Source organism: Mustelus asterias, chromosome 5, assembly GCF_964213995.1.
Source record: "Mustelus asterias chromosome 5, sMusAst1.hap1.1, whole genome shotgun sequence".
Lineage (NCBI taxonomy): Eukaryota > Metazoa > Chordata > Chondrichthyes > Carcharhiniformes > Triakidae > Mustelus > Mustelus asterias.
This window is the reverse complement of record NC_135805.1, coordinates 48,931,717-49,003,805: the sequence shown is the minus strand read 5'-3', so window position 1 is coordinate 49,003,805 and position 72,089 is coordinate 48,931,717.

Genomic DNA, 72,089 nt, shown 5'->3' with positions numbered 1-72,089 from the left:
GAAAAGGATTTACGACGGTTACTGGCTACTCGTGAAAGTATACAGTAAATATCAAGTTATCAATAAAGTAATCAAATACCAGGGTTACTTATTGCAACCATAATTGTAAATTCTAAAGTTATTGCAACCTTGAACAGAGCATTGGAAAGGTCATAATCAGAAGGTTACATACAATTCTGGGCACTTTAATTTCTAGGCATTTCTGCGGCCATAAATGTGACTCCAAGCTGCTACATTACCACACTGATGCCTCGGTCAAGGATACCACAGAGCTGCTGCAGAACATTCTTCTGGGGGAGGATGAACAGCCAGAAGTCATGGGCCACATTAGTATGAACAACAGAGATAGAAGGTGGGATGATGTTGTGAAATTAGATGTGAGAGAGTTAGGTATGAAAACCAAAAGTAGGACTTCAAAATTAGTAATCTCAGGATTACTTCCAATGCCACGTGCATGAAAGCAGAGGTATAGGAGGAATGAGCAATTGAACACGTGGCTGGAAAATTGGAATAGATGGATGGCATCAGACTTCTGAGGCATTGGGACTAGTTCTGGTGCAGGAGGGACCTATACAACATGGGTGGTTTGCATCTTAGCAGGACTAGGGTGAACATCCTCACAGGCAGATTTGCTAGCACTGTTGGGGAGGGTTTAAACTAGATTGGCAAGGCGATGGGAACCTGAGAGGGAGCTCAAATTAGAGGGAAGCAAAATTGGTAACAGGAATTATAAAATTTGGGAACAAAATTAGAAGGCAGATGATGCACAGGGAGGCATCAAATAGGATCAGAAAGCAGAATAAAGGCACTCTATCTGATCGCATGCAGCATTCGTAACAAGGTAGATGTTTGAAGGCACAAATAGAAGTGAATGGATATGATTTAATGTCATTAAGGAGATGTGATAACAGGATGTTCAAGACCGGGAACTGAATATTCAAGGATATTCATCATTTAGGAAAGATACACGAAAAATGAAAAGAAGGTAGCGTAGTGTGGTCATTGGTTTCACAGTTCATGTGAAAGGGACAATCAGGGAGCAGGTTGGGGATTCACTCCAGCAAGCAAGGGTTTCTGTACCAGAATTATCTTGGGAGCTGCCTGCAGCTTCTGTATAACTTTTCCCAAACATGTTGTTGTATTTCCCTTAGCTGGTGTACAAGAATTATTACAGGTAACACTATTAATAAGGCACAGGATTGGTACATTAATCACAGAAGATCTTATAGCAAAAGATCAAGATGTAGAATCAGTTTGGGTGGAGCTAAGAAATAGTAAAGAACAACAAACATCGGTGGGAGTTGTTTACAGGCCACCAAACTGTTGAGGTAATGTTGTGCATCGTATAAACCAGGAAATGAGCATGATGTAATGATAACGGTTAGTTAATAACCTCTTTTTAAATGAACCTTTTGGAAATAGTGGCCATCGTATGATAGAATTTTACATTACATTTGTAAATGTTCATTCTAAAACTAGGGTCTTAAATCTGAACAAAGGAAACTATGAAGGCATGAGGAGCAAGTTGGCGATGCTGGATTGGGAAAATACATGAAAGGATTTGACAATAAATAGGCAATGCCTAGTATTTAAAGAATTATTACATGGTCTGCAACAAATATATATTCCTCAAAGACAAAAAAACTCACAGGAAAGGCAAATTAATTGTGGCTAACAAAAGAAGTTAAAGATTGCATTAGATCAAAGTAAGGTCCAAGAGACCTATTGGCCTTTACCCTATTAGTTTCCCTAGTACTTTTTCACTAGGATAACTATTGTATTTATTTCCTTCTTGCTTTTGCCCCTTGATTATTTAGTATTTTTGGAATGCTATTATGGTCTTATGGTTAGACTATAAGATGAAGGAGCCGTTAATGTACTTAACGATCCAATCGCTTCAGCCCTCTGCAGTAAAGAATTCCACAGATTCACTACCCTCTGAGAATAGAAATTCCTCTTCATCTCTGTTTTAAATGGGAAACCCCTTACTCTGAATTTGTGCCCTCTGTTCCTAGACTCTCCAACAAGAGGAAACAACCTCTCAGCCTCTACCCTGTCAATACCTCAGAGAATCTGATATGCCTCATCAAGATTACCTTTCATTCGTCTAAATTCCAATGAATGCAGGCCCAACATACTCAAACACTCTTCATAAGGAATCCCTCCATACCTGGGATCAACCTAGTGAACATTTTCTGGACTACCTCCAATGCCAGTATATCTTTCCTTAGGTAAAGAAGACAGAGGGTAGCAGTGGAAGGGTACATTTCTGAATGGAGGGCTGTGACAAGTGGCGTTCCTCAGGGATCAGTGCTGGGATCTTTGCTGTTTGTACTATATATAAATGATTTGGAGGAAAAGGTAACTGGATTGGTTAAAGAACAAAGAACAGTACAGCACAGGAACAGGCCCTTCAGCCCTCCAAGCCCGCGCCGCTCCCTGGTCCAAACTAGACCATTCTTTTGTATCCCTCCATTCCCACTCCGTTCATGTGGCTATCTAGATAAGTCTTAAACGTTCCCAGTGTATCCGCCTCCACCACCTTGCCTGGCAGCGCATTCCAGGCCCCCACCACCCTCTGTGTAAAATACGTCCTTCTGATATCCGTGTTAAACCTCCCCCCACTCACCTTGAACTTATGACCCCTCGTGAACGTCACCACCGACCTGGGAAAAAGCTTCCCACCGTTCACCCTATCTATGCCTTTCATAATTTTATACACCTCTATTAGGTCACCCCTCATCCTCCGTCTTTCCAGTGAGAACAACCCCAATTTACCCAATCTCTCCTCATAACTAAGCTCTTCCATACCAGGCAACATCCTGCTAAACCTCCTCTGCACTCTCTCTAAAGCCTCCACGTCCTTCTGGTAGTGTGGCGACCAGAACTGGGCGCAGTATTCCAAATGCAGCCGAACCAACGTTCTATACAACTGCAACATCAGACCCCAACTTTTATGCTCTATGCCCCGTCCTATAAAGACAAGCATGCCATATGCCTTCTTCACTACCTTCTCCACCTGTGACGCCACCTTCAAGGATCTGTGGACTTGCACACCCAGGTCCCTCTGCGTATCTACACCCTTTATGGTTCTGCCATTTATCGTATCGCTCCCCCCTACGTTAATTCTACCAAAATGCATCACTTCGCATTTATTTGGATTGAACCCCATCTGCCATTTCTTTGCCCAAATTTCCAGCCTATCTATATCCTTCTGTAGCCTCTGACAATGTTCCTCACTATCTGCAAGTCCAGCCATTTTTGTGTCGTCCGCAAACTCACTGATCACCCCAGTTACACCTTCTTCCAGATCGTTTATATAAATCACAAACAGCAGAGGTCCCAATACAGAGCCCTGCGGAACACCTCTAGTCACAGGCATCTAGCCGGAAAAAGACCCTTCCACTACCACCCTCTGTCTTCTGTGGCCAAGCCAGTTCTCCATCCATCTAGCCACCTCCCCCTTTATCCCATGAGATCCAACCTTTTGCACCAACCTACTATGAGGGACTTTGTCAAATGCTTTACTAAAGTCCATATAGACGACATCCACGGCCCTTCCCTCGTCAACCATTCTAGTCATTTTGCAGACGACACAAAGATTGGTGGATTTGCGGATAGCGATGAGGACTGTCAGAGGTAGCAGGATATAGATCAGTTGGAGACTTGGGTGGAGAGGTGGCAGATGGAGTTTAATCCGGACAAATGTGAGGTAATGCATTTTGGAAGGTCTAATACAAATAGGAAATATACAGTAAATGGCAGAACCCTTAAGAGTATTGATAGGCAAAGAACCTGGCTGTACAGGTACACAGGTCACTGAAAGTGGCAATGCAGGTGAAGAAGGTAGTCAAGAAGGCATACGGCATGCTTGTCTTCATCGACCGGGGCATTGAGTTTAAAAATTGGCAAGTCATGTTGCAGCTTTATAGAACCTTAGTTCGGCCGCACTTGGAATATAGTGTTCAATTCTGGTCACCACACTACCAGAAGGATGTGGAGGCTTTGGAGAGGGTACAGAAAAGATTTACCAGGATGTTGCCTGGTATGGAGGGCATCAGCTGTGAGGAGAGGTTGGAGAAACTTGGTTTGTTATCACTGGAACGACGGAGGTTGAGGGGAGACCTGATAGAAGTCTGCAAGATTATGAGAGGCATGAACATGGTGGATAGTCAGAAGCTTTTTCCCAGGGTGGAAGAGTCAATTACTAGGGGGCACAGGTTTAAGGTGCGAGGGGCAAGATTTAAAGGAGATGAACGAGACAGATTGTTTACACAGAGGGTGGTGGGTGCCTGGAACTCGCTGCCGGGGGAGGTAGTGGAAGCAGATACGATAGTGACTTTTAAGGGGTGTCTTAACAAATACATAAATAGGATGGGAATAGAGGGATATGGCCCTCGGAAGGGTAGGGGATTTTAGTTAAGTCAGGTAGCATGGTCGGTGCAGGCTTGGGGGGCCGAAGGGCCTGTTCCTGTGCTGTAATTTTCTTTGTTCTTCCTAAGGGGGCCAAAACTGTTCATAATATTTCAGGTGTCATCTTAGAGCCTTTTATTGTTTTAGCAAGACTTCCCTATTTTTATACTCTATTCCCTTTGAAATAAAGGCCAATATGTCATCCCTTCCCTATTACCTGCTGAACTTGCATGGTAACTTCTTGTGATTTATGCACAAGGACCCCAATCTCTCTGTGCCACAGTTTTCTGCAATCTTTGTATATTTAAATAATATTTAGCTCCTTTGTTCTTCCTATCAAAGTGCATAGACTTCACTTTTTCCTATATTATTTTCCATCTGCCAAGTTTTTGCCCACCCACTTGCCATTTCTATGCCTCTGCCACCATTTGCCTTTCCCTTTATTTTTGTGTCATCTGCAAACTACGATCTGCAATCATGCATTCACTTCCCCCTTTCAAGTCATTTAATATCTCTTGTAAATAGTTGTGGTCGCAACACTGAACCCTGTCGCACTCCACTAGTTACAGGTTGCCATCCTGAAAATGTCCCTCTTATCTCAACGTTCTGTCTTCTAATAGTTAGCCAATCCTCTATCCATGCTAATACATTACCCCCAACACCATGGGCTGTTATTTTGTTAATTAGCCTTTTGTGCAGTACCTTGTCAAATGCTTTTTGGAAATCCAAGTATACTATATCAACTGGTCCCCCTTTATCTATCTTGCTTGTTATCACTTCAAAGAATTCTAATACATTTGTTAGGCATGATTTCACCCTTCATGAAGACATACTGATTTTGTTTGATTACATTATGTATTTCTAAGTGCTCTGCTGTACATTCCTGACAATGGACTCTAACATTTTCCCAATGAAAGATGTTAAGCTAGCTGAGCTATAGTTACCTGTTTTTTGTCTCCCTCCCTTTTTGAATAAGGATGTTACATTGGCAATTTTCCAACTCTGTGGGATTTTCCAGAATTAAAGGATTCTTGGACGATTATTGCCAGTGCCTCCATTATCTCTGTAGCCACTCCCTTTAAAATCCTAGTATGTGACCCATCAGATCGTATAATTGGTCTTTACCCTATTAGTTTCCCTAGTACTTTTTCACTAGTGATAACTATTGTATTTATTTCCTTCCCGCTTTTGCCCCTTGATTATTTAGTATTTTTGGAATGGAATTATGGTCTTGTACTGTGAAGAATGATGTAAAGTATTCATTTCTTCCTCTGCCATTTCTTGGTTCTCCATTATTATTTTCCTAGTCTCATTCTCTAAGGGCACAAAGTTCACTTTGGCCTCTCTCTTCCTTTTTATATATTTAAAGAAGCTCTTGCTGTCTGTTTTCTATTACTTGCTAGTTTATCCTCATAGTTTATCTTCTCCCTAGAACATAGAACATAGAACAGTACAGCACAGAACAGGCCCTTCGGCCCACGATGTTGTGCCGAGCTTTATCTGAAACCAAGATCAAGCTATCCCACTCCCTATCATCCTGGTGTGTCCATGTGCCTATCCAATAACCACTTAAATGTTCCTAAAGTGTCTGACTCCACTATCACTGCAGGCAGTCCATTCCACACCCCAACCACTCTCTGCATAAAGAACCTACCTCTGATATCCTTCCTATATCTCCCACCACGAACCCTACAGCTATGCCCCCTTGTAATAGCTCCATCCACCCGAGGAAATAGTCTTTGAACGTTCACTCTATCTATCCCCTTCATCATTTTATAAACCTCAATTAAGTCTCCCCTCAGCCTCCTCCGCACCAGAGAGAACAGCCCTAGCTCCCTCAACCTTTCCTCATAAAACCTACCCTCCAAACCAGGCAGCATCCTCTTTATTATTTTTTGGTCATCTTTTATTGGTTTTTAAAACTTTTCCAATCATCTGGTTTACCACTAATCTTTGCCAGATTGTATGTTTTTTCTTTCAGTTTACTACTCTCCCAAACTTCTTTGATTAACCATGGTTAATTTATCCCCTTCCTTGAATCCTTCTTCCTTACTGGGATATACCTTTGTTGTGAGTCATGAACTCTTTTCATAAGTGTCTACCATTGCTGATCAACTGTCTTTCCTGCTAAAATCCTTTCCCAGTCTACTCCAGCCAACTCTGCCTGTGTTCCTTTGTAATGACTTTTATTTAAGTTTGGCAGAGTCGTTTCTGACCCAAATTTCTCATTCTCAAACTAGCTGCGAAAAAGGATTCAAGCCTGAGGATTGGGAGAAATTTGCAATCCAGCAAAAGATGACCAAAAAAAAACTGATAAAGAAAAGGAGAAAAGAATATGGATGCAAACTTGTGAGAAACATAAAGACCGCTTCTTTAGGTATGTGAAAATGAAAAGATTAGAACGGCCAAAGGTTGGTCCATTACAGGCAGAGACAGGAAAATTTATAGTGGAGAATAGGGAAATGGTAGAGAAATTAAACAATTACTTTGTGTCTATCTTTGGGGAGGAAGGTACAAAAATATCTCCCAGGGATACTAGGGAACCATGCTACTTCTGAAAATGAGGACGTGAACGAAGTTATTGTTAATAATGAGATAATACTTGCAAAATGAATTGACTTGAAGGTTGATGAATCCCTGGACCAGATGAGCTACATCCCAAAGTGTTGAAGGAGATAGCTGTACAAATGGTGATTATCTTTTAAAACAGAAAACTACAGACCAGGATGCACACAAGATGGTGCTGGAGTGAGGTGATCTCTTGCGTGCTGTTCCCAATATACCCTCTAATTTTATCTTTTACTCTCGTTCTATGCTTTTAAAACTTTACTCTAACTCTTATAAACTCTCTAACAATGCTCTATTTCAATCTCTTACAGATTTGGCAATCCTCAGGATTAAGTTGATCTTTCTCTACATTCTAGCTATGACTGTAATATTACATTCTGAACCCTCTCCTTTCCTTCTCCCCTATGAACTGTATGCTTTGTCTGTATAGCATGCAAGAAACAATACTTTTCACTGTATACCAATACATGTGACAATAATAAATCAAATCAAAACAGTTAATTTGAAGTCAATAGTAGGAAACATGTCAGAATCTGCTATACAGGATGTGATAACTGACACAAAGAAAATAATGATAGGGTTGGGCAGAATCAACATGGATTTATTAAAGGGAAATCATGTTTGACAAAACGCTTGGAGTTTTTTGGGGATGTTACCTGTAGCACAGATAAAGGGGAACCAGTGGACGTAGTATATTTGGATTTTCAGAAAGCTTTTGTGAAGGTCCCATTCTGGAGGTTAGTAATCAACATTAGAGCACAAGGGAATTGGGGTAATCCATACTAGTACGGATTGATAATTAGTTAACAGACAGGAAACAGAGAGTAGGAATAAATGGGTCATCCTCAGGATGGCAGGCTATTACTTGTGAGGCATAGTATTTCACAATCTATATAAATGGTTTGATTGTGGGAATAAAATGCAATATTTCCAAATTTCCATTTGGTAGCACAGAACTTGAATATTGCTGGAAAAGAAACATGCTGTCAAAACTTCACATCTCATACTCTTCAGGACAGAATTTGCAAGAATACCAATTGTAAAGGGAATAACAATTTATTCTGTATCAGTCAGGCTCACAGCGTGGCCGACTAACACGTGTTAGAAGCTACATATATTCACACACAGGGCCTTGTCCTTTGCAGACAAAAGATGCTTGTTCATGCATTGCACCTTTTTAGCTAAACAAAAGCTTGGAGGACAGCCATTCCCTCGTTCATTCCACATGGAAATCCCTTGACCAATCAGAGTTTGAATTTAAACAAAGACTTGGCAGCTAACTGTTATCTGGTACATTCTCCATGACAATATAGCTACCAATTATACAGTCCACTTTCCAACCAATCACACTCTTTTCTAATGCAATATAAGCTGTTGTTCCCTTTAAAATTATTATTCTTGTGTCTTTCCTGATGAGTACAAGATGTAAAACTTTGTCAGCAATTTAATGACCTAATACTAAGTGAAAATGTAAGTTGTGAGGAGAATGCAAGGAGGATTCATGAGGATTTGGACAGGTTAAGTGAATGGGCAAGAATATGGCAGATGGAATATTATGTGAATAAATGTGAATTTATCCACTTTGGTAGAAAAAACAGAAAGGCAGAGTATTCCTTAAATAGTGAGAGATTGGCAAGCGTAATTACCCATTAAATGTTTCAATTGGACCTATCATACTTGATTAAATACTTTTACCCACAAAGAAATTTTGATTGACTTTTTTGTAGTTTAAGAATGAATTCTTAAAGTTTCTTTATTCCCTTTTTATTTAAAAGTAAAGTAACTCTCCACCTAAACATGTAACCGGGGCAACATTAAATTAAATTAAAGATGGGTCTAAGAGGAAGAAAAATCCCAATTTCAAGATTTGGGGCTGTAACAGGTGAAAATAGCCTTATTGAACCTGCTTTCACCACATAGATGTACTGAGAAGGAATATGATTGTGGTCATAAAAATGTGCATTGGTTTAGATAGTATAGGAATAATCAAGTTATTTAACTTCAACAACAATAAAAAGATTTTGCATTTGTATTGGGATTGAACCCAATAAAGAACCTCCAAGGCACTTTGCAGTAACATTGCCAAAAGGGTCTAGAGCGAAAGTAATTTGTTTCAAGAGGAGATCGGGGTAATGGATTAAACTTGATGCTGCAGGCAGTGCCAACCAACAGGACTTTAGGTTAACAATATGATTTTCAACCCATGTGCCAAACTGACAGCAATTAACACCAGAAGTTAGCATTTGTCATGGGGATGAGCAGCTCTTAATATAAAGCTAACAGATCAGTCAGAAGACATGACTGGAAGTCAACAGTATCAATCAGCTAAGTTAACAGGTCAGAACCAAAGGCCTGGAGAGGAAAGCTCCCCCCCCCGCCGCCCCCCGCCCCCCCGCTTTTAGTTATGGGAAAATTCTGAGGGGGCTTAACAGGGTGGACACTGAGAGAATGTTTCCACTTGTGGGGGATTCGGAAACTAGGGGATACAGTTTAAAAATGAGGTGTCTCCCATAAGGAAATCTTGTTTCCCTCAGAGTGTTGTTAGTCTGTGACATTCTCTTCCGCCTGGAGACTGGGTCATTGCGCACGTTCAAGGCTGGGTTAGGTAGATTTTTGATCAGCAAGGAAGCCAGGGTAATTGGGGAGCAGACAGAAAAGTGGAGTTGAGGCCACACTCAGGTCAGCCACGATCTTATTGAATGGCAGAGCTGGCTCGAGCAGGCAAATGGCCTATTCCTGCTCTTAATTCTTGTGTTATTACTTTGTGTATATTTATTTCCTACAGGCAGAAAATTGAAAGGTATTTTCAATTTTTACATTGTATGCAAATATAATTGCTATGTCATGACAATGTAATATGCGTTTCCTTAAAGGGGTCCATCAGCTAAGAATTTGTATGTATGTACGTAGTTCCCTTTTAATTTATGAGCAATTCAATTTAAACGTACCCCAGCAGACAAGCTTTAGTCTTAAACCATATATATTTGTTCATAACGAAGCTAATGCTGAAAATCATTTCAGTAACAAGTGATGAAGCTATTAATAAAATGACAGACACAAAGATTAAAAGCAGGTAAAAATAAAAAAAGATATTTAAAGTTGAGATTTCAAACCAGTCTCTGAGGTATTGCAGGCCCACTGCTTGGATTCTTTTCATTCTGAAGTGAAGAGGTTGAAACCTTAGATTAGCACAGTGGTTAGCACTGCTAACTCACAGTACCAGGGACCCGCGTTTGATTCCAGCCTTGGGTGATTGTGTGGAGTTTGCACATTCTCCCCGCGTCTGCATGGGTTTCCTCCAGGTGCTCTGGTTTCCTCCCACAGTCCAAAGATGTGTAAGTGGGCGAATTAGCCATGGTAAATGCTTGGGGTTATGGGGATAGGGCAAGGTTGTGGGCCTTGGTAAGATACTCTTTTGGAGAATCATTGCAGTAAGGTTAGGTAAGGCTAGCAGCTGCGATGACTTCTGCAGTTTTTTTTCCCCAGCTGCAATGAGATAAAATATTTATTTAAAATTGAAGAATGTACTTCCCAGAAATATAAATGCATTTATTTATTAATAAAAGATGTGCGGGTTAGGTTGATTGGCCATACTAAATTGCTCCTTAGTGTCAGGGGGACTCGCTCGGGTAAATGCATGGGGTTATGGGGCTAGGGCCTGGGTGGGATTGTGGTCAATGCAGACTCGGTGGGACGAATGGCCTCCTTCTGCACTGTAGGATTCTATGATTCTATGATTAACTTCATGCCATTAAATACCTTCATATTGTCATGGTGCAACAATAATAATCTCTCCCTCAATGTCAACAAAACGGAGGAGGACTACATTTGAAAGAAGTGCATATAAATGAGGTTCTGCAGAGATCGCTTAGATTGACAGGAGCACAGGTGGTCGCACTAAGGAGCATACATATGGCACTGAGCATCATAGACAGAAGTTTCAGGGAGGTGACCGCACCCAAGGTTGAGGAAGATAGATGGATGACAGTCACAAGCAGGAGGCAGTCAGTGCAGGAGACCCCTGAGGCTGTCCCCCTCACTCTCACACACAGATAAATCATTGTAGATACTGTTGGAACAGCATATCAGAGGATGATGACAGCAGTCGCCAGGACAGTGGCACCACTGTTGGATCTGCTGTACAGCAGGGAGGGTCAAAGTGCAGGCATGCAGTGGTAGACAGGGATTCAATAGTAAGCGGAACAGTCAGGCGCTTCTGTGACCGCGATCAAGACTCTAGGATGGTCTGTTGCCTCTCTGGTGTCAAGGACGTCTCTAAGGGGGCACAGGGCATTCTGAAGCAGGAAAGCGACCAGCCAGTACTCATGGTCCATGTTGGAACTAATTACATAGGTAGGAAGGAAAATGCGGTCCTGCAAAATGAGTTCAGGGAGTTGGGAAGGCAGCTGAAATGCAGGAACTCCAGGGTTGTATTCTCAGGAATACTCCCTGTGCCATCTGGTAGTGAGGCAAGAAATAGGAAGATAGTGCAGCTTAATAAGTGGCTTGCAAGTTGGTACAGGGGGGAGGGCTTTAGATTTGTAGACCACTGGGATCTCTTCAAAGGCAGATGGCACCTGTACAAAAAGGATGGGTTGCATCTTAACTGGAAGGGCACTAACATCCTAGTAGGGAGATTTGTTTGTGCAGTTCGGGTGGATTTAAATTAATAAGGCAGGGGGTTGGGATCCACAGCAGTAGGTCAGAGAATACAGAGACTGTGGAGAACTCAGTGAATGGGTCCAGTAAGGCTAAGAGAAATAAAACACTGGAGAGTGTGCAAAAGATGACAGGACAGATGGTCTGAGGTGTGTTTGCTTTACTATGTGGAATTATGATGTTGTGGCAATTACGGAGACTTGGATGAAAGAAGGGCAGGACTGGCAACTTAGCATTCCTGGATTTAGATGCTTAAGGTGAGATGGAGGGGATGACAAAAGAGTTGGGGGTGTTGCCTTACTGATTAGGGAGAATGTCACAGCTATACAGAGGGAGGACTTGGTGGGATCATGCAGTGAGGCCATATGGGTAGAACTCAGGAACAGGAGCAGTGCAATCATACTGTTGGGGTTGTACTCCAGACCTTTCAACAGCCAGTATGAAGTCAAGGAACTGATATGTTAGCAGATTATGGGAAGATGTAAAGACAATAGGGTTGTTGTGATGGGCGATTTAACTTCCCCAATATAATCTGGGATTCCTTTAGTGCCAGGGGCTTGGATGGGGCAGAGTTTGTTCAGTGTGTCCAAGACTGCTTCTTGAGGCAATGTGTAGATAGTCCTACTCAGCAAGGGGCTATCTTAGACCTGGGTCTGGGAAATGAGCCCGGACAGGTGATTGCTGTCTCAGTGGGAGACCATTTTGGGAACAGTGATCACATTTCTATAAGTTTCAAGATACTTGTAGAAAAGGATAAAAGTAGTCCCAGAGTAAAAGTACTAAACAGGGGGAAGGCTAACTATGACAGTATTAGGCAGGAGCTAGGGAATGTAGACTGGGGGCGGCTGGGAGCTAAGCTTGCAGGAAAGAACAATTTTATTTTTTCATTTTAAACTAAGAGCAGTTGCTGCCTGGAGCTGATGGAAGAAAGATGTGTCTTTCGTTCTCTCTCTCTCTCTCTAGAGGCTTTCTGAAAGCTCCAAAAGTGTTAATCTAAGTCAAAGCAAGTCTGCCTGTGTTTTGGTAACTAATTATAAAGAGGGAGTTTAAGTTTATAAGAGAAATATTGCTTGATTGGGACTAATAGTGATAGGTTAACAGTTAAAAATGTATCTTGCCATGTTTAAGTATTGTTCAATTGGTAAACATTAAGCTAATGCATTTATTATAATTAAACTGGGTTGTTAAATGTAGTTTGTTTTGATAAAAGTTCCCTATTTGTCAGTAGAATCGTGTCTGGAGTGAAACATCCTGTCCTCATATTAATGGCAAAATAGAGAAATTGTCTAGGTTGGCTTCATAATATACCCTGGGGTTTCTGATCTGGAACCCGAACAGATAAAGTCTGTCTGAATTTGAAAATTCATTTTGGCTTTAGTTTTGGACCCAGATCTTTCGAGCAGCGGTGATGATAGTCAGACTGTCGTGTGCTCAGAGATTCCCCAAATTTGATATGGCTGCACAATTTTTCAGAGTCTCCTGAACCAAGCTCTCACAGAAATGCACAGGGCAGCATCCCTGAGGGAATTCTGTCAGAGTGGAGCAGAATCAGGGAGACAGGACGCACCCGTCCTTTTAAGGCACTTGCTGCTGTATGGCAAGCTTAAAGATGCAGTCTCAATTTTAGTGAATGGATGAGTGAATGGATGAGTGCAAGAGTGGATGAATGGGTAAATGAGTAAGTGGGCAGCCTGACTCAGTTGCTAGGTAGGTAGGTGGGCGACATAGTAAGTGGATGGTGTGGTAGGTGAGTATGTTGGCAAGTGGGTGATTTGGCAGTCAGGTCAGGGGCATTCAGGTCGGGTCAGGAGGGGTAATCAGGTTGGGGGTGGGTGACTTGGGGTGGCATTAGTCGGCTAATCGGGGGTGTGGTCGGTGGTGCAGCCGGGGGATCGGGGCTGTGTAGTTGGGTTGTGTGAGGGAGGTAGTCAGGTGGTGGGGGAACTAGTTGCCGCTGGTCAGAGAGGTAGTTGCGGAATGGGTTCAGGGAGTGATGGGGGGGGGTTGGGGGTTATTGGAGATAGGGGTCAGTTGTTTAGTTACTGAGGTTTTAATTTTGAGAACAAAGAACAAAGAAAATTACAGCACAGGAACAGGCCCTTCAGCCCTCCAAGCCTGCACCGACCTTGCTGCCTGACTGAACTAAAACCCCCTACCCTTCCGGAGACCATATCCCTCTATTCCCATCCTATTCATGTATTTGTCAAGACGTCCCTTAAGAGTCACCATCAAGTCACTATTTTGTCTAAAATTTCTTCATAACTATCTAGGGAACTATCTATCTGTGGAAATATCCGAAATCTCTGACTCTAGCTCAGAGTTGGAAACATTCATGGAGGGTTCTGGGGAGCAGCAGAATTGCCCGTCAGAATTTCCCAGGCAATTCCCACATAGGTCCAGAGACTGGAAGTTTTGTCCCCATTTACTAATTGATCACTCAGATCAGCGAATTGATTGCTGACAAAGATTCCAGCGGTGAATGATTTGGGAAAATGCTTTGGCTAATTGTTGCAAATTATGCATGAATCGTTACAATGAATTCTCAGTCAGAATGACACATGGACTACGTTGTAACTTCCCCATTTCAGCAAAACAACTGGAGGGTTTTGTGGATAAGTTACGATTTTCTTGGTGAAGGTTCAATTAAAAAAATTCCAGAGTTTCACTAGAAGCCAGCAAACACCTTTGAAGTTTATACTGGAATTGCTGTTTATTTATTTTTTCTCCTTACAATGACAGCGGTTGAGATAAACAGTTGAAGTATAAATAAAAGAAGCATCTGGTTTAGCCGGATTAGTTGTAGGTCCTGGATTAGCCACAATTTTAGCTAAGTAACAAACATGACATTACAAGTGCATGAGAACGTGCAGCTGTAGCATTCTGCTGAAGATATGAGCCACACTGACTTGGGAAGATTTGTTGTAATTGATGACAGTATTAACGTTGCGTATTGTTAACATTCTAACTATTTGCACTTCATGTTTTTAAAATAAGATTTTAAAGCTTCTGACCTCAGGGAAAAAATTAGAGAAGATGCCAGGCATCTCTGCACTGAAAGTGGGAGTTGAGGGAGAATGGAAGAGCATCACTGCAGGTTAGTGGTCCTCAAGTCCAGTCCAGTGGTGTGTATTGCACTAAGCAAGACAATTGCAGGTAGTCATTGCTGAACTAACTTTATTTACACATCCCCAACTGAGAGGGCAGCAGAGAGGGCAGTCTAACAAAATAAGGACATAAGAAATAAGAACTAGGAGCAGGAATAGGCCATCTGGCCCCTCGAGCCTGCTCCGCCATTCAATAAGATCATGGCTGATCTTTACGTGGACTGCCCACTCACCATAACCTTTCCTTCACTGTTCAAAAACTTACCTATCCTTGCCTTAAAAACATTTAATGAGGTAGCATCAACTGCTTCACTGGGCAGGGAATTCCACAGATTCACAACCTTTTGTGTGAAGAAGTTCCTCCTCAACTCAGTCCTAAATCTGCTTCCCCTTATTTTGAGGCTATGCTCCTTAGTTCTAGTTTCATCTGCCAGTGGAAACAACTTCCCTGCTTCTATCTTATCTATTCCCTTCATAATCTTATATGTTTCTATAAGATCTCCCTTCATTCTTCTGAACTCCAATGAGTTTCGCTCCGGTCTACTCAGTCTCTCCTCATAAGCCAACACTCTCAACTCCGGAATCAACCTAGTGAATCTCCTCTGTACCCCCTCCAGTGCCAGTATATCCTTTCTCAAATAAGGAGACCAAAACTATACACAGTACTCCAGGTGTGGCCTCACCAGCACCATTTACAGCTGCAACATAACCTCGCTGTTTTTAAACTCCATCCCTCTAGCAATGAAGGGCAAAATTCCATTTGCCTTCCTAATTACCAAATGCTCAGATTTTGCAAAAATCTACTCTCTCTCCCCACTTTCACATTAGAATACAATATAAACATCAACAATACCTGAAAATCGAACAGGTTGGGTTGCATGCTTGCTTTTACTGTCGTCACAAGCAAGTCATATATGACCGATCCTTTCCGAATAATTTACAAGTTAAATAAATGCTTCTTCTTCAACACTAGTACATGTTTAACAAGTTGATCTTCATTTGACAAGAAATCATGAAAAGAAGCTCCCATCTAGACCTCAAACCCATGATAAAACATAATTGTATTTTCTTAAGACAATCTCATCCCATCAGGGACAGTTTTGTTCTCCCTTACTGCGACCAATGGCAAGCAATAGGATGTGTTATCATATTCCACCATAACACTAACTTCACCTCACACTGGAATTAGAATAACTAATCAATTTCACATCAGATTTTGCATAGGGAGATGTGACGAAAGGATTTCTTGTATTCACCTTATTACATGGCTGCAGCTGTGTCGATGATGAAGATAAATTATGACTCTGCCTTTCATCTCTACCATGGGTGTTGGAATTTTATATCTTCGGCTCTGTTACTCTTATCTTCCATGTGCTGTTTTTCTTGCTCTCTGACCGAGTACAACTGATCTTCCTGCTTGAATGAGACCAACTTCTGTTTCCATAGTTATCTTATGTGCATTTGAGCATTCACATGCTCCTGAACTAGTTTTAGATCTACCATGGCCTCAACCTGATGCATAGCTGTGACCTGAAGACTACCATGTCTTGGGGCATTAATATTTTCTCTATTCCTGCATGCCATCTGGATATGACCAATTTTCACACTGGTATAACACTTTGACTGGAAATGAGGGATGTAAATGGTTGATGGCTACCATGACAATGGTAACATCCAAATTTCTGACTCTGAGATTGTGCACATGGCTGCTATGGCCTGGATCTCACTGAAATCTGGAGGGCCCACCTTGTCAGGTCAGGAAAAGAACTTCCTTGTAATTTGCAACTATCGCTTTCTGCCATTTCCAAGCCTCAGGTCTTCTTTGACACCAGTTTATTGCCTTTGTCAAAAGCTTGGCCTGGATGTTATTATTACATAAATGTCTCTAAGGTTGCTTTTTAGGTTTGTGTCATACCCACAGTGGTGAGCGAGTTTTGTTAACTCAAAAATGTAATCAGCTACAGTCTCATATGGCAACCTTTTCCCTTGACTGAATGAAATGCTCAGTGCTATTTCATTGTTAGTCATGCCATAGTAGAAGTCCAGAATTCATTAATATCAATAAGACTGGGGTCCCACAGATGACATTGGTTAGGCACCACCTCAAAAGAATCTGGCCTCATCCTGATGAGGAAAACATTTACTTTATGCTCACCTCCTATTTTAGTCACTTTCAGTCAAATGTGAAGCCGTCATTCATAATTACAACAGTCCTCTTTGTGAGTGTTGAATTCCTCCATTGCCCCCAAATAGGTTCTCAGTGCCATTTTTCTCATTTATTTACTGCGCTGACTCACTGCATCCCTGATTACAACGCCCACATCGAGCAATCTTCCAAATCGCTCAAACTGCGTCAAAATCAACTTTCAGAGTTATAAAAATGTGTCACACTGTTCGTCAGTCCCTAATTTCTCAAATCAAATGTAAAAGAAATTTTTTATCTCAGCCTTGTCACCATCTTTCAGTTGTGTATTGCACGAAGGCTAACACATTCTCAACTGCAGGCAGACACTATTGAACTAATTTCATTTACACCTCCCCAACAGGGAGGACTGCAGAGTTGACAGTAGAGTCATAGAGTCATAGAGATATACAGCACAGAAACAGACCCTTTGGCGCAACCCGTTCATGCCGACCAGGTTTCCTAAACTGAACTATTCCCATTTGCTTGCATTTGGCCCAGAACAAAGAACAAAGAGAACAAAGAACAGTACAGCACAGGAAACAGGCCCTTCGACCCTCCAAGCCTGTGCCGCTCCTTGGTCCAACTAGACCAATCGTTTGTATCCCTCCATTCTCAGGCTGCTCATGTGACTATCCAGGTAAGTCTTAAACGATGTCAGCGTGCCCGCCTCCACCACCCTACTTGGCAGCGCATTCCAGGCCCCCACCACCCTCTGTGTAAAAAACGTCCCTCTGATGTCTGAGTTATACTTCGCCCCTCTCAGCTTGAGCCCGTGACCCTCTAATTCTTTCCTATCCATGTATGTGTCCAAACGTCTTTTAAGTGTTGTAATTGTACCCACCGCTACCACTTCCTCTCGCAGGTCATTCCATATACACACCACCCTCTGTGTGAAAAAGCTGCCCCTCAGGTCACTTTTAAATCTTTTCCCTCTTACTTTAAATCTTTTCCCTCTCGCTTTGGATTCCCCTGCCCTGGGAAAAGACCTTGGCTACTCATTTTATCTCTGCCCCTCATGATTTTATAAACATCTATAAAATCACCCCTCATTCTCCGACGCTCCAGGGAAGAAAGTCCCAGCCTATCCAGCCTCTCCTTATAATTCAAATCTTCCAGGCCAGGTAACATCCTTGTCAATCTTTTTTGCACCCTTTTCAGTTTAATAATATCCTTCCTATAGCAGGGCGACCAGAATTGTATGCAGTACTCCAAATGTGGCCTTATCAATGTATTGTACAGTTGTAATATAACATCATAACCCCTGTACTCAATGCTCTGACCAATGAAGGCAAGTGCGCCAAACGCCTTATTCACCACCCTGTCTACCTGTGACACCATTTTCAAAAAACCATGTACATGCACCCCTAGGTCTCTCTGTTTGACAACACCCCCCAGGGCCCTTCCATTAACTGTGTAAGTCCTTGATGCGCGATATAACACACGAGAGGCTGGATGTACTCGGGAAATAAAGGCTTTTATTGCCAACAATAACAGAGCTACTATATACAGTATACGATCCCAGACTAAAGGGTCACCAGGCAGAGCAGTGACCTTTATACCTCTCCCAGGAGGCGGAGCCAACTGGGGTGTACCATAGGACTATATTAACAGGTAGAACAGCCCAACCCTAACCCCAACAGTAACATATCTACAGACTCATAGTACTGGCCAGACCATGGCTCAGCACTACCTGGTGGTAACCAACAATGGTTCACCACATTCACCCCTCCTTTGAAAACAAAGGCCGGCGGGGTACAAAACACAGAACAATTGTTCATCTGTCTTTAAGTTCAAACGGTCTGGGGGACCGCACCGTCGCTGTGACCTCCTCAACACCGGCGATGACACCGGTTCAGGCAATCGCGGTGACGTTCTCTCCAAGGCGGTGTCCAGCGACTCCTCCAGTGCCTCACGGGCCGGTAGACCCCGAGGTGGTGACAATCTGCTGAACTCGGGCACGCCTTGAAGTGGCGACCATCTCCTGGACTCAGGCAAGCTGTACACGGGAGTAAGAGGGTTAAGTGGTGGTCCCGATACTGCCCGCGCCGTGTCAGGAGGGGAAATAATGGTTGGGGGGGCGGTAACAGGAGGTGTGGGAGCGACAGGGGTTTCCAAGCCCCCTGCTGGTGCCAGATCTCGAATCGAGACCGTGTCCTCTCGCCCGTCAGGATATGCCACGTAGGCATACTGAGGGTTGGCGTGGAGGAGATGGACCTGTTCAACCAAAGGGTCGGACTTGCGGGTCCTAACATGCCGCCGCAGGAGGACAGGTCCTGAGTACGTCAACCAAGACGGTAATGAGGTCCCAGAGGAAGATTTCCTAGGGAATGAAAACATTCTCTCATGAGGAGTAGCGTTGGTTGCCGTACACAGGAGTGAGCGTATGGAGTGGAGCGCATCAGGGAGTACCTCTTGCCAACGGGAGACTGGAAGACCTTTAGACCTCAACGCCAGTAAGACAGCCTTCCAGACTGTAGCATTCTCTCGTTCGACCTGTCCGTTACCCCTTGGGTTGTAGCTCGTGGTTCTACTAGTGCACGATCCCATATGAGAGCAGGTATTGCCTCAAGTCATCGCTCATGAACGACGAGCCCCTATCGCTGTGGATATAACAGGGGAAACCGAACAGGGTGAAAAGATCACGAAATGCCTTGATAACCGTGGCAGCGGTCATATCAGAACAGGGAATGACAAAAGGGAATCGTGAGTACTCATCAACCACATTGAGGAAGTACACGTTCCGATCTGTCGAGGGAAGGGGGCCCTTAAAGTCCACACTCAGTCTTTCGAAGGGACGAGTGGCCTTAACGAGGTGTGCCCTGTCAGGTCGGTAGAAGTGCGGTTTGCATTCCGCGCATACCCGGCAGCTTCTGGTTATGGACCTGACATCCTCCACCGAGTAGGGTAGATTCCGGGCCTTTATGAAGTGGAAGAGCCGAGTGACCCCCGGATGGCAGAGGTCATTGTGGAGAGCCTGCAATCGATTCTCCTGCATACTAGTGCATGTTCCACGCGACAGGGCATCCGAGGGCTCGTTGAGCTTCCCTGGACGGTACATGATATCATAATTGTAGGTGGAGAGTTCGATTCTCCACCTCAAGATTTTATCATTCTTGATCTTACCCCGTAACGTGTTGTTGAACATGAACGCCACGGACCACTGGTCCGTGAGTAGAGTGAACCGTTTTCCCGCCAAGTAATGGCGCCAATGCCGAACGGCCTCCACAATGGCGTGGGCCTCCTTTTCCACCGCTGAATGTCGAATTTCAGGGCCTTAGAGGGTGCGAGAGAAAAAGGCGACGGGCCTGCCCGCCTGGTTAAGTGTGGCGGCCAGGGCGAAATCAGATGCATCACTCTCCACCTGGAAGGGGATGGACTCATCGATAGCGTGCATCGTGGCTTTCGCGATGTCGGCTTTTATTCTTGCAAAGGCTAAGCGAGCCTCTGTTGCTAGGGGAAAAGAGGTAGACTTGATGAGCGGACGGGCTTTGTCCGCATAATTGGGAACCCACTGTGCATAGTATGAGAAGAAGCCTAAACATCTTCTCAGTGCTTTGACGCTAGTGGGCAGGGGAAGTTCGAGGAGGGGACGCATACGGTCTGGATCAGGGCCAAGGACCCCGTTTTCCACCACGTATCCGAGGATAGCTAGGCGGCGGGTGCGAAATACACACTTCTCCCTGTTGTAGGTCAGATTCAGGCGAGATGCAGTGCGTAAGAATCTAAGAAGGTTGGCATCGTGGTCCTGCTGGTCATGGCCGCAGATGGTGACGTTATCCAGGTACGGGAAGGTAGCCCGCAGCCCGTTCTGGTCCATCATTCGGTCCATAGCACACTGGAAGACCGAGACCCCATTCGTGACACCAAAAGGAACCCTTAAAAAATGGTACAGGCGACCATCTGCCTCAAAGGCCGTGTATTGTCGGTCCTCTGGGCGAATGGGGAGCTGGTGATAAGCAGATTTTAAATCGATGGTGGAGAACACCCGGTACTGCGCAATCTGATTGACCATGTCAGATATGCGCGGGAGGGGATACGCATCCAGCTGCGTGTATCTGTTAATGGTCTGACTATAGTCTATGACCATCCGGGGTTTGTTCCCATTCTTAACCACCACGACTTGCGCTCTCCAAGGACTAGCGCTAGGTTGGATGATCCCTTCCTTGAGGTGCCGCTGAACTTCAGATCGAATGAAGATCCGATCCTCAGCGCTGTAACGCCTGCTCTTTGTTGCGATGGGCTTGCAGCCTGGCACGAGATTCTGGAATAGGGAGGGTGTGGTAATCCTAAGCGTTGAGAGACTACATGTGGAGCGCGTTGGGCAATTTAGAGGCTGCGGGTCTCCCACTGAAAGCGGAGGGAGTGGCCCATCGTACTGCAGGGTTATACTCTTCAAGTGGACCATAAAATCTAGTCCGAGGAGTATTGGCGCGCAAAGGTGCGGTAACACAAGGAGCCTGAAGTTCTCGTAAACCGTGCCCTGCACCGTCAGATTGACCACGCAGCTCCCTAGCACAGTGACAGACTGGGACCTTGACGCCATCGAAATTGTCTGCTTGACAGTCTGAATCTGGAGACCACAGCGCTTCATGGTGTCCGGGTGAATGAAGCTCTCCGTGCTCTCGCTGTCAAACAAACAATAAATCGGGCGTCTGTTTACCTGTATGTCCATCATGGACTTGTCGAGTCTGTGAGGCTTGGCCTGGTCCAGGATGATCGACGCCACCGTTGGTTCGTGGGCGCAACTGCAGGCAGCTGAGATGGTTGATGATGACCCCTGCTGGTCATTCGCGGTCGGTGCCGACCAAAATGGCTGCCCCCATAGGTCAACGTGGACAATGGTGCCAAAACCTGCGGCCCCTGCAGGTCGCACGTGTCTTGCGACTCCGTCGTTCGGAATGGCGATGTCCTGGAATCGCACATGGTAGAAGACCTTGAAGATGCAGAAGACAAGGAGGCCGGCTCCGGGGAGTCACACGCCGCACTGCTGTTCTTGGATGGAGGTTTGGACCGGCATACTTTGGAATAATGCCCCTTCTTGCCGCAGGCGGAGCACAACACCGCTTTAGCTGGACATCGCTGCCGAGGGTGTTTCACCCCCCCCACAGAAGTAACACCGCGGGCCACCTGGAGCTGCTGCCGTCGTCAGGTCCGAGGCTGGGAATGCAATCGCGCAGTTTTTCGGTCCCGCTGAATGAAGTGGAGTCTGCGACTGCCCCTGCCACACTGTCTCCACGTGGTCGTCGGGGTACATCGCCAGACTTTTGGAGGCCGTTTCTAGAGCGTCAGCTAACTCTATGGTTTTAGTGAGATCGAGGTTACCTTGCTCCAACAGCCGAAGGCGGATGTACGACGAGCCGATTCCCGCCACGAACGCATCTCGAGCTAGGTCGCTCATGTACTGGTCTGCTGACACTGACTTGCAGTTGGAGGCTCTGGCTAGCTGCTGAAGCTCGCACGGGTACTGTTCCGTCGTTTCGCCGGGCTGCCGCCGTCGAGTGGCTAGAAGGTATCGAGCATGGATCTCATTCGGCGGTTTGTTGTATCGCTTCTTGAGAAGCTCGAGGGCCCCTTTGTCGTCGGTGGCCCCACGGATCGCTAAGTATACAGCGTCACTTACCCTCGCGTGGAGGACCCGGAGTCTGTCGGTGTCGTCGGTGACCGCTGTGGAGGCGTCGAGGTAATCTTGGAAACACTTCTACCAGTGGCCGAAAGTGTTCGATGCTCCCGCCGCACGTGGGTCCAACGTAAGCCGTTCGGGTTTAAGCATTTGCTCCATGCTTTCTTTTGTCGTTTTTTTTTCAAAAAAAAGAATTTACTTGTTGGCAATAAAATTGATGCGCGATATAACACACGAGAGGCTGGATGTACTCAGGAAATAAAGGCTTTTATTGCCAACAATAACAGAGCTACTATATACAGTATACGATCCCAGACTAAAGGGTCACCAGGCAGAGCAGTGACCTTTATACCTCTCCCAGGAGGCGGAGCCAACTGGGGTGTGCCATAGGACTATATTAACAGGTAGAACAGCCCAACCCTAACCCCAACAGTAACATATCTACAGACTCATAGTACTGGCCAGACCATGGCTCAGCACTACCTGGTGGGAACCAACAATGGTTCACCACAGTCCTGCCCTGGTTTGTCTTACCAAAATGTGCACCTTGCGTTTATTTGAATTAAACTCCATCTGCCATTCCTTGGCCCACTGATCCAGTTGATCAAGATCCTCTTATAGTCTTAGATAACCTTCTTCACTGTCCACTACACCACCAATTTTGGTGTTATCTGTAAACTTACTAAACATGCCTCCTTTATTCTCATCCAAATCGTTTGTATAAATGGCAAACAGCAGTGGAGCCAGAAACCCCTGCGGCACACCGCTGGTCACAGGCCTCCAGTCTGAAAAATAACCCTCTACCACCAACCTCTTATCAATGTCTTGTACACTTATAATATAACATCCCAACTCCTGTACTCAATGCTCTGACCAATGAAGGCAAGTGTGCCAAATACCTTCTTCACTGTCTACCTGTGGCACCAAGCCAATTTTGTATCCAATTGGCTAGTTATCCCTGGATCCCATGTGAACCAACTTACTGACCAGTCCACCATGCAGTACCTTGTCGAAGGCCTTGCTAAACTCCATGCAGACAACATTTATTGCACTGCCCTCATTTTTTTTTGGTCACCCCTTCAAAAAGCTATTATCAAATTTGTAAGACACAATTTCCCATGCACAAAGCTGTGCTGACGATCCCTAATCAGTCATTGCCCTTTCAAATGCATGTAAATCTTGTGTCTCAGAATCCCCTCCAACAATTTACCCACCATTGACATTAGGCTTACAGAGCTGTAGTTCCTTGGTTTTTCCCTGCTCTCTTTCTTAAATAACAACACAACATTTGCCTCCCTCCAGTCTTCTGGCACTTCACCCGTGGTTGTTGATGATACAGATATCTCCGTTAGGGGCCCTGCAATTTCTTCCCTTGCTTCCCACAGTGTCCTGGGATACACTTGATCAGGTCCCGGGGATTTATCTACCTTTAAGCATTTTAAGACCTCCAGCACTTCCTCTTCTGTAATGTGGAGGCTTTTCAAGACATCACTATTTACTTCCCTGAGTTCCCTAGCTTCCATATCTTTTTCCACAGTAAATACTGACGAGAAACGTTCATTTAGGATTTCACCCATCTCCTGTAGTTCCACACATAGATGACCTTGTTGATCTTTAAGGGGTCATATCCTCTCCTTAGTTACTCTTTTGCCCTTAATATACTTATATTAATCTCTTTGGATTCTCCTTTACCTTCTCTGCTAAAGCTATCTCATGTCCCCTTTTTGCATTCCTGATTTCTCTTTTAACTGTACTGCTACACCTCCTATACTCCTCAAGGGATTCACTTGACCCAAGCTGCCTATACCTGACATATACTTCTTTCTTTTTATTGATCAGAGCCTCAATATCTCTGGTAATCCAGTGTTCCCTACTCCTGCCAGCCTTGCCCTTGAGACTAAAAGGAACATGTTGGCCATAAACTCTTGTTATCTCACTTCTGAAAGCCTCCCACTTGCCAGATGTTCCTTTACCTGTGTGTGACCTGCTACAATCAACTTTTGAAAGTTCCTGTCTAATATCATCAAAATTGGCCTTGCCCTAATTTATAATTTTAACTTGTGGACCAGACTTATCCTTTTCCATAACTATTTTAAAACTAATGGAAATATGGGCCGGGATTCTCCCAAACAAATTCTAAGTCCCTAATGTAGGAGAGATTGGTAGTAAATCCTGCTGTTTTTTAGTATGATTTCCAGAATGAATCTCCAACACTCTGTGCATCACAGAGTGTCCTGGCGTGATTCACTCTGGAAATCTGGGGGTGGGGCCTATTCCCGCCCAAGAGGCTGGCAGCATAGCACTGAGTGGGCCATTTCCGGCACTGAGCTGATTACTGGAAACCTTAGTCGCGGAGACTTGTGGAGGCCGTGACGCCCAATGGGAAGCCGGCAAAATGGCGTCCGCTGATGTCTCCTGGCCCGCTGCACTACTCAAGCAGTGCAGTGGGCCTGAAGAAGTGCCCCCATGGTCACTGGTCCCAATGTATTCCCCCACTAACACTTCCTATTTCCCACTACGTGGTCGAGTTTTGCCCTTCTCTAATAGGACCATCTACATATTGATTGAGAATTTTTAAAGAGCACACTTAACAAATTCCTTCTCATCCAAGCCCTTAAATACTATGGCAGTCACAGTCTATGTTAAAATCCCACATGATTACAACCCTATTACTCTTGCAGCTATCTGTGATCTCCTGGCATGTTTGCTCTTCAATTTCCCGCTGACTATTGGGGAGCCTATAGTACAATCACATCAAAGTGATCACCCCCTTTTCATTTCTTTGTTGCACCCATATAGCCTCACTGGATGGTCACTCAGGAATATCAACTCTAAGTATTGGTTCGGTGCATCAGCCATGCTAAATTCTCCCTCCGTGTACCCGAACAGGCGCCGGAGTCTGGCGACTAGGGGATTATCGCAGTAACTTCATTGCAGTGTTAATGTAAGCCTACCTGTGACACTAATAAATAAAGTTTTTTAAAAAAAACTTTGTGGTGATGTTTTCCGTAATCAAAAATGCAACTCCCCCTCCTCTCTTGCCTCCCCCTCTATCCCTCCTACGGCATCTGTACCCCGGAATATTGAACTGCCAGTCAAACAAAATGCTCAGATCTTGCAAAATACTACATCCTGGATGTGGGTTTGACTGGTCTGTCAACCAAGCAGGCCATTAGCTTTTTACCTTTTCAGAAAACCTCTTCATTAATTCCAGGTGAAATGCCAAGACAAGTTAGTGCCAAAGTTGAAAAAAGAGGAAATATGATGAGATAAGAAGGCAATAGTTCAGGCAATACTATCACTAATGATCACAAAAAGCCTGTCCATGGCAGAGGAAGGAAAGACTTGGGGTGTGGCGGTGGGGGGGGTTAGTTTAAGTCCAAAAGTAAGAAGAGTGCACGATGCAGCAGGAGCTAAAAGATTTAAAAATTGAGATTTAAGAAGAAATATTTTTGCAGAAACCATCTCATCTGGAACTGATTTAATTTTCATCAAAATACAATCATAAATTTTCTGAAGTTTTTTCCTTCTTTAATATTGGTTTTACGGTTTATGTTTGTATAGCTCTAGAGTTCCAGTTGTGACATACTTATTTGATTTGATTGGAAATTTCTGTGATGTCAGTCCTAAACTCACACAGAATAGTGAAACTTGCCGTTTTGACATCGGAGGGTGCAGAATCGTAATCTTCTGGTCTCAACTCACATCTTTCTCTAGTTTCTCTTTTATGTTTCCTTCATATCCCCTTATCCATGAAAGCCACTTAGTGCTCTCTCAACCCTATTGCCATCAAACAGACAACTTCACTTCATGTTCTCTATATTAACTGATATTGTTAATGGTTTCCTCTCCTTATGTACAGTCACAGAGTCATAGAGGTTTACAGCCTGGAAACAGGCCCTTCGGCCCAACTTGTCCATGCCACCCTCTTTTTTTAAAACCGCTAAGCTAATCCCAATTGCTCGCATTTGGCCCATATCTCTCTATACCCAACCTACCCATGTAACTATCTAAATGCTTTTTAAAAGATAAAATTGTACCCACCTCTACTACTACCTCTGGCAGCTTGTTCCAGACACTCACCACCCTCTGTGTGAAAAAATTGACTCTCTGGACACTTTTGTATCTCTCCCCTCTCACCTTAAACCTATGCCCTCTAGTTTTAGACTCCCCTACCTTTGGGAAAAGATATTGACTATCTAGCTGATCTGTGCCCCTCATTATTTTATAGACCTCTATAAGGTCACCCCTCTGCCTCCAATGCTCCAAAGAAAAAAGTCCCAGTCTATCCAGCCTCTCCTTATAACGCAATTCATCAAGTCCCGGTAGCATCCTAGTAAATTTTTTCTGCATTCTTTCTAGCTTAATAATATCCTTTCTATAATAGGGTGACCAGAATTGCACACAGTATTCCAAGTGTGGCCTTACCAATGTCTTGTACAACTTCAGCAAGACATTCCAACTCCTGTATTCAATGTTCTGACCAATGAAACCAAGCATGCCGAATGCCTTCTTCACCAATCTGTCCACCTCTGACTCCACTTTCAAGTAGCTATGAACATGTACCCCTAGATCTCTTTGTTCTGTAACTCTCCCCAACGCCCTACCCTAAACTGAATAAGTCCTGCCCTGGTTCAATCTACTAAAATGCATCACCTCGCATTTGTCTAAATTAAACTCCATCTGCCATTCGTCAGCCCACTGGCCCAATTGATCAAGATCCCGTTGCAATTGGAGATAACTTTCTTCACTGTCTACTATGCCACCAACCTTGGTGTCATCTGCAAACTTACTAACCATGCCTCCTATGTTCTCATCCAAATCATTAACATAAATGACAAATAACAGCGGGCCCAGCACTGATCCCTGAGGCTCTTCCCCTCAGTCCTCTTCCCCTTCAAATCCGCTGTCACCACCCCTTCCCATCTCCAACGTTCAGTTGATCTCCAAAGTCTTTGAACATGTTGCTTCCCAAATCAGTACCCACCATTCATGAAACTCCATGGCCACAAGTTAACAGCCCCATTGATTGTGAGCACAAATCCCATAATGGCTGCTAAATCTTGCGAGTGGCTAAAATGAGGATTTGTGCCAGTAAGATCTCAGTTTGAGATCTTCCCCACCTCCCTCACCAGTGATGTGATCAGGTTCATGCCCTTCCATAATTAACATCTACTTACTGGACATGGCACCATAATGTCTGCCCACGCCTTATCCTCCCACCCAGTCGGCATGATATCACACCGGCATGCATGGGTGGTGAGGGACATAGCAGGAAAGCCCTGCCAAGCTGGAAGTGCCAACCTGGCACTTCCAGGGTGGCAATCCAGGCTGGCCCTGCTAGAGGTGGGCCCTCGAGGGATCCCCAATGTGGTGGTGGGGTTCCCCCTTATGTGTGGTGGGAGGGGGGAGAGCTACGATGCCTGCCAGGGGGAGGGTAGAAGAGGGTATGCCTCATGTTTGCATTGTGGTGGGGTTTGTTCCAATACTTGGGGTGGGGGGGAGGGGGGTGTTCCGCCGTTTTGGGATTCCTGTTCTTGCCAGTGTCTTCAGGTCCAATCCCTCCTGCTGATGATTTGAATCTTGCTTCCCCTTTTAAAATGCACAGGGTGTTGTTCAATACGGCGAGAAAAGGCGCTGTGAAACCTTTGAGCTTCACAATGATTTACTCACCTGAGCCAACACTCTGCTCATTTTTGGGAAGATTCTACCCCATGTTTGAACCTTTCCAATCAGCTTTCCCCATCAGCTAAAGCACTGAAATCACCCTTATCAAAGTCAGAAATAGCATTCTGTGTCACTGTGGCCATGGCAGACTATCCTGCCTCACCCTTCTGGGCCTGTATGTAAATTTTGATATGGTTGACCATATCATCCTTCTCCAAAGCCTCTATTTTGTCATTCACCTGGGTGAGATTGCAGTCAACCCGTTCCATTCTGAGCTATCCACTCATAGCTGGATAATCATCTGGAATGGTTCCTCATCCTGCACATGAACAATTACCTCTGGAGTCTCCCAAGGATCTAACCCTTGCCCCTTTCCAATTCTCAACTATGTGCTATTCCTTGACAACAAGGCAAAATTAATGGCTCTTTACTTAAATGCAAGTGGTATTTGACACAAAATAAATGAATTAAAGGCACAAATTAAGTTTAATGTGTATGATATAGCCATAACAGAGACATGTTGCAAGATCAAACTGGAAACTAAATATTCAGGAATATGTGACCTTTTGTAAGTACAGGCAGGAAGGAAAGAGTCTTGGGGTAGCTTTGTTAGTATGAGATGGAATAAGTACAATAGCAAGAAATAATCTTTGATCAGAAGATGTAGAATCCATATGGGTAGAACTAAGAAATACAATGAGAAGAAGACACTGGTGTGAATAGTCTTTAAGCCCCCTAACAGTAGGTATACTGCAAAATGGTAAATAAATCAGGAGATAATAAGGGCATGTAAAAAAGGCAGTACTTTGATCATGGGTGACTTTAATCTTCATCTTGAGGGTAGCATGGTGGCACAGTGGTTAGCACTGCTGCCTCACTGCACCAGGGATCGGGTTCGATTCCAGACTTGGGTGACTTTCTGTATGGACAAAAAACAAAGAACAAAGAAAATTACAGCACAGGAACAGGCTCTTTGGCCCTCCAAGTCTAAACCGACCATGCTGCCCGACTGAACTAAAACCCCTACCCTTCCGGGGACCATATCCCTCTATTCCCATCCTATTCATGTATTTGTCCAGATGCCCCTTAAAAGTCACTATCGTATCTGCTTCCACTACCTTCCCCGGCAGCGAGTTCCAGACACCCACCACCCTCTGTGTAAAAAACTTGCCGCGTACACCTCCTTTAAACCTTGCCCCTCACACCTTAAACCTATGTCCCCTAGTAATTGACTTTTCCACCCTGGGGAAAAACTTCTGACTATCCACTCTGTCCATGCCCCTCAAAATCTTGTAGACTTCTACCAGGTCGCCACTCAACCTCCGTCGTTCCAGTGAGAACAAACAAAGTTTCTCCAACCTCTCCTCACAGCTAATGCCCTCCATCCAGGCAACATCCTGGTATATCTTTTCTGTACCCTCTCCAAAGTCTCCACATCCTTCTGGTAGTGTGGCGACCAGAATTGAACACTATATTCCAAGTGTGGCCTAACTAAGGTTCTATAAAGCTGCAACATGACTTGCCAATTTTTAAACTCAATGCCCCAGCCGGTGAAGGCAAGCATGCCGTATGCCTTCTTGATTACCTCCTCCACCTGCATTGCCACTTTCAGTGACCTGTGTACCTGTACATCCAGATCCTCTGCCTATCAATACTCTTAAGGACTCTGCCGTTTACTGTATATTTCCTACCTGTATTAGACCTTCCAAAATGCATTACCTCACATTTGTCCGGATTAAACTCCACCTGCCATCTCTCCACCCAAGTCTCCAACCGATCTATATCCTGCTGTATCCTCTGATGGTCCTCATCACTATCTGCAAATCCACCAACCGTTGTGTCATCCGCAAACTTACGAATCAAACCAGTTACATTTTCCTCCAAATCATTTATATATATTACAAACAGCAAAGGTCCCAGCGCTGATCCCTGAGGAACGCCACTAGTCACAGCCCTCCATTCGGAAAAGCACCCTTCCACTGCTACCCACTGTCTTCTATGTCCGAGCCAGTTTTGTATCCATCTTGCCAGCTCACCTCTGATCCCATGCGACTTCACCTTCTGTACCAGTCTGCCATGAGGGAACTTGTCAAAAGCCTTACTGAAGTCCATGTAGACAACATCCACTGCCCTACCCTCATCAATCATCTTCATCACTTCCTCGAAAAACTTGATCAAGTTTGTGAGACACGACCTCCCCTTCACAAAACCATGTTGCCTCCCACTAATACGTCCACTTATTTCCAAGTGGAGTAAATCCTGTCTCGAAAAATCCTCTCCAATAATTTCCCTATCACTGATGTAAGGCTCACTGGCCTGTAATTACCTGGATTATCCTTGCTACCCTTCGTAAACAAAGGAACAAAAAGAGTTTGCACATACTCCCTGTGATGCATGGATTTCCTCCGGGTGCTTTGGTTTCCTCCCATAATCAAAAGATGTACAAGTTAGGTCGATTGGTCATGTCAAATTGCCCCTTAGTGTCCTAAAATGTATAGTTTAAGGGGATCAGCAGGGTAAATACATGGGGTTATCCAGGGCCTGGATAAGATGCTCTGTCAGAGAGTCAGTGCAGACTCAATGGTCCAAATGGGGTCCTTCTGCACTGTAGGATTCTATGAGTTGTGGATTGGGAAAATCAAATTGGCAGAGGTATCCATGAGAAATAATTCATATAGTGTATTCAGGACAGTATCCCAGAACAATATGTTGTGGATCCAACCAGGGATCAGGCTACTTTGGATCTGGTAATGTGTAATGAGGCAATCTCAGAATAAAACATCCCCTCAGAATCACTGACCATAATATGGTAGAATTTAGTTTGAAAATGAGAAAGTTGGGTCAGAAACATCTGTGCTACACTTAAATAAAAGTAATTATGAAGGAATAAGGGCAGAGATGACTGGAGTGGACTGGGAAAGGAGTTTAGCAGGAAAGACAGTTGATCAGCAATGGTAAACATTTATAAAAATAGTTAATGACTCACAACAAAAATATATCCCAATGAGGAAGAAGGATTCTAAGAAGGAAATAAATTAATCATGGTTAACCAAGGAAATTAAAGATAGTATTAAGAAAAATCATATAATGTGGCAAAGAGTAGTGGTAAGTCAGAAGTTTGGGAAAGTTTTAAAAAAAACAACAAAAGATGAACAAAAAATAATAGAGGGTGGGATAAACTATGAGGGTAAACTAGCAAGTAATATTAAAACGGACAGTAAGAGCTTCTTTTAATAAATAAAAAGAAAGAGAGAGGCCAAAGTGAAGTCCCTTAGAGAATGAGACTGGGGAAATAATATTGCGCAACCAGGAAATGGCAGAGGAGTTAAACAAATACTTTGCCTCAGTCTTCCCGGCGGAAGATACAAATAACATTCCAAAAATACAGACGCAGGGAGGAAATAAATACAATATCAGCACAGAAAAATTACTAGTAAAATTAAGGGGGCTAAAGGCCAATAAATCTCCGGACCTGATTTGTTGCATCCCAGGGTACTAAAGGAAGTAGCTACAGAGATAATGAATGCACTGGTAGTTAAAAATCTTCCAAGAATGCTTAAATTCTCAGAGTCCCAGAGGATTGGAAAACTGCCAATGTAACACCTTTATTCAAAAAGTGAGGGAGACAAAAAATAGGTGGCTATAGGTCAGCTAGCTTAACATCTCTCATTAGGAAAATGTTCGAGTCCATGATAAAGGATGTAATAGCAGAGCATTTAGAAATACATAATAGAATCAAGCAGAGTCAGCATGGCTTCACGCAGGGAAAATTATGCCGACAAATTTACTAGAATTCTTTGAGATGGTAATGAGCAGATTAAACAAAAGGGAACCAGTAGATGTAGTATACTTGGATTCCTAAAAAGCATTCGATAAGGTACTGCACAAAAGGCTACGAATAAGCTAAGAGTCCATGCTGTTGGGGGTAGTATATTAGCAGGGATAAAGGATTGGCTAACTGATAGAAGACAGAGAGTTTGGATAAGAAGGGCATTTTCAGGATGGCAATGTGTAACTAGTGGAAGTAATAGCAATATTACTTGCTAGTTTACCCTCATAGTTTATCCCACCCTCTATTATTTTTTGTTCATCTTTTGTTGTTTTTTTTTAAACTTTCCCAAACTTCTGACTTACCACTACTCTTTGCCACATTATATGATTTTTCTTAATACTATCTTTAATTTCCTTGGTTAACCATGTTTAATTTATTCCCTTCTAAGGCCACAATTATTTACAATATATTTGATTTGATTTGATTTATTATTGTCACATGTATTAACATACAGTGAAAAGTATTGTTTCTTGCGCGCTATACAGACAAAGCATACCATTCATAGAGAAGGAAAGGAGAGAGTGCAGAATGTAGTGTTACATTCATAGCTAGGGTGTCGAGAAAGATCAACTTAATGCAGGGTACGTTCGTTCAAACGTCTGACAGCAGCAGGGAAGAAGCTGTTCCTGAGTCGATTGGTACATGATCTCAGACTTTTGTATGTTTTTCCCAATGGAAGAAGGTGGAAGAGTGAATGTCGGGGGTGTTTGGGGTCCTTAATTATGCTGGCTGCTTTGCCGAGGCAGCAGGAAGTGTAGACAGAGTCAATGGATGGCAGGCTGATTTGCATGATGGATTGGGCTACATTCACAACCTTTCGTAGTTTCTTGCGGTCTTGGGCAGAGCAGGAGCCATACCAAGCTGTGCTACAACCAGAAAGAATGCTTTCTATGGTGCATCTGTAAAAGTTGGTGAGAGTCACAACTGACATGCCAAATTTCCTTAGTCTTCTGAGAAACTAGAGGCGTTGGTGGGCTTTCTTAACTATAGTGTCGGCATGAGGGGACCAGGACCAGGTTGTTGGTGATCTGGTCACCTAAAAACTTGAAGTTCTCGACCCCTTCTACTTCATCCCCATTGATGTAGATAGGGGCATGTTCTCCTTTACGCTTCCTGAAGTCGATGACAATCTCCTTCGTTTTGTTGACATTGAGGGAGAGATTATTGTCACCGCACCAGTTCACCAGATTCCCTATCTCATTCCTGCACTCTGTCTCATCATTGTTTGAGATCCAACCCACTACGGTGGAGTCGTCAGCAAACTTGAAAATTGAGTTGGAAGAGAATTTGGCCACACAGTCATAGGTACATAAGGAATATAGTAGGGGGCTGAGAACACAGTCTTGTGGGGCACCGGTGTTGAGGATGATCATGGAGGAGGTGTTGTTGCCTATCCTTACTGATTGTGGTCTGTGGGTTACGAAGTTCAGGATCCAGTTGCAGAGAGAGGAGCCGAGGCCCAGGCCATGGAGTTTGGAGATGGGTTTTGTGGGAATAATTGTGTTGAAGGCTGAGCTGTAGTCAATAAATGGGATTCTGACATAGGTGTCTTTGTTATCTAGGTGTTCCAGGGTTGAGTGTAGGGCCAGGGAGATGGCATCTGCTGTGGACCTGTTGCGGCGGTAGGTGAACTGTAGTGGATCCAGACAGTCCGGGAGGCTGGAATTGATTCATGTCATGACTATCCTTTCAAAGCACTTCATAATGATGGATGTCAGAGCCACCGGATGAAAGTCATTAAGGCACGCTGCTTGGTTTTTCTTTGGTACCGGGATGATGGTCGTCTTCTTGAAGCAGATAGGGACCTCAGATTGTTGTAAAGAGATGTTGAAGAAGTCTGCGAAAGCCCCGCCAGCCGATGCACGCAGGATCTGAGTGCTCATCTGGGTACCCTATCCGGGACAGACTTGCTATAGTACATTTACTTCCCTTGCCCAAAGTTTGCAAATGACACAAAAATAGGTGGCAAGGCAAATGGTGAGAATGGCACAAAGACTGGAATGTTACAGCCGTTCACGCATTCATCTCACTGCAGTGAAAGGAGATTTGGCTGTGCGCCAAATTCTCTGACTTCTCTGCAGCGGGAGCATGGCATGAGTGGCTGGTAAGATTGCATCCAAAGTGTCTACAGAAAGCTATAGAGAGGTTAGGAGAGTGGGCAAAAACATTGCAGATGGAATTCAATGTCGGAAAATGTGAAGTTCTGCATTTTGGTGGGAAGAATAAAGGAGCTGAATATTAGTTAATTGGAGAAAGACTGCAGAAGACTACAGCATAGCAGGATTTGAGGATCCTCATGCATAAATCACAACTAGCGTGCAAGTTCAACAGGTAACAGGGAAGGGAAATAGAATGTTGGTCTTCATTTCAAAAGGTATGGAGTATAAAAATAAGGAAATCTTACTAAATCTATCGAAGGCACTAGTTAGATTACACCTGGAACACCGTGAACAGTTTTGGTCCCCTTGTCTAAGATATACTAAGATAGACAAGATAAACTGGCATTGGAGGCAGTCCAGAGAAGGTTCCCTAGGTTAATCCTGAGTATGGAGGAGTTTTCTTATAAGGAGAGGTTAAGTAGGTTGGACCTGTACTCATTGTAGTTTAGAGAAATGAGAGGTGACTTTATTGAGAAATATAGGATTCTTAGGGGATTTGACAGAGTAGATGTTGAGAGGTTGCTTCCCCTTGTGGGAATGTCTAGGACCAAAGGGCATATCCTCAGAGTAAGGGATTGTCCATTTAAAACAGAGAAGAAAAGGAATTTCTTCTCGGAGGGTAGTAAATCTGTGGAATTCTTTACCGCAGAGGGCTGTAGAGGTTGGGTCTTTAAGTATATTCAAGACTGAGATAGGCAGATTTTCAATCAGGAAGGAAATTAAGGGCTATGGGGATAAGGCGGGAAAGTAGAGTTGAGGATTATATCAGATCAGCCATGATCTCATTGAATGGCAGAGCAGACTTGATGGGCAGAATGGCCTATTTCCGCACCTTATGGTCTCATGATTTTTCTCTTCTCCCGCTTTCCTTGTCTCTGCACTTGCTTGAAGTTGGTTGCATCTCGAGTTCTGATGCAGCCAGACCACCTGGGTATTTCCAGCATTCTCTGTTTTTATTTCAGATTCTCAACATCTGCATTTTTTTTCACTTTTTTAATTATTCAGGAACACAAAGCTGATTTTTTGTTGGAACCAAAGACCAGCCAACGCGCAGAAAATACTTTCATCAAAGTTTATCCAGATGTATTTCATATTTCATTGAATGCTCTTATCGAACTGCCTGCTGTTCTTATTTGTCATACCATACATCTTTGATAATCTGTGTAAAATGTGACAGGAAAGCTACATTAGAAATCATCTCTGATGGATCCACTATTTAAGATTTGCAGATAATTTATCATTTTTAAATTTCAATTTTTTACTTTCAAATGAACCTTTTGCCAAGTAGACAAATTATATACTCTTTTTAAGAGCTGATGAAGAGTTCCAAAGCATTATAATTAGCCTGGTGCTGGTTAACCTTAAAGTAATGAAATTAAGAGAACACCACTGCCCTAATTTTCTTGGTCCCCAGACATCAGTTAACTGCTCCTTTTGTAAATTACATCTGTGTGACTCTTTTGAGCTTAATAACTTGCATGCGCATCAGGTTGGTTGTAACCACAATGTGGTTATATTTCATGAATATAAAAAAAATAATTTGTGCCACCTTGCACTGGGGATGAAACAGGTTTTCAGCAGTCCTGCAAAGCTGGCGATAAGAGAATTATCAGCTCCTTTACACTGGCCACTGGCTTCAATAGAAAGAAAACAGGATTAGTATAGTGTTGGGCTGCTGTGTCACTGTTACCTGTTTTACACTAACACCAAAAAAAAAGTCAACTCCAATGTTTTCAATTGAATTGCGGTCATAGCGCTTCTGACTTTGGTACTTTCTAATTTCACAAATACTTCTTACCATTTGAGTCTTTGTACCATCCAGAGTGCTGTCACCTGTTAGACCCTGAGTGTTTTCTGCAGGCAAGCGAGAATCAGTGTCACCAATGTCTGTGCATGTCAGTGGACCTGCTCACTCACATTTGCCACATTCTGCAGGATTTGGTGCCACAGGGACTGGGGGGACGCCTATTTCCGGCGGCAATGAAAGCCAACACTGCACTCAACTTCTACAGCAATGGTTCCTTCCAGGACTTCACTGCAGACCTCTGCAGGATCTCCAAAGTTTTAATCCGCAAATGCATCCTGAAGGTCACAGACGCCATTTTTACAAAACCCATTATTTTGTAGACTTCAACAGAGATCAAGAAAACCAGGACGAGCACTGGCTTCTGCTGAGATTTCTGGATTTCCAGAGGTTCAGGGTGCCATCGACTGCACTCATGTGGCTACAAAAGCTCTCTTGCAACAGACAGTCCAGTACGTCAACTCGCAAAAGCTTCCACTCGCTCAATGTGTAACTGGGGTGTGACCATAACAGATCTATCAGGCAGGTTTGCACCAGGAAGTGTCCACGACTCAAATATTTTGAGTTGACAACAGGCCTCGGATATCTTTGAGGGACCACACAGGATTGGCAAGTGTTACTCACAAAGGATCTGGCTGATGACACCTGCATGGCGGCCTTGGACTCCTCCTGAGAGAAGGTATAACGAGGCTCATGGCGCAGCGCTGATTTTAGTGGAAAATAAAATAGGCATTCTGAAAATGCTGTGCTGATAATGGGACTCTGTTATGTATATTGGGGCATAGCTCCTTTAAGAGAATGGTTCATATGACCTTGGGTGTGGAGTGAGCGGTTGGGAACCGCCCTGTGGAGTGTGGAGCAAGTAGACATAATAAAGAGCTGTGTTCCCTGACGCCGGACTGTGGTGCAGTTATTGAAGGGATGCCTCAGTACAACGGATTTAACAGGGAGAAATCTGGAAGAGCCCTCCAGTAGACTCCCCAGAGGGTGTCATGCATCATCATGGCCTGCACACTACACAACCTGGTGCTTCAAGGGGATGAGGACTTTCCAGATGACAAGATGGAGGAGCTGTACACTTCTTCCAATAAAGAGGATGTCAAAAGTGATGATGGCTCTGAGGTCCTGGAAGCTGAGGAGGCAGGCAAAGAGGTCATGTCACTGGCCAGATGAGGCAGGCGTGAAGGGAAACAGAAAGATCCCACATACATAGATCATCTGTTCATTCATATTACTGTAAGTGATAATGACTGATGGATAAATATGAGGGAACTTGCCTGGTTCTTTGCAATAGTACCATGATCACTTATGGTCACACAAGAAGGAAGACAGGACCTTGATTTAATGTCATACCTATATGTCTGAACACTGTGTCAACTATTACTATTGTGAACTCTTCTACCCATTCTCTTTTCATAGTTTTCACTTTCTTAAGGATTATTATAATCTCTATTAGGTTGCACTACCTGTTCTCCAGCACTTCCCCTGTACAGAACCATCTCCTTCACTCAAAGGCTGCACACAATAATCCACTACAAACTCCTCTGACCATCACTGCCTTCAGAATGTCTATATGAATACTGACAAGTGGGGTTTAAAACAATTCTGCATCAGCACCAGCTAAGCAACACATGCTTCTGCTATTATAGAAATCATAGAAACCCTACAGTGCAGAAGGAGGCCATTCGGCCCATCGAGTCTGCACCGACCACAATCCCACCCAGGCCCTACCCCCACATATTTTACCCGCTAATCCCTCTAACCTACGCATCCCAGGACTCTAAGGGGCAATTTTTTTAACCTGGCCAATCAACCTAACCCGCACATCTTTGGACTGTGGGAGGAAACCGGAGCACCCGGAGGAAACCCACGCAGACACGAGGAGAATGTGCAAACTCCACACAGACAGTGACCCGAGCCAGGAATCGAACCCGGGACCCTGGAGCTGTGAAGCAGCAGTGCTAACCACTGTGCTACCCTTATAGGAGAAGGTCGCATAAAACAGGCAGCAGAGGATGATGACTGAAACAAGATCATCTTGAATCCTTTGGAACTCAGAAACTGAAATAGAAGATGCTGAAAACGCTAATCCACTACCTTCCTCCAGTCACTTCACATGTGCCAGAAAGTGTGCAGGGTTGTGCTGTCATTCCCGCATCTGCAGATTCACTCGGTACATAGCAGGATAGTGTTAAAAGGGGTACAAAAGCTATCTGGATGCCCAGACGCCTGTCACAGATGCTCCATTTTTAACCTCCTTACGGGCTATGCCCAAAGAAACATCTTACTGGGTTGCTGAGTTGAACACATTGACATGCTAGAAAGGCAAAGCATTTTAATGGAGATCTTAAATTCAGGTGACTTCAACCTTTCCAAAGTAAAATATTTTGCGACAGGAGTTGCGGCTTGTGCACAGAGATCTGCTGGGAGGCCACCAAGATCTACTTGGCAGTCTCGTCACGTGGCAGAGGGTACCAGCCTGCTGTTGGCTAAATGCCAGCAGAGGCAGGAAGAGGCCCTTAATTAGTCAATTCAGTGGTTCAATTAGCCTCTGGGCAAGTGGGCCATCAACCATCTTCCCTGCTGCTGTTAAGATGGCACGACAGTGCGTAGACGATGCCACCTCTGCCTTCTACCACCATTTTATGGCCCCCACCCACCCTCAAGTCCAACCTCACTTTAAATGGCCCAGTAAAATTCTGACCATTAAACCAGAAATCTGCCTCTTTCTGCAAGGTGCAAATGCCAAATACAAGTGCCACATTTTATGTTAATGATCTTGACTCTGAGGCCATTGGACATACGGACCACAAACAATACCTGAAAATAATTTTAAGAGATACTAGGGCCAATTTTGGTGACTCTTTTCTGTTCTCTGTGCTGACTGAGTGCAACTTATTTTGTTACATAATTAACTCCAAAAACGAATCCCTCTGCCTTTTCCAATAACCTTCGGCAAATACTTATCTCATTTCCTCTTTGAAAAATCCAACGGTCTCTGTCTCAACAGTTCCCTGTGGTGAAGTATTCCACACTCCAACAATATGCTGTTCTTGCTGGAAGGTAGAGGGAGAAACTAGGGATAAAAATAAAGTTTAAAAGAAGTATTATCTCTGCAGCACATGGAATTTATTTTGTTTGACCTTGAACTGGAACAGACCAGAAATCACATACTGGCCACCATATAAAAGAATATATCAGAATGTTTTATAACACCATATATTTGTGCTTGCAACTGACATCTGCAGGATAACAACCCAAATGTTCAAAGCTGATACTTCCCTCTTTTTGTTTTGGCCAGATGAATGTCAGAAATTTGCAGTGTTCCATGGATTGTCTGCCTCCCACAATTCCCATCAGGAAATCGTACTGTACAACGGAAAGTCAACAAAGAGCACAAAGAGCAAATAGGCGACACGGTGGCACAGTGGTTAGCACTGCTGCCTCACAGCACCAAGGACCCGGGTTCGATTCCCGGCTTGGGTCACTGTCTGTGTGGAGTTTGCACATTCTCCCCGTGTCTGTGTGGGTTTTCTCCGGGTGCTCCGGTTTCCTCCCACAGTCCAAAGATGTGCGGGTTAGGTGGATTGGCCGTGCTAAACTGCCTCTTAGTGTCAGGGGGACTAGCTGGGGTAAATGCCTTGGGTTATGGGGATAGGGCCTGGGTGAGATTGCGGATGGTGCAGACTCAATGGGCTGAATGGTCTCCATCTACACTAGGATTCTATGAATAACTTACTCAAGTGTGACAAAATGTGTGAACTCAGGAAGGTAATTTTCAGTCATTTCTTCTTGGAATCTTCTTGCTCACGCGTATTCCTGGTCCTGACGGAGCAGCTCTGGTTGGGGGTAAGGTGGAGAAAGACCTTTTCCTCCTGCTGTGAAATGGAATTTGCTCCTGTCTTTTGGAGCTCCACATAGTGGCTTTTTAAGGAACTGACCCCAACTCCAGCAGGCAGGTTCAATTCATCAACTTGAACCCAATGGCATCCAGTTGGAAAGGCACATTGTAATCAGTGCTCATTAGGCTGTTAGACCACTTTTAAATTATTTTAAAGAGATGTCATTACTCCGGTGTGGAGATTTCTGGCAGCCTCATTTCTTGAAATATTCTGTTCTGAGAACTCTGCTCTAATTCTACCTGGTCTGTGGGTCACAAGGAAAGATGACGGTTGCAGAATAAACATCTACTTTGGAGTTTTCACATTTTTATGCTTTTTTATTAAATATAAATGAATCATGGGGATTACTATTTCTAGGATTACTTTATTCACATATTTACGATTTCACTACAAATAACAAATAGTAAAAGTTGCCCTGACATTATTCATTCTGTTGTTACATTCATCGGCTGTTCACTAAATTGGGACATTGCCATGGGGAATCAGTTGCTTGACAAGAATGTGACTTAAAAAATATTATATCACTGTAACTGAGATTTCTCTTTTTAGTTTGATCTTGGATATGGGTGATGATGGCTAGACTGCATTTACCGTCTAGTCTTAAATATGCTTGGGAACATGGTGATGAATCACCGTTTTGATTAACTCAATGGCTCCTTGGACCATTTCAGAGGGCAGCCAAGAGTCATTCACACTGCAGTGGGTCTGAAAACGTATGTAGGCCAGACCAGGTAAGGATGGCGTATTTCTTCCCCTAAGGGACATTAGTAAACCAGATGGGTTTTTCCAACAATCCAGTAGTTTTGTGTTCACCATTACTAAGAGTAGGGTGACAAGGTAGCACAGTGGTTTGCACTGCTGCCTCACAGTGCCAGGGACTTGGTTCGATTCCCGGTTTGGGTCAATGTCTGTGCGGAGTCTGCATGTTCTTCCCATGTCTGCATGGGTTTCCTCTGGGTGCTCTGATTTCCTCCCAAAAGTATTGCTGGTTAGGTGCATTGACCATGCTAAATTCTCCCACAGTGTACCCAAACAGACGCCGGAGCGTGGCGACTAGGGGATTTTCACAGTAACTTAATTGCAAAAAAGCTCTTATTAATAATAGCAGCTTTTAATTTCAGATTTTATTTAGTAAATTGATATTAGGGATTTGAACCCCTAACTTTGGATTATTAGTCATGGCCTCTAGGTAGCTAGTCTATAACCACTATGCCATCATACTCTGTGTGAATTGATCATTGTCTGGATGTTATGTGGCACAAATGTTAAATGCCACCTTGCAGCCCAAGACTGGTTGTTCGCCTGAACTTGCTGTAGTTGGCTATGTGCTGCTCCATTATTGATTCAAACTTTTCAGACTTGAAGCAATTGCATCTTGTCTGAAATGGAAGGTGATCGCAGTGCTGTGCACAGGACACACGCCTAAAGAGACCAGCAGCAAGACAGCACAAGTTTGCTCCACTGCCCTCAGTTGCTTATTATAATAACAAGCGATAGATTTCTCATTGCAATACATACAGTACAATTAAAATAAACACTTAGAAATCAACCTGAAATCCAAACATTTTGTAAATTAGTTTTGTTCTGTTTACCCTTTACCTCATTCTCTCCCTCCCGTTTCTCTCCACTTTTATAACTTGTGTACCAACAGAACCCGTTGCAGTTCTAAGTAACTCATTGCTCATAGCACTCACACCTGAGTCAGAGATTATGGATGCAAGCTCCACTCAGAATTTAGGCTGTCACTCCCTCAGCCTGGATTATCCAGTCAACTGAAACAGGCTCTCTTACCCTTGACATGATCTAGAAAGCCCAAGGTTAATAACAATGTTTCTACTGTGATACGACTACTGGGGATCATGCCCTCCTCTCTTCTGTGAGAAATTGTGTCATATTTAAGGATTCCTGATCATTTATTTGATTTGATTTATTATTGTCACGTATTGGGATACAGTGAAAAGCAGTTTCTTGCACACTATACAAACAAACGTTCATAGAGTACATAGAGAAGGAAAAGATAGGGTGCAGAATATAGTGTTGCAGTTATAGATAGGGTGAAGAGAAAGATCAGCTTAATATATGATCGGACCATTCAAGTCTGATGTTCTTGAGTCGGTTGGTATGTGATCTCAGACTTTTGTATCTTTTTCCCGACAGAAAAAGGTGGAAGAGAGTAGGTCCGGGGTGCGTGGGGTCCTTGATTATGCTGGCTGCTTCCCTGAGGCAGTGGGAAGTGTAGCTGGAGTCAATGGATGGGACGTTGGTTTGCGTGATGGACTGGGTTTATTCACAACCCTTTGTAGTTCCTTGTGCTTTCGGTCAGAGCAGGAGCCATACTAAGCAGCGATCCATCCGGATAGGTCTCTTCGCGGTGTGTTTCTCATGACGGGAAAGGTCCAGCCCTTGGCTGGTGGCGGGATCTTCTTGGCCCGCCACTGCCCAATGGGATTTCCCACTGATTCCACCCCACGCCATCAGGAAACCCATGACAGCAGTGCATCATTGACGGGACCAGAAGGTCCTGCCAGCATGAACAGCCGGAAAGTTCCGGCCAGAGATAACTTTTTGAGTCCATATGACTCATCTCCAGACCTGAACAGGGAGAGACATGCGATTGATTATATAGCTGGAGAAGGGATGCAAAAAAGGTGGAACTGATTAGATTAGATTAGATTTAATTTGACTTGATTTATTATTGTCACACGTATTAACATACAGTGAAAAGTATTGTTTCTTGCACGCTATACAGACAAAACATACTATTCATAGAGAAGGAAAGGATGCAGAAGTAGTGTTATAGTCATAGCTAGTATGTAGATAAAGATCAATTTAATATGAGTTTGGTATATTCAAACGTTTGGTGGCAGCAGGGAAGAAAATGTTCTTGAGTCGGTTGGTACATAGGATCCCTACAGTGCAGAAGGAAGCCGTTCGGCCCATCGAGTCTGCACTGACCACAATCCCACCCAAAATCTATCCTCACAAGCCCATGCATTTATCCTAGCTAGTCCCCCTGACACTATGGGGCAATTTAGCATGGCCAATCCACCTAACCCGTACATCTTCGGATTGTGGGAGGAAACCGGAGCACCCGGAGGAAACCCACGCAGACACGGGGAGAATGTGCAAACGCCACACAGACAGTGATCGGAATTGAACCCGGATCCCCGGCATGACCTCAGACTTTTGTACCTTTTTCTCGATGGAAGAAGGTGGAAGAGAGTATGTCCAGGGTTAGTGGGGTCTTGAAGTATGAAACGTGAAGCTCTAAACCAATTCCACTTCATCCCTGTTGATGTAGACAGGGTAAGAGTTTTAACAACACCAGGTTAAAACTCTTACTGTGTTTACCCCAGTCCATCGCCGGCATCTTCACATCATGACTACCATCGATGTAGACAGGGGCATGTTCTCCTTTATGCTTCCTGAAGTCAATGACGATCTCCTTCATTTTGTTGACATTGAGGGAGAGATTATTGTGCTGCACCAGTTCACCAGATTCTCTATCTCTCTCCTGTATTCCGTCTCATCATTGTTTGAGATCCGACCCACTACGGTGGTGTCATCAGCAAACTTAGACGGTCAGGCATAAAGCTCAGGTGAGATTGACAAAGATATAATTGCCACAAGACAAATGGAGTATTAATGGTAATCTTTCACTTGCACCCCCTTCAATATAGTCTACTGTATTCTACACTGCGGTGACTAAATGCAGACTGGGTGACCATTTTGCAGAACACCTTTACTCAGTCCACAAGCATGACCCCGACCTTCCCGTCACTTGCCAATTTAACTCACCATCTTGCTCTCATGTCCACTTGTCCATCCTTAGCCTGTTGCAATTTTCCAATAAAGTTCAACACAAACTGGAGGATCAGCACCCATTTTCCAATTAGGTTCTTTACAGCTTTGTGAACTTAACATTGAGTTCAACAGTTCAAACCATTATTTTCCCCCAGTCCCCTCCCCCACAGGAGTACTGACCCTTGTTCTGCTATCAACACATTCAGCTATCTTACCGTTATGTCATTATTAGTAGCTTCTTTAGTCTTTAACACTCCCTTTGTCTTGTGCCCTACACAACTTTGCCAAATCTCGCCTGAACTCCCACCTATCACTGACCTTCTATTCTGCTCCACCTTCTCCACCTCTTTCTCCAACCACATAATCCATCATTTTTCTACTCCTAAAATAAAAGCAAAATTCTGCGATGCTGGAATCTGAAACCAAAACAGAAAATGCTGGAAAAACTCAGCAGTTCTGACAGCATCTGTGGAGAGAAAAATAGAGTTAATGTGTCGAGTTTGTATGATTCTTTTTCATTTCTATCCCTCTTCAGCTCTGATGAAGAGTCATCTGGACTCGGAACTGTGGTGAACAATAGATGGTCAGCACTATGGGTACTTGTACATATGTTACTGTTGTCACTGTTGGGGTTAGGGTTGGGGTGTTCTACCTGTTGATATTGTTCTGTGGTACACTCCAGTTGGCTCCGCCTACCTGTAGGAGTATAAAGGTCACTGCACTGCCTGGTGACCCTTTAGTCTGGGATTGTATTGTTATATAGTATGCTCCATTCTTGTTACTAATAAAAGCCTTTATTTCCAAGGTACGATCCAGCCTCCCGAGTGATTTAATCGCGCATCAGGAACATTAACTCGGTTTCTCTCTCCACGGACGCTGCCAGACCTGCTGAGTTTTTGCAATGTTTTCTGTTTTGGTTTTCTATCCAGTTTGGTACACCTTCTCTGCAGTCTTAGCAGGCAAATGGCAGAAGAGCTGCAGATTTTTGGAGCCCATACCTGATAACAACACATGAAATACAGAGATGGTTTAAAATGCACTTACCTGACCTAACATTCCCAGTATTGCTGAGTACTGATCATCTACATAGTCCTGTTGTTCCATTTATGTAGGCTTTCCTTTGGCATTGGCCTGTGCCCAGAGGTGGGAAAGAAAAATCCACCACTTTTACGGAAAGGCTAAAAGGCCTGAATCTGAGGTGATGGCTATTGGGTTCAGGGTCTTTTAACCACTGATCAAAAACAGAAAGTCTCACTCCTTGATGGTCATGCCACAGTGTCCTGTAAGGAAAGGTAATAGGATCTCATCTGCCTCTCTCTGATTCTCTGCCGTGAAGAAACTAGGCATGAGCTACACTTAGCAGTATGGGCCACAATAAAGTGGGTGTCAATTCACTGGTCTTAAACCATGTTTCAATGTAGGAGAGATAGGTTGGGAGATGTGGTGATGTCACTCCCACCTCGGTTGCATTTAACTCTTCCACCAGTTTTACCTGCAAATCCCCCAGATCCCTTCAGGGATAAATCTCCGGAAGTGAACTTTCAATGTAACAGGCAGAGATGACCACTTCCCCTTTTTCTTTTATTTTGTGTCAAGGAAGTAAGCAATCAGTGCATAGTAGAGGAAAATCAGCTCTATATTTCATTTCAAATACTTGTTACATGTTGTTTTCGGTTGGGGAAGATAGATTGCAATGACATTTTTGTGGTGGCTTTGCAATGACTTTGTAATGTCATATATTTCAACAGAAATTCCTTTTCACAAGTATCATAAAAATGGCTCAAAAAATTGTTTTACATAATACAGAACATTGCAAAAAGAATATATTACATAATAATGTGGCATCGAGATACTGTAACGCACCATGAGATTGTCCAGACACTTCAAGGCAATCTTTAGAATCTCACAAGGTCTCGTCACATTTTTCACTTGCCTCGTGTGTAATTAATTCATGCAAGATGACCTATATATAACCTTTCTAAACAGGGATGCCTTAGTTTTACATTGTCAGGCTTGTGACATAATTTCTCTAGAGTTGCTTTGCCTTCATCAGGATGCCAGACACATTTTTGACATTGAAATTTCATTGCAAAACTTAATGAGAATTTAAAGAATAGCTTTTGACTTTAGGAGAGTATAAACATTAGTTTCCATTGAAAGTGCACAGAAAGCTCAGTCTGAGCACCATTTGGAAAATCTTTTAAAATGTGCATATAAACCTGCTAGGTAAAAAACGAAAAGGAGAGAGACGTTATTGGATAATTTATTGCTTGTTGTCTATCTGTTCTTTGACGTTCATTTATCCAATAAAATGTGCTGGCATATGTTAAGTGACTGTAATAACTTAGCTACACATGGAGATGCTTATTTTTATTCCTTGCTTGAGTCCTGCCTGAACCACTCATTTATATTCTGTCAAACTATATCATATATAAAAATGCAAAAAAGTGAAGTTATCCAAATAGTGGCTTTTTCTGTAACATACTACAGATCTTTAAAAAAGAACAGAGTCATATTTAGAGAGTGAGATTAAAATGATATCTCTTTGCTGCTCATAAAATTTCCAGATTTTATGGACCTCTCATCTCTTCCTATAGTCTTCTAATTGTGGTTCCTGTAAATAGATTTTGCCCATTAAAATCTAAGCACTGCAGCATTTGCATGCTCTGTTCCCACAGAGCATGCAAATCAGCTGACTGAACGCAACACAATCTCACACAACAAAGGAAGAAATTACATTTGAAAAACCCTTTTCACATTTTCAGGTTATCTCAATCTCCTGGAACACTTCACTGCCAATTAAATGATTTTGAAATGTTGCTACATAAGGAAATAGTGCAGCCAATCTGCACCATGCAATATGGGGAGGTGATGGCCTAGTGGTATTATCGCTCGACTATTAATCCAGAAACCCAGATAATGTGCTGGGGACCTGGGTTCGAATCCCGCCATGGCAGCTGGTGGAATTTGGATATAATAAAAAAATCTGGAATTAAGAGACCATGAAACCACTGTTGATTGTCAGAAAAACCCTTCTGGTTCACTAATGTCCTTTAGGGAAGGAAATCTGCTGTCCTTTACCTGGTCTGGCCTACATGTGACTCCAGAGCCACAGCATTGTGGTTGACTCAACTGCCGTTTGAAATGGCCGAGCAAGCCACTCAGTTGTATCAATTGCTACAAAGTCTCAACAAAGAAATGAAACCGAATGGACCAGCTGACATTGACCTAGACATCTGAAGAAACAGCAAAACAAACAGCCGTGGTGACTCTGCAAAATCCTCCATCTGTGTGCTAGTGCCAAAATTGGGAGAGTTGTCTCACAGACTAGTCAAGCAACAGCCTGATATTGTCATTCTCATGGAATCATACTTTACAGATACACCCCAGACACCACAATTATCATCCCTGGATATGTCCTGTCCCACCGGCAGGACAGACCCAGCAGAGGTGGCGACACAGTGGCATACAGTCGGGAGGGAGTTGCCCTGGGAGTCCTTAACATTGACTCTGAACCCCATGAAGTCTTATGGCTTCAGGTTAAACATGGGCAAGGAAACCTCTTACTGGTCATCATGTACCGTCCTCCTTCGGCTGAAGAATCAGTATTCCTCTATGTTGAACAACACTTGGAGGAAGCACTGAGGGTGGCAAGGGCACAAAGTGTACTCTGGGTGGAGGATTTCAATGTCCACCACCAAGAGTGGCTCGGCAGCAGCACTACTGATTGAGCTGGTCGGGTATAACTGCTAGACTGGGACTGCAGCAGGTGGTGAAGGAACCAACAAGAGGAAAAAATATACTTGACCTCATCCTTACCAATCTGCTGGCTGCAAATGCATCTGTCCATGACAGTATCGGTAAGAGTGACCACCGCACAGTCCTTATGGAGATGAAGTCCCACTTTCACATTGAGAATAATCTCCATCGTGTTGTGTGGCACTCTCACTGTGCTAAATGGGACAGACTTCAAACCGATCTAGCAACTCAAGACTGGGCATCCATGAGGCACTGTGGACCATCAGCAGCAGCTGAACTGTACTCCAGCACAATCTGCAACCTCATGGACCGGCATATCCCCCACTCACCCATTACCATCAAGCCAGGGCATCAACCCTGGTTCAATGGAGAGTTCAGGAGGGCATGCCAGGAGCAGCACCAGACATACCTAAAAATGAGGTATCAACCTGGTGAAGCTACCAAACAGGACTACTTGCGTGCCAAACGGCAAAAACAGCAAGTGATAGACAGAGCTAAGCAATCCCACAACCAATGGATCAGATCAGATCTGCAATCCTTCTACATCCAGTCATGGATGATGATGGACAATTAAACAACTCACTGGAGGAGGAGGCTCTACAAATATCCCCATCCTCAATGATGGAGGAGCCCAGCACATCAGTGCAAAAGATAAGGCTGAAGAATTCGCAGCAATCTTCAACCAGAAGTGCCGAGTGGATGATCCATCTCGGCCTCCTCCAGTGGTCCCCAGCATCTCAGATGCCAGTCTCAAGCCAATTCGATTCACTCCACGTGCTATCAAGAAATGGATGGAGGCACTGGATACTGCAAAGGCAATGAGCCCTGATAACATTCCTGTAATAGTACTGAAGACTTGTGCTCCGGAACCTGCCGCTCCCCGAGCCAAGCTCTTCCAGTACAGTTACAACACTGGCAGCTACCGAACAATGTGGAAAATTGCACAGTATGTCCTGTACACAAAAAGCAGGACAAATCCAACCCAGCCAATTACCGCCCAGTCTACTCTCGATCATCAGTAACGTGATGATCGAGAGTAGACTGATTGGGCAGTCATCGACTGTGCTATCAAGCAGCGCCTGCTCAGCAATAACCTGCTCAGTGACACCCAGTTTGGGTTTCACCAGGGTCACTCAGCTCCTGACCTCATTACAGCCTCGGTTCAAACATGGACGAAAGAGCTGAATTCCAGAGGTGAGGTGAGAGTGACAGCCCTTGACATCAAGGCCGCATTCGACCGAGTGTGGCATCAAGGAGCACTAGTAAAACTGGAATCAATGGGTATCAGGGGGCAAACACGCCACTGGTTAGTGTCATACCTGGTACATCGGAACATGGTTGTAGTTGTGGAGGGTCACTCATCCCAGCTCCAGGATTTCTCTGCCAGAGTCCCTCAGGACAGTGTCCTAGGCTCAACAATCTTCAACTGCTTCATCAACGACTTCCCTCCGTCATAAGGTCAGAAGTGGGGACGTTCGCTGATGATTGTACAATGTTCAGCACCATTTGCAACTCCTAAGATACTGAAGCAGTCCATGTTTAAATGCAACAAGATCTGAACAATATCCAAGCTTGGGCTGCCAAGTGACAGATAACATTCACACCATGCAAATGTCAGGCAATGACCATCACCAATAAGAGACACTCTAACCACCACTCCTTAATATTCAATGGTGTAACCATCACTGAATCCACTACTGTCAACATTCTTGGGATTACCATTGACCAGAAACTCAATTGGACTCACCACATTAACACAGTGGCTACAAGAGCAGATCAGAGGCTGGGAATACTGTGGCAAGTAACTCACCCCCTTACCCCCAGAGCCTATCCACCATCTACAAGGCACAAGTCAGGAGTGAGGTGGAATATTTCCCACTTGCCTGGATGGGTGCAGCTCCAACAACACTCAAGAAGCTTGACATCATCCAGGACAAAACAGCCCACTTGATTAGCACCACACCTAGAAACATTCAATCTCTCCACCACTGGCGCTCAGTAGCAGCAGTGTGTACTATCTACAAGATGCACTGCAGCAATTCACCAAAGATCCTTAGACAGCACCTTCCAAACCCACGACCACTTCCATCTCGAAGGACAAGGGCAGCAGATACATGGGAACACCACCACCTGCAAGTTCCCCTCCAAGCCACTCACCATCCTGACTTGGAAATATATCGCCGTTCCTTCATAGTCGCTGGGTCAAAATCCTGGAATTCCCTCCCTAATGGCATTGTGGGTCAACCCACAGCACATGGACTGCAGCGATTCAGGAAGGCAGCTCACCACCACCTTCTCAAGGGCAACTAGGGATGGGCAATAAATGCTGACCAGCCAGTGATGCCCATGTCCCACAAATGAATATTTTAAAAATCTGACAGTTATGAGATGGCCTCCTTCTGCACTGTAGGGATTCTATGATTCTATCATAGACAACCAGATAATTTGTTTTTATAGCATTGGCTCAGGGATAAATGTTAGAGTTCTGTGGGATCTTTATATCCACCGAAGTGAGCAGCATTTTAATGTCACATCATAAAGAAGGAATCTTGAACAGTGCAGTGCTCCCTCGCAGCACCAAAATGACTGCCTATACTGTAATCGAACGTCAGTTGGGGTTTCCCCTGGTTATCTGCTGTAACTTTGGCAGAAGATTACGGAAGCTGTAGAAAGATGGCTTTTGTATTATTTCTGCAGGGTTCTTCCCAGATAATTAGGAGAACCCTTGTCCAAAATCAACTCCTATGTTCTTAAGTCTCTGGGATGGGGATTGAATCCATAACTGTTGGACTCAGAGGTAGTTAAGCATACCAATTCTTAGCCAAGGCTGCAGTGATCAGATTTGAAATAGCATGCACTACCATGCCAACCATGCTTACAGAGTAAAGTGATCATGTTTTTATTTACAATTGCATAGTAACTTGTAAATCTCTAGAATTGCTTGCAGCTAGTCTGTATCTCCACTGTGATGGTCGCTATTTATCATGTACATATAGTACATATATAGTACATGTAGAGTACATGGATATAGTACATGCCTGTCACGAGGTAAAAAAAGTGCATAACTGAGACTGAATGACATATAAAATTACATAAAATCTACAGCAGAGTCACAGGTCATTTGCCCATTTGGTTCATGCTAGTTCTCATGCTCCATACAAGTCTCCGTTCACTCTATTTATCTCTTCCATCCTGTCCATCTATCCCTCTACTCCCATTTCCCTCACATATGCATTCAGCTTCACCATCTTGCATCAATGCTTCAACCACACCCATGTAGCAATGAGTTCTACATTCACCCACTCTCCGTATATCGCAATTCCTCTTCCTAAAATCTTTTAGTGGCTATTTTACAATTATGCCCTCTTGCTTTGGTCTCATTCACAATTGGAAACTATTTCTCCACATGCACCTTATCAAGCTCATTTATAATTAAAAAATAAAAGCTATGCCAGGACTTTGCTTACTTTATCATAGAATCTACAGTGCAGGAGGCCATTTCGCCCATTGAGGCTGCACCGACAACAATCCTACCCAGGTCCTAATCCCATAATCCCACATATTTACTCTCCTAGTCTCCCCTCAGACTAAGGGATAATTTATCATGGCCAATCAAACTAACCTGCAAATCTTTGGAGTGTGGGAGGAAACAGAAGCACCCGGAAGAGACTCGCGCAGACACAGGGAGAACATGCAAACTCCACACAGACGGTGACCTGAAACCAGAATCGAACCTGGGTCCCTAGCACTATGAGGCAGCAGTTCTAACCACTGTGCCACCGTGCCGCCCCACTTTGCCTGATGAATGGAGTCACATTTGAAATAACTGTCTGGGCCTCCACTGGGAATAACCGATGCAAATTGGCAGCTCTCATCTCACTAGGAAGGTGAGTGAACCTGATATACGTATTTTCACAGATATTAATTACAATGTTATTAAAGGTCTTGATACTTTAGAGTCTGCCTACGTTTAAAAACAGCACCCCAGTCTCAGATTCCCGGCATTGCCAACCTATTTGGGCCTCTTCCCTCCAGCTGTGTGATGCTCGCCAGCACTCTGGAATTGCAGAGTGCCTGTTAATACAGGCGAGGAAAGGTGTCTGTGACTCAGACGAGTTTCACACAGCTTTTCTCACCTGATCCAACACTATGTGCAATTTTGGGAAGATTGAACTCAGTGTGTTGCACAGCAAGCTGTGGACCATTGTGTTGCTGACCACTCATTCCCTCCCAGTGTCAGATATGATCGAGGATAGATAGCGCTCCGGCCAACAGCCTGAATATGCAGATACGGCTCAGTGCACGGAAACAACGATGGGGCACATGCTTAGCTTGTGGACACATGCCTCTGTTTGGGGTTTCCTTCCACTTCATTTCACCTACCTCTTCTCAGCCCTCTTCTCTTTCAGCCGTGATAAACACCGCCAGCAGATTAAAGTGGCTGCTGAACCATTCCAACATCATGTGATCTTTCACCATCCTGGATAGAATTGCACCAGTTCTTAACCACTAAACACTGAATTACTCCAGTAAGTGAAAATTATTCCCTCGGACTGCAGATTTGAAAGGGATGAAATCAGTCTTGGACTATCAGCACAAAATGTGTGCTAAACAGTTGATTTTATACCTAGCCTTATAATTAAAAAATAAAAGCTCTGCCAGGACTTTGCTTCCATTGCCTGATGAGTGGAGTCACATTTAAAATGACTATCTGTACCTGCACTAGGAATAACCAATAAATTGAATATAATGGAATTGACAATGGGGTGGAAGAGGCTGACAGTTTCCTATCACGCTACCTTTGTAGAACATTTTCACCTGGATGTGTTTATCATCTCCAATAATACTTTGAATTATATTAGATATCATTAAATAAACACTACCATTGAGTATCGATTCACTCTCTGATTATATCTAATCATCTTTTCCATGAGCTGTAACAGCTGATATCAAAGGCAATGCGAATAGTTTTAACTTTGGATGATTGCGCTGATAAATGCCTCTCCTGACCTTAATTTCCAACAAAGTTGCATGTTTATGTCATTCATGGGTTAACACACATTAAAATAATGGAGAGAGCTATCAGAGGAATGCATTGAGCATCTGTACATTGGAATCATATAGTGTGGGTTCTGTGTGCGTGTATACTGTGAACTAGCCTTCCTGAGACCTATTCTATTACAACTCACAGATAACTTGCCAGAAAATTAACCCAACCATTTCTCACAATTTTGCATCCATTTAATTCACGGTTGTTTTTTTAAACTACGCAAAAACCTTCTGCTCCTTACTTTGGTGCTGAGTTTCGAGGGGTACTTTCCCAACTTTGTGCTCCAGGTCAGACCCATTACACACTAAAATGCATTTCTGTAACTCAGGTGCACATTGCGTATAATTTTTAAGCATTAAAAATAATGGAAAAAATGTGGATTGTGTTCCAGGATGTCTGGCTAATGTTCTTGGTCAGTGAAAGTCCATCCGAACAGCAATATGCCCGCCATTCAGTCCCTTGAGTTTGTCCAGGACCGGCAGTGCGAGACTAGAAAATTGTCTCTGGCATCCAACTCTATGGATCATTTATATCAGAAGAACCACGTAATAGGCAGTGCAAATTACAAAACATTGGCCAATTTTCAGGGAGAGAGGCTGATTATTCTTAGCTTGATGAAGTTGGATGAAACCACTTTTGTTACTGGTCATCATATATTTGATATTCTACACAATTTATTTGATGGTACATATTAAAATGATACCTTTAACATCTCTTTGTGATATCCTTAGGTATTGGTAAACCATTCATCAGAAGCATGGATGGAATTCTCCCAGCCTGCCTGTGGTGGGTTTGATGGCGGGCTGGATTGGAGAACCCACCGATGTAAAAACCTGTTGCAATTCTCCCAATGCTAGGTTAATGGTGGTTCAGATTCCCTGGTGCCTGGTGGCATAAAGGCCACTTGCATTCATTTGCATGTCATGAATGCTCATTAAAACAGCTGCCTGTCAGAATCTCTTCACACCTTCCAAACTTATGTCATGCGGCGGGAAATTACATTAGTCTCAAATCCATATGAAAAAGGGTGGCATGCACAAGGCAGACCTCAGTTTGCTCGAGACATCAAGATGAATCCAATACAAATAAGCTAGCTGGCATTGTGCCGCCCTGACAAAAGCAGAAAATGCTGGAAAATCTCAGCAGGTCTGACAGCATCTTTGGGGAGAGAATAGAGCCAACGTTTCGAGTCTAGATGACCCTGCATCAGACCCTTTGTGCTGCCTGCTGCCCTGAATAACTCTCTGCTGGGACAGGCCAGTTCATGCCCGCCAGAAACCAAAAGAGAAAATGCTGGAAAATCTCAGCAGGTCTGGCAGCATCTGTAAGGAGAGAAAAGAGCTGATGTTTCGAGTCCAGATGACTCTTTGTCAAAGCTTTGACAAAGGGTCATCTGGACTCGAAACGTCAGCTTTGACAAAGAGTCAGCTTTGACAAAGAGTCATCTGGACTCGAAACATCAGCTCTTTTCTCTCCTTACAGATGCTGCCAGACCTGCTGAGATTTTCCAGCATTTTCTCTTTTGGTTTCAGATTCCAGCATCCGCAGTAACTTGCTTTCATGCCCTCCATGCTGTGTTTGAACTTTGGGGCTTGCAGGCAGAAGTCACCGAGTGCAGACATTTCTGCTGTGGAACGGAAAGGAGTAATGGATGACTGGCAGTCCAGGGGCTTTGTGAGCCTCACAGTCTGAAGTCAGAGACTGGAGACAGTGCAGAAGAGCAATGAGCATGCGGCAGGAGCAATGATTGGAGGCATGGTGTACCTCAGCTACAGAGCGGGGCAAGGATCAAGAAAAAAAGCATAGCTTGGTGTGCAGGTCCGGGCTACAGTCAATGTATCTGTGCTTGGCGGGCTCTGTAATAGGCTGCAGAGGGTGTAGTGATGGTATGGGGGCATCTGCAGCCTAATACAGAGGCAGGTGTGGGAAACTGTCATGGGAGTGGAGGTGGGTGGGACACCTCAGTACATAAATGTAGTAGTGTGGCCCTTTAAGAGCCACGTGATCAGCGAGGACCCTATGGATCACCCCAGTGGGAAGCTGAGCCAGTTGGCGGAGGGTACATATCACAGGGTCGAGGAGGGACTTGCAGTTGAAGCCAGGGAATTGAGTAAAGCAATCACATTGTGATTTACTCTGACCTTGTTGTGTATATATGTTATTCTTTATTTGGCAATAGAGCCTTTGTTGATTCAAGCCACATTGAGTCATCCTCAATCTATTACAGTAACTGTGCACGCAGCCTGCAGATGGGGTGGGGAGATGTCGACGTGGGACATGAACGCTTCTCAGGTGATGGGCTTGCAGAGAGGGTCGGAATATTCACCACCACGACAGGATCCGATATTAGTGATGGAGGCTGCAGAATAACAAGAAGCCGTTCCAACTGGAATCCAACAGATTTCACTCATTGACCATCAGGAATGGAAAGATATTTGGAATGCCATTTCAAAGAATGGAGTGCAGAACTACTTTGGGTCAATCATTTCTTTCACACTTCATCACCCCCACAGATCTCCAGATGTCACATCTCTGCAGTGGAATACTGCTCACCTCTATAAACGCAAAATGCTGCGGATGCTGGAAATCTGAAGTAAGAACAAAAAATGCTGGATAAACTCAGCGGGTCTGGCAGCATCTATGGAGAGAGAAACAGTTCATGTTTCAGATCGAAGTGACCCTTCTACAGAACTGAAGAAAAGTAGAAATGAAATGAAGAGTTGGAAAGGGGGCAGGGGAGTTGGGGCAGAATAGAAAAACAGGGATAGGTCAGGGAAAAGGGGATATTGACAAGTTTGTCACAGACATAAGACAAAGGCAAGTGTTAATGGTGTCATTAAGGAAAAAAGAGTGTTAATGGTGGCAAAGGTGTAATGTCCTAACTATGTTAGGGGTAGTGGGTTAAAAACAAAAAGAAAAGGAGATATGTTTCCAAGTCAGGATGGTGAATGACTCAGAGGGGAAACGCCAGGTGGTTATGTTCCCAGGTATCTGCTTATCTTGTCCTACTAAAGGATAGCGATCATGGGTTTGGAAGATTTCTAAGGTGACTTTGTGAGTTCCTACAGTGCATCTTGTAGATGATACACTCAACTGCCACAGTTCATTGTTGGTGGAGAGATTGAATATTTGTGGAAGGGGTAGCAACCAACCGGGCTGCTATGTCTTGGATGGTGTCGATCTTCTTGAATGTTGTTGGAGCTGCTCTCATCCAGGCAAGTGGATAGAATCCCATCACGTTCCTAATTTGTGCCTTAGAGATGATATACAGGCTTTGGGGAGCCAGCAGGTGAATTACTCACCACAGGATTCCTAGACTCTTGTAGCCACATTATTTATATGGCTAGTCCAGTTCAGTTTCTGGTCAATGGTAGCCCCCAAGATGTTGATAGTGGGGGATTCAGTGGTGGTAATGCCGTTGAATGTCAAGAAGCAATAGTTGGATCCTCTCTTGTTGGAGATGGTCATTGCCTGGTACTTCTGTGATGTGAATGCTATTTGTCACTTGTCAGCCCAAAACTGAATATTGTCCAGATATTGGTGCATTTGGACATGGGCTGCTTCAGTATCTGAGGAGATGTGAATGGTGCTGAACATTGTGCAAGCATCAGCAAAAATCCCCACTTTTGACCTTATGATGGAGGGAAGGTCGTCGATGAAGTAACTGAAGATTGTTGGGCCCAGGAAACTATCCTAGGAGTGTCCTAGGCCCAACCTAGGCCGAGGTTGAGGAACTGCTGCAGTGATGTCCTGGAACTGAGATGATTGACCTCTAACCACCAGAACCATCTTCTTTGTGCCAGGTATAACTCCAACCAGTTGTGGGTATTCCCCCTGATTCCCACTGACTCCAGTTTTGCTAGGGCTCCTTAATGCCATACTTCATCTAATGCTACTTTGATGTCAAGGGCAGTCATTCTCACCTCAGTTCTTTTGCCCATGTTTGAACTAAGGCTGTAATGAGTTCAGAAGCTGAGTGACCCTGATGAAACACAAACTGAGCATCTGTGAGCAGGTTATTGCTGAGCAGGTGCTGCTTGATAGCACTGTTGATGACCTCCTTGCATCACTTTACTGATGATTAAAAGTAGACTGATGGTGTAGTAATTGGCCAGGTTGGATTTGTCCTGGTTCTTGTGTACAGGATATACCAGGGCAATTTTCCACATTACTGGGTAGATGCCAGCGTTGTAGCTGTACTGGAGCAGCGTGACTGGGCATGTGGCAAGTTCTGAAGCACAAGTCTTCAGTACTATTGCTGCAATATTGTCAGGGCACATTGCCTTTGCAGCATCCAGTGCCTTCAGCTAAAGACTGTCATCAGTAATGCTGGGGACCACTGGAGGAGAATGAGATGGATCAACCACTCAGCACTTCTAGTTTAAGATTGCTGTGAATGTGTCAGCCTTTTTTGTTTTCATTGATGTGCTGGGCTCATTGCGGAGCTTTCACCTCTGGTAAGTTGTTTAATTGTCCTCCACCATTAATGGCTGGATGTGGCAGGACTGCAGAGCTTAGATCTGATCCACTGGTTGTGGAATTTCTTTGCTCCATCACTTGCTGCTTATATTGTTTGGCATGCAAGTAGTCCTGTGTTGTAGCTTCACCAGCTACATTTTTAGTTATGCCTGGTGTTGTTCCTGGTATCCCCCACTCAACCATTACCATCAGTCAATGAAGAGTGCAGGAAGGCATGCCAGGAGCAATACCAGGCATACCTAAAAATGAGGTGTCAACCTGGTGAAGCTACCAAACAGGACTACTTGCATGCCAAATGGCAAAAACAGCAAATGATAGACAAAGCTAAGTGATTCCACAACCAATGGATCAGATCTAAGCTCTGCAGTCCTTCCACATCCAGTCGAGAATGGTGGTGGACAATTAAACAACTCACTGGAGGAGGAGGCTCCACAAATATCCCCATCCTCAATGATGGAGGAGCCCAGCACATTAATTCAAAAGATAAGGCTGAAGTATTCGCAGCAATCTTCAGCCAGAAGTGCTGAGTGGATGATCCATCTCGGCCTCCTCCAGTGGTCCCCAGCATCTCAGATGTCAGTATCCAGCCAATTTGATTCACTCCACGTGATATCAAAAAACGGTTGGAGGCACTGGATACTGCAAAGGTAATGGCCCCTGAACACATTCTGGCAATAGTACTGAAGACTTGTGCTCCAGAACTTACGGATCCCCTAGCCAAGCACTTCCTGTACAGTTACAACACTGGCAGCTACCCAACAATGTGGAAAATTGCCCAGGTATGTCCTGTACACAAGAAGCAGGACAAATCCAATCCGGCCAATTACAGCCCAGTCAGTCTACTCTTGATCATCAGTAAAGTGATGGAAGGGATTATCAATAGTGCTTTCAAGCAGCACTTGCTCAGCAACAACCTGCTCAATGACACCCAGTTTGGGTTTTGCCAGGGTCACTCAGTTCCTGACCTCATTACAGCCTTGGTTCAAACATGGATGAAAGAGCTGAATTCCAGAGGTGAGGTGAAAGTGACAGCCTTTGACACCAAGACTGCATTCGACCGAGTGTGGCATCAAGGAGCCCTAGTGAAATGGGTATCGGGGGCAAACTCTCTGCTGGTTGGAGTCATACCTGGTACATCGGAACATGGTTGTGGTTGTGGAGGGTCAGTCACCTCAGCTCCACGACATCTCTGCAGGAGTTCCTCAGGGGAGTTTCCGAGGCCCAACGATCTTCAGCTGCTTCATCAATGACCTTCCCTCCATCATAAGGTCAGAAGTGGGGATGTTCGCTGATGATTGCACAATGTTCAGCACCATCCGCGACTCCTCAGACACTGAAGCAGTCCATGTTCAAATGCAACAAGAACTGGACAATATCCAGGCTAGGGCTGACAAGTGGCAAATAACATTTGCAACACAAATGCCAGGCAATGACCATCACCAATAAGAGACACGGGAATCACCACTCTTTAACATTCAATGGTGTAACCACCACTGAATCCCCCACTGTCAACATCCTTGGGGTTACCGTTGACCAGAAACTCAACTGGATTCACCACATAAACACAGTGGCTACAAGAACAGATCGGAAGCTAGGAATATTGCGGAGTGTAACTCACCTCCTGACTCCCCAGATCCACCATCTACAAGGCACAAGTCAGGAGTGAGATGGAATACTACCCACTTGCCTGGATGGGTGCAGCTCCAACAACACTCAAGAAGCTTGGCACTATCCAAGACAAAGCAGCCCACTTGATTGGCACCACATCTACAAACATTCAATCCCTCCACCACTGATGCTCAGTAGCAGCAGTGTGTACTATCTACAAGATGCATTGCAGCAATTCACCAAAGATCCTTAGACAGCACCTTCCAAACCCACGACCACATCCATCTAGAAGGAAAAAGGCAGCAGATAAATAGGAAGACCACCACCTGCAAGTTCCCCTCCAAGCCACTCACCATCCTGACTTGGAAATATATTGCCGTTCTTTTGTAGTTGCTGGGTCAAAATCCTGGAATTCTCTCCCTAACAGCATTGTGGGTCAACCCACAGAACATGGACTGCAGCGATTCAAGAAGGCAGCTCACCACCACCTTCTCAAGGGCAACTAGGGATGGGCAATAAATGCTGGGCAGCCAGCGACGCTCATTTCCCATGAATGAATAAAAAAAACACAACATGATGGAGGGTGTCCTCAATGTGAAGACATGTCTCCACAAGGAGAGGTCACTCTTACCGATACTGTCATGGACAGATGCATTTGCGGCAGGCAGATTGGTGAGGATAAGGTCAAGTATGTTTTTCCCCCTTGTTGGTTCCCTCACCACCTGCTGCAGACCCAGTAAAGCAGACCCATTCAGCTTGCTTTGTGTTGGTACTACCAAGCCATTCTTGGTAATGGACATTGAAGTCCCCCATCCAGAGTACATTCTGTGTCCTTGCCACCCTCAGTGCTTCCGCTATGCAGTGTTCAACATGGAGGAGAACTGATTCGTCAGCTGAAGGGGGATGGTGCTTGGTAATCAGCAAGAGGTTTCCTTGCTCATGGTTAATCTGGTTCCAATGGAGTCCAGAGTCAGTTCTGAGGTCACCCAGGGGTACTCCCTCCCAGGGGAACTCCGTCCCAACTGTATACCACTGTGTTGCCACCGCCTCTGCTGGGTCTGTCCTAATGGTGACATATCCAGGAATGGTGGTGCTGGCATCTGGGCATTATCTGTAAGTTATGATTCCATCAGTATGACTGTGTTGGACTATTGCTTGACTAGTCTGTGAGATAGCTCTACCAATTTTGACACAAGCCCCCACATGTTAGTAAAGGGGACTTTGCAAGGGGGTTGCCGTTGTTGTTCCTGGTGCTTTGGTCAATGCCCGGTGATCCATCTGGTTTCATTCTTTTTTGGGTTCTTTGTAGCGATTGGATACAACTGAATGGCTTGCTAGGCCATTTCATTTGTCCCCTTGAATCCTTATGCGGTGAGCATGAAATCTGATGTGTTGTATTGGAAAGTTACATTTCATTTTTGTTGTGAATTTTGAGATAGCTTGTGTTCTTTGTGGCATTTTTGTACCCATAGGTGATTGCGAGAAGGAGACAGTAATTCGTACTCTAGCAATATTCAAATGTCTGTGAGCTGAAACTCTAAGATTGGACCGTTGAGCCACTAACAGCCAAAGTTAGAGGAAGATGCAAAGGCCATCAGATTGTATCACAACTCCATCCAACAAACCTATGCAAGCAAAATGCATAGGTTTAAATTTACATTTAGGAAGAGGAACCAGTGAAATATGCCCATTTCCTCTTCCTGTTCTCTGCTAATATCACACCGCGTGATGAAATTAGAGAAACCTCTGGATTGATCTACAATATGAATTACTATTGTTCTTCCTGATATAATCGATCTTCATCACAAATTCATATTCACATTGACATGAAATTAGCAAACAGCAATTTCATTCCAGGTGCTTCAATTACATCTGCAGATGATTGACCTGGAACACACAACATGATGGAGGGTGTCCTCAATGTGGTTGCAGGAGGCACGCTGGCACAGTGGTTAGCACTGCTGCCTCACAGCATCAGGGACCTAGGTTGAATTCCTGGCTTGGGTCACTGTCTGTGTGGAGTTTGCACATTCCCTCCGTGTCTGCGTGGGTTTCCTCCGGGTGCTCCGGTTTCTTCCCACAGTCCAAAGATGTGCGGGTTAGGTTGATTGGCCATGATAAATTGCTCCTTAATGTCCCAAGATGTGTAGGTTAGAGGGATTAACGAGGTAAATATGTGGGGTTGTGGGATAGGGCCTGGGTGGGATTGTTGTCGGTGCAAACCCGATGGGCCAAATGGCCTCCTTTTGTAGCGATTCTGTTTTTTTTATTGCAGTTCAGCAATCTGTTCCAGTTAAATAAACAGCTGGTGACTTTCTGAGCAATATATTCTGGCTCCAAATAACTTTACCAATATTTGGTCGAACTCCTGTGACCAATAGAACCATCAATCCATATAATCCCTACCCTGTGGAATGAGGCCATTCACCCCATCAAGTTTGCACCATCTCTCCGAAAGACCATCCCATCCAGGCACAGTGGCATAGTAGTAAAAAATTGCAGTATGCTGCTGTGCAGAGGGACCTGGGTGTCCTTGTGCATGAATCACAAAATGTTGGTTTGTAGGTGCAGCAGGTAATTAAGAAGGCAAATGGAATTTTGTCCTTCATTGCGAGAAGGATGGAGTTTAAATACAGGGAGGAAATGTAATAGCTGTATAAGGTGCTGGTGAGGCTACACCTAGAGTACTGTGCACAGTTTTGGTCTCCTTACTTGAGAAAGGATATACTGGCACTGGAGGGGGTGCAGAGGAGATTCACTCAGTTGGTTCTGGAGTTGAGAGGGTTAAACCATAGAAACCATAGAAAGTTACAGCTCAGAAACAGGCCTTTTGGCCCTTCTTGTCTGTGCCGAACCATTTTTTGCCTAGTCCCACTGACCTGCACTTGGACCATATCCCTCCACACCCCTGTCATCCATGAACCCGTCCAAGTTTTTCTGTAATGTTAAAAGCATTTACCACTTTATCCAGCAGCTCATTCCACACTCCTACCACTCTCTGCGTGAAGAAGCCCCCCCTAATATTCCCTTTAAACTTTTCTCCTTTCACCCTTAACCCATGCCCTCGGGTTTTTTTCTCCCTGAGCCTCAGTGGAAAAAGCCTGCTTGCATTCACTCTATCTATACCCATCAAAATCTTATACACTTCTATCAAATCTCCCCTCATTCTTCTAGGCTCCAGGGAATAAAGTCCCAACCTATTCAATCTCTCTCTGTAACTCAGCTTCTCAAGTCCCGGCAACATCCTTGTGAACCTTCTCTGCACTCTTTCAACCTTATTTACATCCTTCCTGTAACTAGGTGACCAAAACTGTACACAATACTCTAAATTCGGCCTCACCAATGTCTTATATAACATTGGTTGGCATATGAGGAGAGACTAAGTAGACTGGGACTATACTTATGTTCTCGCAGCGCTAGGGACCCGGGTTCGATTCTCTGTCTGTGCAGGGTCTGCACATTCTCCCTGTATCTTGCGTGTGTTTCCTCTGGGTGCTCTGAATTTAGAAGAATGAGGGGGATTTTCCTAGAATCCTAGAATCCCTACAGTGCAGAAGAAGGCCATTTGGCCCATCGAGTCTACACCGACCACAATCCCACTGAGACCTTATTCCATTAACCCCACATTTTTACCCTGCTAATCCCCCTGACACTAGGGTCAATTTAGCATGGCCAATCAACCTAACCCACACAACTTTGGACTGTGGGAGGAAACCGGAGCACCTGTAGGAAACCCATGCAGACACGGGGAGAATGTGCAAACTCCATACAGACAGTGACCCGAGGCCGGAATCAAACCTGGGTCCCTGGCGCTGTGAGGCAGCAATGCTAACCACTGCGTCACCGTGCCGCCCTAATTATGGAAACATATAAAATTATGAAGAGAATACATAAGATAGAAGCAAGGGGGTTGTTTCCATTGGTGGGTGAAACTAGAACTCGGGAGCACAGCCTCAAAATAAGGGGGAGCAGATTTAGGACTGAGTTGAGGAGGAACTTCTTCACCCAAAGGGTTGCGCATCTGTGAAATTACCTGCCCAGTGAAGCAGTTGTGGCTACCTCATTGAATGTTTTTAAGAATGTTTTAAGATGGATTTTTGAACAGTAAAGGAATTAAGGATTATGGTGAGTGGATGGGTAAGGGGAGCCGAGTCCACGAAAAGATCAGTCATGATCTTATTGAATGGTGGAGCAGGCTCAAGGGGCCAGATGGCCTACTCCTGCTCCTAGTTCTAATGTTCTTATGTTCTCACAGCGCCAGGGACCCGGGTTCGATTCTCTGTCTGTGCAGAGTCTGCACATTCTCCCTGTATCTTGCGTGTGTTTCCTCTGGGTGTTCTGGTTTCCTCCCACAGTCAGAAAGACATGCTGGTTAGTTGCATTGGCCGTGCTAAATTCTCCCTCAGTGTACCCGAACAGGCGCCAGAGTGTGGCAACGAGGGGATTTTCACAGTAACTTCACTGCAGTGTTAATGTAAACCTACTTATGACACTAATAAATGAACTTTAAACTTTTCTCCTCAGCCTTATGGCCATAACCCTGAACATTAACCATAGCCAATCCATCTCATCTGCACATCTTTGTCAGGACAAAACATCTCCTTCTTGTAACTGTCCCTTTGCTTGTTTTCTACTCTCTAGCCTTTCTTTTTAAGTTATTTGACATTTGTGCCCCTTTATTTTCTCTCCACCTTTCTCTGTAGGGCTTTGAAACATTTCTCTTTTTGTTGTTTATGTTTTCATTTGTCTGTCCACAATTCTTTCTCAATGTTTCTGTGTCTTTTTCATAAGTACTGCATGCTCTCTCTATTCTCACACTCTGCTTGCTCCTGTCATGAGTTTTCTGTTGTTCTGTGTCCCCTGGAAACAGAATTTGGTGTAACTTGACACAACATTAGTGGGCGTCTACCAGGGAGGTCAGAGACTAGACTGGAACCTAAATATTTTGGAGACCAGCCTTCAGTCTGAGAATTTGGTATCCTCTAATCGTTGTGGTACTTGCTCTAGGCATGACCATAGAATCCCTACAGTGCAGATAGAGGCTCATTTGAGTCTGTTCCAATTCTTATTCAGGCCTTATCCCCATAACCCCACGTACATACCCTGCTAATCCCGCTAACCGACATATCTTGGGACACTAAGGGACAATGTAGCACAGGCAATCAACCTAATCTGCATATCTTTGGGCTGTGGGAGGAAACTGGAGCATTCGGAGGAAACCCACTCAGACATGGGGGGAATGTGCAAATTCCACACAGTCACCCTACGCCGGATTTGAACCCAGGTCCCTGGCACTGTGAGGCAGCAGTGCTAACCACTGTGCTACCGTGCCACCCTCAGCATGATGATAGCATGAATTCCCACATTGCTGACATGGTGTTAGGTGCAGATGTGCCTGATGAGACCAGACATGGTAGACTCCCCACCAGGTCACAGAATCTCTCTTTGTGTCTCCCTTTGTGAATCTTCTGGGGCCCAGCTCATTGTTTTCAGGAAATCTATCACACACTTTCTTCATTCTTCCCTGTCCTTTTTAAAAATCCTTTTGAATTTACTTTGCTTCTTTTTTTTTCTTTTGATCTTCTGTTCCACCATTGTCCATCTGGCCTTTTTAAATCTAACTCTTCTAATTTGCTATCTAAATCAATTCTGTAGCTCCGTTGCCACTAAAGTTGCCAATTGTCTGTTTTTGGCTGAACAATCTGTTTTTCAACTAGGTTGTATAATCTTTTCAGGCAAAACAGGGCCTTTTTTGAATATTTGGCCTAGTTTTTATTCAGTTTTCCAGTCCATAAACAACACTCAAGATACCAAATATGTACCTCCAGTTTGGAGAGGCAGAGACTCCTCATTTAATCCAGAAATTCTCTGAGTTTGGCCTTTTTGAAATTGTGTGGACATGTGGGAGTTGATTTGGAGCAAACACATTCTAAATGAGCTTGCAGCTAACAGCAGCAGTTCTTGGTAGACAGGTTAGACGCTACCCTGTTCCTCTTGAGTTGTCCAGATATATGTCTCGTAGCTTCCTCAAGAACAAGGTTGTTGGGTATTGAAGGGGTGGGGAAGGGGGTAACTCTGCATGTGTGGTGTGAGACGGCTAACTTCTCAAATTTAACTGGGGCATAGTAAATAAGAAAGAAGTAATGAAATCTTGCATTTAAATAAGACCATTCATCTCCCGAACAGCTCCACGGTTATTTTTGAAATACACAGACAATTAGGGTAGTCATGTGCATACAGGTAAGTTTCACAAACAGGAAATAAGTGAATGGTCAGATTGTCTGATTTTGGCTGTGTTGGTTGAAAGACGTATATTTGACAGAATACTGGGAGAACTCTTGGATTTCCGTTCAATGGGGTCATGGTATCTTTATATCCACATTGAGAATGACAGACATCATTTATATATTGCCTCAACCAAAAGGCACCACCTCTGACAGTAAAACACTTTTTCAATACTGCACTAAAATGTCTGAATGGTTTCTAAACTCAACTCTGTAGTGTGACATGGGACTGGAATTTACAGCACCCTATTGAGTGTCTTTATTTGGGGTGGGGGGGGTGGGAGCATATATAATATGTTGGGTACCTAACTCACCACTTTACACCCACCCCCAAGCTGACCTCTCAGATAATGCTGAACCGACCAGTGTCAAAATCTGCAGCCAAATGCCATATTTAAATGAATAATTAAAGATCAATTGGGCCTGTTAGCAGCCCATTGACTGGTTAACATGCTGCCCACACCATAATGCCATTTGTGTGCGCATCTGGGCAGAATGGGCAGGCCTTTCTTGGTGGCCCAGGTGAAAAATGGCTGGAAGGAAGGGGCATCCATTTGGGGGTTCCCTGTGTGCATTGGGCACACCTCCCAAATGTCACACTCTTCCTTCCTTGCCACCTGCCCTCCAAAACCCAGTGCCCAAACATCCCCTCCCACCTCCCGGGGCTCTCAGGTCCCTCCCTCTCCTAAAAACCCAAGACTTGCCTTTCTGCAGCAGCCATCGAGTCCCTTCCTACTGTCCTGGCAGCACTCACTGTTCAGCATTCGTATTGAGGTCAGGATTTCTCTCACTGAGGGGTGAGTGTTCCACTCTCAGCTAGATTAGCCCACCCTCAGTGTAAGGGCTACAGCAGGGGTGGATGTTCTTGCTGATGTGTCTGCTGTGGCTAACTTTCTTTCTGGGATGATGAGCAGACTGTTCCTCCCCTTTTCTACCTGTATAAAATGCAGCCCTTGAATACATAACATTGAACTGGGAAACAAGTGTGTTATTAACTGAACCAACCTGATGTCGGATGTAGTGCAGTGAGGCCTAACAAGCCTAACAAAATGATGGGAGACAAAAATTAACTTGTGAAATCTTAGCTCGAAATCTGTGATTGATTAAACTAAAGTCGAGTGGTGAAAGGTACTGCAGGATTATTTAACTTGGCCAGGGCCACAAAAAGAGAAGCTGCCCATTATACATTTATCGAATTTTTTGAAAATCAGTGTGGGAATACAACAGGCAGTCAATCCACTGTGATCTGTACTGTGTCACCGCTGGAGTTGAATTTTATCACTGTTATATCTGTTGTAGTGTAAATTTCTTTAGGAGTGGTTTGTTTAGAGGTTGAGAAGACAACAGTTCAGATGGTTCATGTTTGTAAATTCCCAGCAGTTTCCAGGCCTCATTCCATCGAATCAGACCCATAGAATTCCTACAGTGCAGAAGGAGGCCATTCGGCCCATTGAGTCTGCACCGACCACAATCCCACCCAGACCCTATCCCCACAACCCCATGTATTCACCCTAGCTAGATACCCCCCACACTAAGGGGCAATTTAGCATGGCCAATCAACCTAACTCGCACATCTTTGGACTGTGGGAGGAAACCGGAGCAACCGGAAGAAACCCACGCGGACGTGGGGAGACTGTGCAAACTCCACACAGACAGTGACCTGAGGCTGGAATTGAACCTGGGTCCCTGGTGCTGTGAGGCAGCAGTGCTAACCACTGTGCCACTATGCCACCCACCGTCATTCCCCATCATCTCAACTGCATTTGGTGAGCCCCTATCTAAGAACATAAATAAAAGCAGGTATGTAACAACTCAGCCTTTCATTATGAAATTGCAAAAGGGACTCTATGCTCATACTTGAACACTCTGATTCATTAGACCATAAGACCATAAAACATAAACAAAGAACAAAGAACAAAGAACAGTACAGCACAGGAAACAGGCCCTTCGGCCCTCCAAGCCTGTGCCGCTCCTTGGTCCAACTAGACCAATCGTTTGTATCCCTCCATTCCCAGGCTGCTCATGTGACTATCCAGGTAAGTCTTAAACGATGCCAGCGTGCCTGCCTCCACCACCCTACTTGGCAGCGCATTCCAGGCCCCCACCACCCTCTGTGTAAAAAACGTCCCTCTGATATCCGAGTTATACTTCGCCCCTCTCACCTTGAGCCCGTGACCCCTCGTGATCGTCACCTCCGACCTGGGAAAAAGCTTCCCACTGTTCACCCTATCTATACCCTTCATAATCTTGTATACCTCTATTAGATCTCCCCTCATTCTCCGTCTTTCCGAGGAGAACAACCCCAGTTTACCCAATCTCTCCTCATAGCTAAGACCCTCCATACCAGGCAACATCCTGGTAAACCTTCTCTGCACTCTCTCCAATGCCTCCACGTCCTTCTGGTAGTGCGGCGACCAGAACTGGATGCAGTACTCCAAATGTGGCCTAACCAGTGTTCTATACAGCTGCATCATCAGACTCCAGCTTTTATACTCTATACCCCGTCCTATAAAGGCAAGCATACCATATGCCTTCTTCACCACCTTCTCCACCTGTGTTGCCACCTTCAAGGATTTGTGGACTTGCACACCTAGGTCCCTCTGTGTTTCTATACTCCTGATTTATGACTCTGCCATTTATTGTATAACTCCTCCCTACATTATTTCTTCCAAAATGCATCACTTCGCATTTATCCGGATTAAACTCCATCTGCCACCTCTCCGCCCAATTTTCCAGCCTATCTATATCCTGCTGTATTGTCCGACAATGCTCTTCGCTATCCGCAAGTCCAGCCATCTTCGTGTCATCCGCAAACTTGCTGATTACACCAGTTACACCTTCTTCCAAATCATTTATATATATCACAAATAGCAGAGGCCCCAGTACAGAGCCCTACGGAACACCACTGGTCACAGACCTCCAGCCAGAAAAAGACCCTTCGACTGCTACCCTCTGTCTCCTATGGCCAAGCCAGTTCTCCACCCATCTAGCCACTTCTCCTTGTATCCCATGAGCCTTAACCTTCTGAACCAACCTGCCATGAGGGACTTTGTCAAATGCCTTAATGAAATCCATACAGACGACATCCACGGCCCTTCCTTCGTCAACCGTTTTTGTCACTTCCTCAAAAAACTCCACCAAATTTGTAAGGCACGACCTCCCTCTTACAAAACCATGCTGTCTGTCACTAATGAGATTGTTCCGTTCTAAATGCGCATACATCCTGTCTCTAAGAACCTTTGACCCCGTTCGCCCCGAGCGCTCCATCCAGCCGCCTCTCCAATACAGTCACTGTTTTGGCATCAACTCCTTCCTGTGGGAATGAATTCCACAGGCTCCCCGGGTGAAGGAATATCTCCTCACCTCCCGTCCTAAATGGTCTCCCCCCAATCCTCAGACTGTGACCCCCCTGGTTCTGGACTCCCCCCACCATCGGGGGACACCCACCCCACTGACAACCCCCTCCCTCCAGCTCTGCCCAGCTCCATCTCCCCCCTTCCCCGCCAACAGGATGCGACCAGTTTGAACGCTCCATCTCCCACCCCAAAGCGTACAGCCCTCTCCCCGACATAGGAGCAGAATTAGGCCACTCGACCCATCGAGCCTGTTCTGCCATTCAATCATGGCTGATTTTTTTCTCATCCCCATTCTCCTGCCTTTTCCCCATAACCCCTGATCCCCTTATCAATCAAGAACTTTTCTATCTCTGCCTTAAAGGCATTCAATGACCTGGCCTCCACAGCCTTCTGCGAAAAAGAGTTCCACAGATTCACCACACTCTGGCTGAAGAAATTCCTCCTCATCTCTGTTTTAAAGGATCGTCCCTTTAGCCTGAGGTTGTGCCCCCTGGTTCTAGTTTTTCTTACTAGTGGAAACATCCTCTCCACGTCCACTCTATCCAGGCCTCGCAGCATCTTGTAAGTTTCAATAAGATCCCCCCTCATCCTTCTAAACTCCGATGGGTACAGACCCAGAGTTCCTCATACGACAAGCTCTTCATTCCAGGGATCATTCTTGTGAACCTCCCCTGGACCCTTTCTAAGGAGATCACATCTTTTCTTAGATATGGGGTCCAAAACTGCTCACAATACTCCAAATGGAGTCTGACCAGAGCCTTATACAGCCTCAGAAGTACATCCCTGCTCTTGTATTCTAGCCCTCTCGACATGAATGCTAACATTGCATTTGTCTTCCTAACTGCTGACTGAACCTGCACGTTAACCTTAAGAGAATCTTGAGCAATGACTCCCAAGTCCCTTTGTGTTTCTGATTTCCTAAGCATTTTCCCATTTAGAAAATAGATAATGCCTCCATTCCTCCTTCCAATGTGCATAACCTCACACTTTTCCACATTGTATTCCATCTGCCACTTCTTTGCCCACTCTCCTAACCTGTCCAAATCCATCTGCAGCCCCCTGCTTCCTCAATACTACCTGTCCCTCTACATATCTTTGTATCATCTGCAAACTTAGCAACAGTGCCTTTAATTCCTTCCTCCAAAACGTTAATGTATATTGTGAAAAGTTGTGGTCCCAGCACTGACCCCTGAGGCACACCACTAGTCACTGGCTGCTATCCTGAGAAAGACCTCTTTATCCCCACTCTCTGCCTTCTGCCAGTCAACCAATCCTCTATCCATGCCAGGATCTTACCCTTAACACCATGGCCATTTAACTTATTTAGCAGTCTCCTATGCAGCACCTTGTCAAAGGCCTTCTGGAAATCTAAATAAATAACGTCCACTGGCTCTCCTTTATCTAACTTCCTTGTTACCTCCTCAAAGAACTCTAACAGATTTGTCAGACGTGACCTCCCCTTGACAAAGCCGTGCTGACTCAGTCCTACTTTATCATGCACTTCCAAGTACTCTGTGATCTCATCTTTAATAATGGACTCTAAAATCTTGCCAATGACCGAAGTCAGACTAACCGGCCTATAATTTCCCGTCTGCTGCCTCCTTCCCTTCTTAAACAGCGGTGTTACATTCGCTGCTTTCCAGTCCTCTGGTACCCTCCCTGCCTCCAGTGATTGCTGAAAGATCACCACCAATGCCTCCACAATTTCCTCAGCTGTCTCTTTTAGAACCCTGGGGTGTAGTTCATTTGGTCCAGGTGATTTATCCACCTTCAGACCTTTCAGTTTCCCCAGAACCTTCTCCTTAGTGATGGCCACTACACTCACCTTTTCCCCCTGATTCTCCTGGAGCTCTGGCATCCCACTGGTGTCTTCCACCGTGAAGACTGATGCAAAGTAACGATTCAGTTCCTCTGCCATTGCTTTGTTTCCTATTATTACTTCTCCAGCCTCATTTTCCAGTGGTCCAATGGCTATTGTTGCCTTTCTCTTACCTTTTATACATTGAAAAAAACTCTTCCTATCTTCTTTTATTTTTATTCTTCTTCATTTAACCCTTCAAGAGCCAAGATTATAACTGGAGAACAATCATTGACTGTGCCGGTTGCTAACATTCCCTCTAATTCTTTTGGAGTGCATGCAGGTGACTTGTTTCAGTGTGTGGCCCCTTTAAATGTTGATGGACATGCTGAGTTAACCAATGGCATGACTGTAGGGTTGGGCTAGATGGTGGTGGAAGGTCATGTGATGAAGGCTTCATGAATATGCCCAATAAAAGTTGGCAACCCTACCCAAGCCCATTATCAGAGGTACCTTGGGTCTAATTATTCAGGGATTGTTCCCCATGCTTAATACCCAGCCAAATTCTTTGGCTGGAATGTCAGAAGAGAATTCAATCTTCTTGCTGCGATGCAGCTCATGTGTTCAATTTGTTGGGAAAAAGTGAAGGAAATTGCAACCGTGACAATTTGCAAGTTTCAGCTACGCATGTACGAATGTGACCACACATTAGTGTTAATAATTTGCAGCAAATTATTATTTGTTGTTTTAAGCAAATTATTCAACTGGTCTCAAAAACAAAATCATTGAAATTTAAAATTACATCAAAATCATGGCAATTTGTAAAGTTATTGAATAGGACCTATTCTGTAAAAATGCTCACAGGCCATAGAGCAATGTTTGTACGTGGTGTAGGGTACATGTTCTGGATATGACACCCATTCTTTAATTACATGTGGATGACCCCAATCTTTCACTCTCCCAGGCACTGTTGTTGGGAGCTCTGCAAAAGCCACATTATAGTAAGGGAAGTGGTTCTATTTTATGTCCGAGATAAACAATGCCTGTTACGTTCGGAGCTGTGGTGAGTCAGGATAATATAGTGAGGGGCCCGTGCACTTAAATTGACTCATGGCCTCCATCCCATTTCATTAGAAAGCTGGAGACCCTTGAGACATGAGCCAAAAAGTATTTGCAGTATATATGCTGCTTTAGATTCTGATATACAACCCAAAGACTATGAGAAATCAAATCAAATATAAGCTACTGTTTTGAATGATTTGAACCAAATTTAACAGAAAATAAGTTTTTTGTGCATGTGTTATCTGGCACAGCTTGACCCTTTCTGGGATGTTTACTCCACTGAGAAATCCATCACATATAAAGTCTTTGAATGGAACAAATCCCCCCACCCTTGGCAAAGACCTTAGTCCTAACAGTTCAAATATAAATATTTAGTGGTGAATGATACATGTTTATTGAGCAGAGAGAAAGGCATTTAAATTGGATCCGAGTTGTTTTACTTACCATGTCCATGGAAAATGTGGGGGCTGATGTTGTGCCAGCCATCGGAAGTCGTTAAGTAATTCTCAGTACTTGTCTTCTATTTTATCGGCTCTTCCCATGTTCCAAAGAGTTCTTGGTGAAGGTTACGAGCTGGTCCACAGAGATGAATTGCTGACTCTTCTATTTTTTGTAGTGTATCTCATGGCTGAATTAATAGCCTTGTTGGGTGTCAGCCAAAGGTTGCAGGCCCCTTGAAATATTCCAGGAAAAATTTCCTCATCAAAATTTGGAGCTTCTCGTTAGTAACTCAGAGTTGTCTAATCTACAAAATAGATGTGAACAACTATTTTGTAGAGACAGTTCAGGCCAGTGCTCAAATCCCACAGGATGTTATTAAAATACATGCATTACAAAAGACAATTTTGTTTCTTTGTACTTGTTCTAGCCTTGATGAGTGAAGGGAACAACAGATACTTAGGAATGCCTTACAGGGCTGTAACACATTGGAGGGTTCATATCACATCATAAACTGAGAGAGCAAATTCAAACAGCA